At 36.7% G+C, this 72089-nt stretch overlaps 3 protein-coding genes and 1 pseudogene across 8 annotated transcripts; 2 read left to right on the top strand and 2 right to left on the bottom strand.

The window, feature by feature from the left end:
- Window positions 1-13038: 13038 nt before the first annotated feature.
- LOC113312374 lies at window positions 13039-30244 on the top strand (annotated as a pseudogene).
- Window positions 30245-31966: 1722 nt separating this feature from the next.
- Window positions 31967-34203, top strand: LOC113311843 (60S ribosomal protein L10). Its single transcript, XM_026560644.1, has 4 exons — window positions 31967-32085; window positions 32724-33225; window positions 33493-33574; window positions 33890-34203. The coding sequence occupies exons 1-4, from the start codon at window positions 32076-32078 to the stop codon at window positions 33959-33961; spliced, it is 666 nt and encodes a 221-aa protein (XP_026416429.1). The 5' UTR covers window positions 31967-32075; the 3' UTR covers window positions 33962-34203.
- A 407-nt stretch (window positions 34204-34610) lies between these two features.
- LOC113308019 (GPI transamidase component PIG-S-like) lies at window positions 34611-40405 on the bottom strand. Of its 4 annotated transcripts, none has more exons than XM_026556492.1 (13): window positions 40194-40405; window positions 37958-38910; window positions 37802-37886; window positions 37615-37704; window positions 36935-37008; window positions 36655-36739; window positions 36459-36548; window positions 36175-36305; window positions 35954-36035; window positions 35810-35857; window positions 35625-35697; window positions 35423-35526; window positions 34611-35043 (listed from the first exon to the last, which is right to left on the bottom strand). In XM_026556492.1, exons 2-13 carry the CDS (start codon window positions 38818-38820, stop codon window positions 34918-34920), a joined length of 1851 nt encoding a protein of 616 aa, XP_026412277.1. In that variant the 5' UTR covers window positions 38821-38910; window positions 40194-40405; the 3' UTR covers window positions 34611-34917. The 4 variants fall into 4 exon arrangements, with proteins under 4 accessions (XP_026412277.1, XP_026412279.1, XP_026412278.1 ...); XM_026556494.1 differs by having other exon boundaries at window positions 37973-38910; XM_026556493.1 differs by having other exon boundaries at window positions 34845-35092.
- Window positions 40406-40602: 197 nt separating this feature from the next.
- On the bottom strand, window positions 40603-51301 carry LOC113311059 (protein ENHANCED DOWNY MILDEW 2-like). 3 transcript variants are annotated; one of them, XM_026559906.1, is made up of 18 exons: window positions 51187-51301; window positions 49478-49981; window positions 49261-49360; window positions 49097-49132; window positions 48844-48983; window positions 48432-48531; window positions 48241-48336; window positions 47097-47344; window positions 46929-47021; window positions 46069-46434; window positions 45775-45916; window positions 45593-45682; window positions 44478-44519; window positions 43142-43252; window positions 41843-41908; window positions 41572-41690; window positions 41410-41467; window positions 40603-41317 (listed from the first exon to the last, which is right to left on the bottom strand). In XM_026559906.1, exons 2-18 carry the CDS (start codon window positions 49885-49887, stop codon window positions 40868-40870), a joined length of 2667 nt encoding a protein of 888 aa, XP_026415691.1. In that variant the 5' UTR covers window positions 49888-49981; window positions 51187-51301; the 3' UTR covers window positions 40603-40867. The 3 variants fall into 3 exon arrangements, with proteins under 3 accessions (XP_026415691.1, XP_026415690.1, XP_026415692.1); XM_026559905.1 differs by having other exon boundaries at window positions 51191-51301; XM_026559907.1 differs by lacking the exon at window positions 51187-51301 and adding an exon at window positions 50840-51156.
- Between the last annotated feature and the right edge of the window lie 20788 nt (window positions 51302-72089).

Raw genomic sequence — 72089 nt, 5'->3', positions numbered from 1 at the left:
TGAACACCAAATTGTATTAAGCCGCTACAGACACTAGTCTACTACCAATTAACTTCAGTCTGGAATGTAGTTTAGCCCTAAAAGGAAATCCACCGATTAAGGTACAGTCGCGCTCCTTAAGCCTCTTGAATCTCGCAAGACTCTGCGCAATGGATTCCCTTAGCTGATCTCACCCACAACTAAGAGTTGCTTCAACCTCAATTGAAGACTTTAAACCAAATCTTCCTCCCACATATTAAGCCTATAATTGATTTTCTGATTTACGATCTAAACAGATGATCAGATCAAACGATAGATCCAGGTGATGGAAATCGATAACAACTTAGACAAAAGTCCGGCTATCCTCAAAATCCGTACTTAAGCAACCCGAAGTGCAACCTAGATTATTATTCACCTCACAAGTATAAAACTTGCGGAATCAACAAAGTATGAGACGAAGAGACTCTGTTGATTACTATCTATCTTGACCGTTGGAGCAAGCTCTACAAAAAATCAAGATCTGGATACTTGAGTTATCAAGATAAAAGATAACTTGACATGGATTCACGAATCTCTGTGAAGTCTTTGTAGTCACTAAACTCTAAAAGCGTTTCTGGAGAGGACGACTCTAGATACAACTAGGACACACCAAAAAGTAGTGTCGGGATTTAAAGATCCAAGTTTCCAAGAGTTCCCCTTATATAGACTTCAAATCCTAGGTTGCTTTAGGTTTAGTCTAAGATAGCTTTGGAACCAAGCAAACAATATCAACTGTTAGATGAAGGCTTTGAATATTAATCACATATACAAGAGATATATTATGGTTAGGTAAACTGTAACCGAACCGTGTATAAAGACTATGTTCAACATGTTTAGAAACTAGCTGATTTGAACTTAAAATCTTAACACTCATTTTCATGTTCACTAATACATTGATATTGAGTCACAATCATGTGATCAATTGAGTCTAGTATTAATTAGAGAAATGATCAAATGCAAATTACTTCATAGAAATAATTTAATCGCAATTGAATCATGATCGACATAGTTTGTAAAAGTACAAAGTACAATTACTTGAATCGTTCGTGAATCGGCTGAGTCACAGTATGGGGACCGGTTTGCAAACTTATATGCAATTACCGAGTTCCGGAGTCCACAAAAATTTTCAGTTCATTAACCGGTTTGCACACTTATGCAATTTCAAAGTTCCAGACTTTATAGAACTTTTCAGTTCACGTACTGGTTTGGAAACTTTGGACCAGCTCAAAGTTCTGGAGTCTAAAGAACTTTTTAGTACACGTACCGGTTTGCAAACTTAATACCTTTGCCACCTTCGGAGTTCACAGAATATTCAGCTTGTATACCGGTTTGGGTACTAAACTGGTTCTAGAACATAAGACTGTTTTGGCTCGCACACCGGTTTAATTATTTTAACCCGGTTCCCTTACCACAGTTCCACAATTTTTGTATACGAATATACATTCCTATCCGGATCACGAAACAAACAGATTTTCCCATGATGTACATACGAATATGAATATCATACAAATCTGAAAGTCGGTATATAGCTACTCCGCTACGTGTACGAATACATATTACAGTTTTCTCAGTTTGTAAGACTGATAACATTGTCTTTTATTCCAAATATAATAGTTCTATATTTCTCTAAATCAACTCGAAACATTCATGAATAAATAACAATGACACTTATCACTGTTCCAGGCTATTTTCGAATGATGAACTTGAATCATGATTTGGTTCCGAACAATAAGTTGGTCTCCACCAAATTTGATCAAGTATGAAAAAATGTTCATTAAGCTTAGTCATCATATCTCGAGAAATTCGTAAACTAAATAATTAGTTCTCGACTCGAAATTATTGTCTATGAAATCTAGACTAATTAGTTATGCGACAATCGTCTCAAGATAGAAAAGTGAATATAACTTGAGAAATAGGTGGTTCAATCTTCACTTACCTTTTGTCGATGCAGTTCTCCAAAAGCTTCGGTTAATCTTCACCTTCAGACGGTAGAACGCAAATGATGATTGATTCGTTTCTCAAATCCACTATCCTAGACCGAGACTTAACTAATTGTAGAATAGAAATCAAGATATAGTTTTGACTACTAAATTTGACAACAAGCTTGCTACAACAATGATAGACGCATTTATGTGTCTAATATAGCCCAATTGTATATTGTGTTAGTACCCATTTTTTGTACTTATTATGGATTTTTATGTCCCTGTAGGTATTTCCGGAGAAATAAGCTTTTGCGGCGAAATTGGCTAAAAAAGTGGTTTTTTGCGCTCGTGGGAGAAAATTACTATACGGACTCTCACTTTGGATAAGGGGTAACCTAATTACTAAGGGGTGACCCATTAGTTCCCCAGATGATTCCCTTCCTATAAGGGATAGCTTTCCTGATGAACAATTGTTCTCTGTTACCCACTTACCTTGGTATGCGAATATAGTGAACTATCTTGTTACTGGTCGAATGCCCCAGCATTGGGGTAAACAAGATCGTTCTAGATTTTTAGCTGACGTTAAGCACTTCTTTTGGTATGATCCTTATTTGTTTAAGTATTGCCCAGACCATATTATTAGGAGATGTATACCTGAGAGTGACCAGTCCAGTATTATTTCCTTTTGTCATGATCATGCTTGTGGGGGTCACTTTAGTGCTAAGAAAACTGCTGCTAAGATATTGCAGTGTGGATTCTATTGGCCTTCGTTGTTTAAAGACTCCCACAGTTACTGCGTTACTTGTGAACGATGCCAGAAATTAGGAACCATTTCCCGTAGGAACATGATGCCCTTGAACCCTATTTTAATTGTTGAGGTCTTTGATGTGTGGGGTATTGACTTTATGGGTCCGTTTCCTAATTCTTTTGGTAACCTATACATCCTTGTCGTCGTAGACTATGTCTCTAAGTGGATTGAGGCGGTTGCGTGTAAAACCAATGACCATAGGGTTGTGATTGAGTTCTTGAAAAATAATATACTTACACGTTTTGGTACACCGCGAGCTATAATTAGTGATGGAGGGTCGCACTTTTGTAATGGGACTTTTAGACTTCTGATGAAGAAATATGGTATTACACATAAGGTATCTACCCCGTATCATCCACAGACTAGTGGTCAGGTAGAGGTTTCCAATAGGGAGATAAAACGTATATTAGAGAAAACAGTTAATCCTAATCGGAAAGACTGGTCGTCTAGGCTTACTGATGCCTTATGGGCTTACCGTACTGCGTTTAGGACCCCCATTGGAATGTCGCCTTATCGGCTTGTTTATGGCAAGGCATGTCACTTACCTGTTGAGTTAGAACACAGAGCTTATTGGGCTGTTAAGCAGCTAAATTTTTCACTTGACAAGGCAGGAGCCCATAGGAAACTCCAGCTCAATGAGTTGGACGAGATTCGTATAGATGCTTATGATAGTGCGAAGGAGTATAAGAACAAAATGAAACTTGTGCATGATAGAAACATATTACGGAAGTCATTTTCTCCAGGTCAAAAAGTTCTTCTGTATGACACTCGTTTGCATCTATTCCCCGGGAAACTGCGCTCTCGGTGGACCGGTCCTTTTGTGGTCCGTACTGTTTTTCCTCATGGAGCTGTTGAAATCGAGACACTGGATGGTAGTAGTTCTTCAAAGGTTAACGGTCAGCGATTGAAGCCCTTTTTAGAGCCTTTTCCTACAGTGATGTTGAGGAGGTCCCTCTGGAGGACCCTGTTTACCCTTGATTGACCATCGAGGTGATTTGTATGTTGTATAATTTCTATATTCAGTTTTTGGTTTCACTTCACTCAGGTACTATCTTTCCGAACTCTCTCTTTACTATTTCCTCATGTTACTTATATTCTTGGTACTGTTCTTTCATGAGAAACATTGAGGACAATGTTAGATTTAAGTTTGGGGGGGGGAAGAAACTTTTTGTTAGCTTTTAGTTGCAATAAATAAATAAACTCCAGAGCCTAGAAATTTATGCCTATTGAGGATTGCACTAACTAATCTAAGTGGATGGAAGCATTTTGATTGTAGGAGTTTGAGGAACCAATCTGATTAGATGGAAACATCTAAAAGAGTCTATTCATAAAAGCACAGAGCTCAGGTGTTAGAAATAACATGATAGTTTCACCATATCTCGTTGAGTCCTTTTCACTTCTATTTTTATTTTATTTTGTTTTTAAACTATGTTTCTCTAAGTGATAGGTGGGGCCCACGATTCAAGTTGTTACCAATGCTAGGGTGAATTAGAGTGATTGAGATACCATGAAAAAAAAAAAAAAAAAAAAAAAGTTGAAAAAAAAAAGATGAAAAAAAGGTAGTTACCAAAAGTAAAAAAAAAAAAAAAAAAAAAAAAAAAAGAAAAAAGAAAAAATTGAGACCAGACCATTTGACCAAAAGGAATAAATTCAATAAAGTCGACCACTGGTACCCTTGTATATGCCAGTTGTGTTGACCTAGAGTTAGGTTATCGACCACTGGTACCCTTGTATATGCCAGTGTGTTGATGTTAGTCAGACTAGTATCTCAATCCATTAGGATAGGTTCATTTTGGCGGAGGCCTTCAGACAGATATGGGAAACGTCGTTCACTTAGTAAACATCAAAACCATCTATGTTTTCTATATCCATCTTCTTGATCTATCCATGTGATTAGTTTTGACTCCGAATATGATGTCCATAGTGCAACTATCTGAGTAGAGCTCTGTCACTTTATATGAATTTTAGTATGCTTGAGTGCAAACTCGTGTACAATAATTGGAATTTCGCATCAGGGTACTTCTTCCTGTAGTCAATAAGAATGCCAACCAAGGAGATTCTTTAGTGCCTTCCAAGGTTTTGCGTAGATAGCTAAGGTCTGGAGTATTAAGGTTTTGTGGGTATATCTCTGGTAAGCCCTCCCGAGACTATAACTCGGCCACTAGGGCCACCTAGGGGTTTAAAGGCTTATTGCATACGCTAAATGCAATCGACGATGCCTGCGACAGTGAGTTAGGATTTTATTTTCTATTTGATTTGCTCGGGACTAGCAAATAATAAGTTTGGGGGTATTTGATAGACGCATTTATGTGTCTAATATAGCCCAATTGTATATTGTGTTAGTACCCATTTTTTGTACTTATTATGGCTTTTTATGTCCCTGTAGGTATTTCCGGAGAAATAAGCTTTTGCGGCGAAATTGGTTAAAAAAGTGGTTTTTGCGCTCGTGGGAGAAAATTACTATACGGACTCTCACTTTGGATAAGGGGTAACCTAATTACTAAGGGGTGACCCATTTCCAGGCAGCTGCTAAAGGGACACCAGAACTGGATAGGGGGAGGTCTTCTTCAAATTTCAAATATTGGTTTTTGGCGGGAAAGGCCATGCATATCGCTGTTGAATTTTGATCCGATTGTTGGAGCTGTTTTAGGGAGATTAAACACCGGAAATTGATTGGGCTGGACGTGATATGGATATAGAATTCTAGTATGGATGATTTCATGGGCTTAATTGGGCTAGAATATCCGGGAGAAGCAATCAAAGTTAAAACAGAGAGACGTGTCCTGTTGTGCACTTTCAAAGATTTTTGAGAGATTTATGGAGGACTTTGACGCTGGATTAACATGTACATGGTCTTATTCAAGTCTAGGGAACAGTTTGGTAGCTATTTTATAGCTAACAGCACGTGAAGAAGCTCAACAGAAGCGATTATTCTCTCAACAGCGCAGAGAAGAAAAAGAAAAGAAAAAGTCGGAATTTATACGAGATATTTGGGGTCTGTGGGATATATAAGAGTGGTTTCAAGTCATAAAAAGTTTTATAAAAGTTTAGAGAGAAAGAGGAGAGTCGATGAGAGCCTAGGAGAAGCAATTATAGAGGAGACAACGCTGCTGCTGCTGCTGCCATTAAAGCTTCTGAAGAACACGAAGAACAGACTCGCAGAGTCAGTCGTTCTTCAGCAGACTTATTTTCATACCACTGTCGTTGTTTCACAGCAGTAGATAGTTATCGTTTACAGCAGTCTTAAATTACCATACTCTTTTGTAACAGTGGTGCTGTAACACCAATACAGCGTTGCTAATTCCTATTTCATCATATAATCATCAATAAAAACATCTATTTTAGCCATGAATTTATCTTGTGAGTGTGTTTTTGGGATGAGGAGCTAAACCCATTAGCCGAGACGACGGAGGAAGCCATTGGTAATTTATTGGTATAATTCTAATTTTTATATTTATTTGCAATATTATTATTTGATTATTTGCACGAATTAAAATTGAATTAATAGTTTTTATTGAGTAATTGTGAATTGACTTGATGAAGCATGCTGGGTTTTAGTAACTTTTGATGTTTTATACTTTTTAATTACAATTATTACTTCAAAAACTTATTTGAGGCAAATATTAGAATTGATTTTAAAGATAAAATTGCATAAGAACTATTTAGAGTTTACTATTAAAATGGTCATTGGTGGAATCCTAGTCTTGGTGTTTTTCTCCAAAACTTTGAATTATTTTATTTAGTTGCCTGTTTAATTTAAATCTATAAAAATTGTTTTCTTCACAAGTCTGAAAAGACCCAGTTTTTACCACTACTACAATCACTTTTGATAAACCATCAAGCAACACTTGTAAGTTCGACCGAGCGATGCTCTAACAGTATCCCTTATGATTTGCGTTATATCCAATAAAGACATAAGGAGTACTTCTAGAATCTCTAACTTGTTATAAAAATATGGTCTAAGCAATGGATAGCAGGAGCATCCAATTCCCCTTAGCATTGAATAATCTGGTGACTTGCCAAAAAGTTTCTCAAATGGAGATAAGTAGTTAATACTTCTAACATGAATTATATTGATGATATAATTGGCATCCACGATTGAATCTAGTTAAAAGGAATCACGTAAATGAACCCTAATAAGAAATATTTTACCAATATCAAGAATATGTATATGCTTAGCTTCTGCAACTTATTTTTGTTCACAAGTGTAAGGACATGTAAATTCATGTCTAATACCATGAGAGGCATTAAAAATAGCCAATTTCTCATCATTAAACTCCACACCACCATCAGTATTAAACTCTAAATGGTAATAGGATCATCACCTGAATACCCTTTGTTAACCAACTTTTTGGAAATACTATTTTGGATAATTGAACACGTGACATAATTGATTTTCAATATGAGTCTTGAAATTGAAGGATTCTGTCGTAAAATCAGGCTTCAAATGAAGTGGAAAAAAAATAATTCATCAATTATAATTACAGTAGTATAAAAAATCTTTGTTATACATGACAGGATAGGGTCCCGACAAATCAACGTGTAATAGGCTTCGCAATAGATTGACAAGAAATAAAAATAGTAATTCCTGAAACCTTAATTCTCATTGACAGCATTCATTGAGGAATGGTGTTTTTATTAGAGATGTATTCTTGAAACCATAATTCTCAATTGATGTCAAACTGCGAGCAAAATTGATATGAAATGCTCCAAGTAGTGGAGTAAAATTAATTAGATATAGCCCATAAACATGAGTCAATACAAAAATATCTTCCCAGATTGAATATCCTATATGGTGTAACCAATAAATGAAAATTTTGTTGTGCGGTGGTTATCTGAAGTGCATTTATGGGCTGATATAAGGTTACCGAAGGCTTACAGAACATGCAAATCACTTTGTAAGGTGAAATGCGTTGTATAAGTATACATAGAAATTGAAGCAGTAGAATACGAAACCTATTATAGGGGATCCAAACATTGTGTTTTGAGGGCTCACAAGATGACAAAATCGGGTTATGAAATAGTAATCAACAAAGCCCCATATCCAACTATTTTTTATAATGACTAAAATACCCTCCATGAATTATAAAATTAGATTTATTATCTTCTACTTCTCTTTTCATTCATAAATCATGATGAAGATGATGATCATAATTTCATCATGATGAAGATGATGATCATATACAAAAAAAAAACTAAATCTATTATCTTCTCCTTCTCTTTTCATTCATAAATCATGGTGAAGATGATTATCATAATTTCATCATGATAAAGATGATGATCATAAAAAAAAACTATTATTCTTTTTCCTCTCTTCTTCTCCATCGCGATGAAGATGATGATCATAAAAACAAAAAAAACTAAGAAAACCCATCACTTATTTTTTTTCTTTTGAAAACCCCCAAATTCGAACTGTAAGTTAACCTACGGTGAGGAAACTTCAATCGAACCAACCGTAACTCATTATACGGTTGGGACTATTTAATCGACCAGACCGTAGGTAGAAATTACGGTATGGAAGTATGAACTTTTCAAACCGTAGAATTTTTGAACCCATATTATACGGTTTGAAAGTTAAGAACTCCAAACCATAGATTATTTACGGTTGGGAAATAACAACGTGTGCAAAATCAGTTTAACCCACGGTTTGGAAGTATGAATTTTCCAGACCGATGCAAACTCAGTTAAGCTTACGGTTTGGAATTATGATTTTTTCAAATCGTAAACAACGCTTACGGTTTGGAATTATGAACCTACGGTGGGGAATTCAAATTTCAGCGATTTGAAAAACAAACTGTATGCAAAGTCAGTTAAACCTACGGTGTGGGAGCACAAATTTTCCAAACCGTATTCAAATTCAGTTATATCTACGGTTTGGAAGTATGAATTTTCCAAACCGTAGACAGTTCTGAAACTGTTTTTTCAAAAACCTAATTCGATCGGTTCTACCTATTCATGCATTAAAACCAATGAAATAAGATGGGTTTTTTGATTTTTATCTTATTGAAGTCATTGCGGGTGGATTAAGTGGCGTTAATCGATAATGAATTATTTTGGCAATTGATGATTAATCGAAGAATTAGGCGATGGAGGTGATGGGGAAGAAGAAAATGAAAGAGTTAAAGGAGAGGAATGAAAAAAAATAGTTTTAGGTTTCAATATTTAATAGGTTAAGCATATTTTAGTATTTTTCTTATGAATTAGGTCCCCCCTTATCTTCATTGTAGGATATTTGAATCCATAGGAGCCCTCAAAACTCTTTCCTTGGAGCTCCTATAATAGGTTTCTAGAATAAATAGACATACCTTCACCATTTGATATTTAAACGAACTCAAATCCATCATAAGAAGTATAATCATCAAGTTGAGAAGCGTCTGAAACAATAGGATTATTAACACCATTATCTTCATATCAAGGATTTTCTCCAAAAATATTTATTGCTGCAAACATGGCATGGAGATTCTTTGGAGGTGTACGACCTTGGTAAGAAATTGTCAACATATAATATTGAGATGCAGAACAACCTTGTTGTGTATTTAACGTTGTACTCCGTCATTAGAAATAATAGTAGATGGAGGAGAAACAGAAGTAAAATTTGGGAAGCAGGTCTAGGTATAAATTGATTAAAACCTCTTCGAAAAATAGGATTGGAAATCCTATTTCCTTTATAATTTGTATTATATCCACATTTCATCATAGGATGAGGACCACGAAATTGTTTTTGAAACTTTGGTTGAAACTAACCATGAAATAGAGCCAGAAGAGCTTCGTTTTAAGTATCTGCAACTATAGACTTATATCTAGTAGTAATGACAATCTCTTGACTTAGAAGAAAATTGTGAAGTTGACACTTGTAACACCTGTATTGCGAAGTCTGTACAGTTTTACTATCACTAATGATGGATCTTGCAATAGCTAATAGTTAGAGCACTTCTCGCTCAAACTCAAAAATTTTCCTATCTCAAGCTTGTTGTAAATGTTAAATGAACACACCTGTATTTTGATTTCTAGTCTATTAAGTTAAATCTCGGACTAGGTATATAAGTTGGTAGTTGAGTATCATACATCATTGAATAACCCTCGAAAAATGAATATCGACTAAAACATTTGGAAAACTTCATCAACAAGGTATATGAAAATTAAATAATTCTATTTACTCATAAGGTTTACCATGCTATCCATATAAGACTATGTCGTATGACTTCTAGTAGATTTATTGCAAAGAAGAAATTTTGATTCAAGCTTGTCTTATTAAACATCTCAAAATATGATTCAAGTAATGGATGTTCATTGGTCCTTAACAATATTAGATCGAATCAATTTACTGTTCAAAAACTAATGTTACGGATATCATTTGAAAATTTCCCAAGCAATAATTTTTATATCTATGGAAAATGAAAGGTTTCAAACATCAAAGAGAGTAAATTCAGAACTCCTGTAGTTTGGATCAGAGTAGGTTGCGAACCATCTCTCAAACAATAGATATTTGAGTTTCTAGAATACAAGAAAGTTGGCGAACTAGTTCGCAAACCACAAGTTCATAAATGGAACAATTCTCCAACCCGGTTCACGAACCATGGTGATATGAAATTGGTACAAGGCTATTGGTTGCGAACCCAGTTTACGAACCGTTGTCATCTGAGTTCAAGAATCGTTGAGTGTCGGAATTCATGAACTTCCTAACGGTTCATGAATCGTTTCACCAACGGTCCCAGTAAATATTAGCAGATGCTCAAAGACTTTTTAAAACATGTTTAACATTGCTATGACTCTCATAAACAGCTCCAAAAGATCATTGATCACTAAAACACCCTGTGTATGTGCATCATGATTAAAGTCTTAAGTGTTTAAATAAACACGGTATTGTTTTTAAGTTCGAGAGGCATATTTTCCAAGAATGGTCATTATACATGATTACGTAACCAGACCACTGTGTATATACTAGTATCTGTAGTAGCTTAATCGTTCAAAATTGAACACCAAATTGTATTAAGCCGCTACAGACAATAGCCTACTATCAAATTTCGGACTGGAATGTAGTTAACACCGAATCCACCCTCCGAGTGATTCAGTTCCAGTTGCGCTCCTTGCGTCTCTTGAATCTCTCAAGGCTCTACGCATTTGATTCCCTTAGATGATGTCCTTTATAGCCGAAGAGTTTATTCAACCTAAGTAAATACTTTTGATAACAATCTGCCTCTAACAGATAAGCCTATTTGATTTCCCTTTAGATCAAAGATCAAGACTTGAAAATCTGTTTGCAATAGACAAAGCTAGCAAACCTCATAAATCCGGAACACTTACACTCAGTTAGCTGAGAAGCCTGGATTCTTTACCACCTCTCAAGAACAATTGTGAACTAATCAATTAAGAATAGTTTTCAGATATCTATCTTGAGGAATCACAAAGTCTGAGACAAAAAGAACTTTGTGATTTATATGTATCTTGCCTGAAAGAGATTACAATAACAGAAAAACAAAATCAGGATACACGAACTACTAAGGTAAAGATAGTCGGATTTGGCTTCATGAGTCCCCAAGTGAAGTCTTTTTGTCTTTGTCACAATTATGTTTCACATGGAAAACCTAGGTCAATAGAGGATGACTCTAGCAATCAACTAGAAAACAAAGTGACATGGATCAAAATTTCCCAGATGAATGAGTCTCTTATTTATAGATGTTCAACACTGAGGGTTGCTTATAATTCAAAATAAGATAAGTTAAGATTAAAGCAAACACTTTCTCTATTTAGATGAAACTCTAATTAGGTTTCAAGTAAGCATGTGAGAAGTTTGTCTTGAAATCACATAGAAGAATATACACATTGGTCCGATTACGGAACCATGTATAATGACCGTTCTTGGCAAATATTTCCTTCGAACTCATATACAATATCGTGTTCATTTAAACACTTAAGAATTTAATCATGATGCACATACATAAGGTGTTTTAGTGATCAATGATGTCTTAGAGGTGTTTATGAGAGTCATAGCAATGCTAAACATATTTAAAAAGTCTTTGAGCATCTGCTAATATTTATTGGGACCTCTGGTGAAACGGTTCACGACCCGTTAGGCAGTTCATGAATCCTGACACTCTGCGACTTTTGAACTCAGATGACAACAGTTCGTGAACTGGGTTCGCCAACCATTAGCCTTTCACCAATTTCAGATCACCATGGTTCGTGAACCGGGTTGGTAAATTGTCCCATTTTTGAACTTTGTGGTTTGAAAACTTTCTTGTATTCCATAAACTCATATATCTATTGTTTGCGAGATGGTTCACAACCTACTCTGAGTCCAAATTACATTCTAAATTTACTCTCTTTGATGTTTGAAACCTTCTATTTTCCATAGAAATAATACCATTGCTTGGGAAATTTTCAAATGATCCATAACATTAATTTTTGAACAGTAAATTGTTTCGATCTAAAATTGTTAAGGAACGATGAGCATCCATTACTTGAATCATATTTCGAGATGTTTAATAAGACAAGCTTGACTCGAAATTTCTTCTTTGCAATAAATCTACTAGAAGTCATACGACATAGTCTTATATAGATAGAATTGTAAAGATTGTAAGTAAATAGAATGGTTTAATTTTCATATACCTTGTTGATGAAGTTTTCCAAATGTCTTAGTCGATATTCAGTCTTCGAGGGTTATTCCATGATGTCGGATACGCAACACCAACTTCTATACTTATTCCGAGACTTGACTTAGTAGACTAGAAATCAAAATATAGGTTTGTTCATCTAACATTTACAACAAGCTTGAGATAGAAAAACCTGTGAGTTTGACCGAGAAGTACTCTAACAATTAGCTACTGCAAGATCCATCATTAGAGATAGTAAAATTGCTGTCAATCCACTTGCAGGATTGAGTTCTGTATATGATGCTTTTTCAACATTTATTAGACTTCGGAATCCACGTGTTACAAGTGTTAACTTCACAATCTTCTTCTAAGTGAAGAGATTGTCATTACTACCATATATAAGTCTATAGTTGCAAATACTTAAAACGAAGCTCTTTTGGCTTTTTTTCATGGTTAGTTTCAACCAAAATTTCAACAACAATTTTGTGGTCCTCATCCTATGATGAAAGGTGGACATAATCCAAATTATAAAGGCAATAGGTTTTCCAATCCTAATTTTCGAGGAGGTTTTAATCAATTTATATTTAAACCTGCTTCTCAAATTTTACTTATGTTTCTCCTCCATATGCTATTATTTCTAATGACAAAGTACAACGTTAAATACAAAACAAGTTATTTTGCATATAAATATGTTAATATGTTGAAGTTTTCTTACCAGGGTCTTACACCTCCACAGAATCTCCATACCATGTTAGCAATTGGAGAAAATCCTTGGTATCAGACAATGGTATTAATAATCATATTGTTTCTGATGGTCTATGAGAAAATCACTCGAGAAACAAATGATTGAGTTCAAAAAAGCTTCATTAATGGAGATGATAAAACTTGGTCTGTGTTTTATGTATGATACCAAGATAACAGAACCAACATTCTTGATCGAAATAAATGAACTCATTACAGCTAGTAGATACCGGACAAGGGATACTTATACCCCACAGATTCTAACGTACATAGAATAACATCTGTGAGGAAATCACTCGAGAAACAAATGATTGAGCTCAAAAGAGCTCCATTAATAGAGATGATAAAACTTGGTCTGAGTGTTACGTATGATACCAAGATAACTTCTTGATCGAAATAAATGAACTCATTACAGCTAGTAGATACATGACAACGGTACAAGTACCCCATAGACTCTAACGTACATAGAAGAAGATCTATAAGAAAATCACTCGAGAAACAAATGATCGAGTTCAAAAGAGCTTCATTAATGGAGATGATAAAACTTGGTCTGAGTTTTACGTATGATACCAATATAATAGAACCAAAGTTCTTGATCAAAATAAATAAACTCATTACAACCAGTAGATACATGACAAGGGGTACTTGTACCCGCAGACTCTAATGTATGTAGAAGAAGGTCTATGAGAAAATCACTCGAGAAAAAAATTCAAAAGAGCTTCATTAATAGTGATGAAAAAACTTGGTCTGAGTTTTAAGTATGATACCAAGATAACAAAACCAAAATTATTGATCGAAATAAATGAACTCATTATCGCTAGTAGATACAGGACAAGGGGTACATGTACCGCATGGTGGGCCCGGGAAAGCGTATAAAATTGAAGTGAAATGAGAACGGGCCTACAGTAATACCGCAAGTGCACGGTCGTCGGTTGTAGCTCGTGCAAGTACGGGTCGATCCACAGAGACTGGGTGTGTTTGGAGTTTCTAGCTATTTTGGGTTTCTAAATTGCTGTTGTTGGGCTTTGAATACCCTTTGAGTAAATTGGGTCTAATGGGTTTGTTTTTAACAATGAAATGAACTGAGCTTGGGCTCAGTTGGTCTTGAAATGCACTAGGCTTTGGGCCTTTGATTGAGTTCAAGCTTTTGGATTAAGCCCACAGTTGACTGAATTGGGCTTTGAGCCTTAACCTAAACTGTGGCTGGGCCTTAATGAACTGGGCTTCAGTTTGTACAAACAATGGACAGTGGGCTTCAACTTTTGGTTCAAACCTGGGCTTGGTCTTGAACTGAGAACTGAGCTTGGGCTTTTGGATTGCTGTGAGCCAAGCTCAGTTGCAGCAGCAGCAGTGGCTTCAGCAGCAGCAGAAGGGTTGCAGCAGCAGCTGCACAAGCAGTGGAAGGGAGGCAGCAACAGCAGGGTTGCACGGCAAGGAGAAAACAGCAAGGGAAAGAAAACAGTGGGGCAATAATACAGAGGCAGTTAGCCTAAGTCAAAGACAATGGAGGAAATTTACAATGGAAGCAACACAGGGCAACACAGGGCAAAAGGATTATGAGAAGGTGACAGAACACATCAACTACAAGCAGAGAACAATGCAAGTGAACCAAGGCCTAAGCCAAGGGCAGGGGAGATGAGAAGAAGACAGTGAAGTAAAAAAAAGGAAGGAAAAAAGCAAAGCCAAGGCAATGGCTTTAGGCATTCATCTAGAGTGGGAAGAGAACCAGCTTGCTCACAGTCACTAGTGAGCACTAGTTTCTCCCCACTGCTCAATCAACTCAATGCTCTAAGGCTCTAACCTAGCATTGACACACAACAGTAAACTAATCCTAACATTTGAGAAGCTAACAGTTGACAAAACAAGAGAGCCTAGGCATACAACTAGAGTGGGAAGAGAACCAGTTTGCTCACAGTCACTAGTGAGCACTAGTTTCTCCCCACTGCTCAATCAACTCAATGCTCTAAGGCTTTAGCCTAACATTCACACAAAACAGTAAACATCACAGAGATAACATAGTAACATACACAAATCAGGAGCATTTACAGTGAAATTAAACAGTGAAACATTCTAATTAAACTATCCTAACATAGATTAAACAATGAAACATTAACAAAATTTACAAAATAAAATTAACAGTAACACAGACAATTAACAGCAAACACTAAGAATAAAATTGAAAATTGAAATTAACTGAATTTGAAATTAAAACTAACCTAAACATGGAATTAAACAATAAAGTATGGAATTGAAATTTGGACAGTGGCAGCAAATGAAGAACCCTAAATTAACAGAACCCTAACTGTTTATGAAATTGAAATTAGAATTTTACAAACTAAAATTAAACCTAATTGGTAACTTGGCTAGTCCAAGAACACCTCTAACAGTGATACCCAACCCTCAATTTATACCCAAACATTAAAATTAGGGTTTCCCCCAAATCCCAAAAATTAGGGTTCCCAAAATAAAATTTACCCAATTCGACGCTGACCCATGCTCTGCAATTGTTCCCTATGCTCCTCTCCATTCTTCTGATGCCCTAAATCGAGGTGTTGCATCAAACCCACATCTAGGTCAGTGAGATGCGTGTGGGTTAGATACAACAGCTAGGCTTAGGGGGATAGGATGCTGATGTTGTCGGGTGGCGCTACTGGAGATCATGGTGTTGTCGGATGGTTGTGGTGGTGGTGTGGTTCGAGAAGAAGGTGTAGCTGGTGGAGGTGATGGAGTTGCAGAGCAGCTCTCTGTTGTTTGGGAAGAAGAGAGGAAGAACCCGATGGAGAAGAAGGGTCCGTTTTTTTTGGGGTAATAGGGTTCAGTTGCTAGGGTGTTGAGCGGGTGTAACGAGTTTTGATGAACAGCAAGTAAAGAGCGTTGGATGATCCCATACAGATTGAATCGAACGGCTACGATGGAGAGGTATGTGGCGACCGTTGGATTATGAGATACAACAAAATTGACGACACCAGATGGAGTTAGGTGTTGTAGTGTTAAGCGGAAGTATCGAGGTTTGATGCGCAGGCAAAGAAGCGACCGTAGGATCTAAATGTGATCTAATCTGAAGGCTTGGAATTTAGGTACTATGGTGTTTTGCAGGGACTTCAGATTTTGATGAACGATGAAGAAGCGACCATTGGATGATGAAATGGATCCGATCTAACGGCTGAGAATGGAGGCGGGTATGGATATAGAAAATGGGTTTGGGTAAGGGTTTTGGGCCTTGGGTATGCCAAGCCCATATCGTCTTTAAGAACAATTCTTCCTTCTTGAGCCCATTTCTACCCTTTTGGTCTTGTGCACAACATTCTTCGCGGCTTCCTTGTGTAATTCCTCCCGGCTTTTCACTACTTTTCTGCTCTTTTCCGCTCTGCTATTCATCCAAACTTTATTTATTACCTAAAAATGCAAAATTAAGTAAGAAAAATATTTATTCTTGAAAACAATGAAAATACAGAATATGGGATAAAATGTAGAATTACTGCACAAAAGATGAGTTAAATGCCAACAAAAAGGGATAAATATATACATTATTTGGCACTCATCACCGCACAAACTCTAACGTACATAAAAGGACTGACCAATGTAAAGAGTACACTGATAGTTACAGTTATGCGTCGTTTTAAGAAGAAATTTGTTAAACCAAAACATGAAATTTACTGAAAGCTCCTGAAAAGAATTTTCGAGCGAAACCCTTTAGATGAGCTTGTTCATGTACTTTTCCACTTAAGTACTTTCTTTTTTATTTCTCCGCCCCTTTCTTCAAGAGGTTCTGGATTTATGCCCCCTCTGCTTTAATATTTCTTTTTATTTTCTTAATAAATTATCTGCTTAAAAACAATGTTACAGTTAGAGTTAACAAAAACAAAAACGGAAAGTGTCAGGGTGTAAACAAGCTGTAGCTGTTACAACAGACACAATCCAGGACTCTTATCATACCTGTTGAAGATCAAATGACATCTCTAATGGATGGCTTACTGTGTCGACCACAGTTACAATCGTTAGTATTTTCTCTACTTCAATTAATCATCTTGAAGTTAATAATTTTGTAACCCATTTATACTCGTAAATCGAATTTGGAATAATCAAACAAAAATATCCTTCACAAGAGTTTAAAAGCCAGAAGTACATCAACCTAAGATTTAAGTGCCCATCCACCTAATTTGGATATAATTTTCCGACACGAAATTTCATTGTCTTAAAAGAAGGAGTATTTATTCAATTTATACTTTTGTGAACGGGTAGTACACATAAAATTTAACTGGAAATGATAAACTTATCGATAGAAGCATGGGCTCACTTTACGCAACACACATCCAAATACTAAAAGGCTGCCTCCTGCCTATTAGATCTCCACTCGGGATTTCCTTCGGTGAGTCTAGCGGAATGGAAAGTTTATTCACCAAAAAAATTTAGCATCCTGACCTTTTATTTGGATGGTATAAAAAGAAAAATAGCAACAACATAACTATGAGGTGCATAAGAAATTCAGAACAAGATAAGCAGAGAGCGATCAACAAGTTAAAAGGATCCACTATACAGTTGACTTCAAGCGCAAATTAGCATTACTAAGTTATTAACACAAGTCTTTGGGCGCCAGAAATCCACAGTTTGATTTAAATTAGAGTGACGCACAAAACTCTGTCCGCACTAAACAACTGCATTTTGTATTTTCAGTCCGAAATCTGCGACTATTCACCATGACGACGAAACCTCCATTAATTTTTCAACCTAAATCTAACAACAACTCAACATTTAACCTCTTACTCCTCATCATCATTATCAACAAATTTTCCAACCTTCATCAACACTCACAAACTTCTCACCTTCATTTTCCTTCTATTGTGTTCTGTTGTTTTCTAGGGTTTCGATAAGCCGAGAGTGAAATTTTGTTTATCAGCAGCAAGTGCTTTGGTTGTCTATTTATGCTGCTTTTCTCTACTTTCCGTAGCTCAACTTACCGATCCATCCGAAGGTGAATTTACTGAACATTTGTGTTGCGACCCAACACCATTCATACTAGTTTACTTATTTAGGCTTCTCTATTTCTAGCATAGTTTGGTTTCCCTTTCTTATCAGAACTCTTTTTCCTTGTTTTGCAAGTCTGTGCAGCTATAAATACTGTCTTAAGTCCTGTATTTGAACAACTAATCAGTAAACCAAAGTTCTGTTCTTTAAAATTACTCTTCAAGCTGGTGGTTAACCCCCAATCAAAGGGTTTATTTAGGGTTCTTAGCTTATTTTTTGTGAGATACAGGCAAGGATCCTAACATCTGGATCAGAGCGAACGAATTATTCTCAAATTCTGAATTTTTTTTTTATTTTTTGGAAGTACAATGGGTGGTCATGATTATACAGAAAATCTCAAGGGGGTTAATGATGGAATGACAGACTTGACCAAGAATGTCACTGCGCTTATTCAGGCTATGAACGCCAACAAGTCTGAAGAAACAGAGAGAAGAAAACATAAAGTTATTGAGCAGCTTCAGCAACGTGAAGAAGAAAGAACACAACGTCAGCTAGAGTTAACAGAGAATAATACAGCTTTGACAGCCAGTATTACTACAGCGTTAACAAATTTGTCCACAACCATTGCCGCTTCTGTTGCCACGGCCGTTGTTGATCAACTTCGCCCCTTGCTTCCTCCAGTTGCAGGCAATCATGGTGGTCCTCGTAATAATCCACCTCCACCCCCACCTCCGCGACAAAATAACATCAACCTCAAGTTTCCTCAATTCGATGGAGATGATCCTGACGGTTGGCTTTTCAATGCAGATCAATATTTCGCAGTTCACACAGCAGATGATGCTCTTAAAATTACTATTGCCTCTGCAAATTTGAAAGGTGATGCTAATGTTTGGTTTAGATGGAAGCAGTCTAAAGCTGCCATTGTTACTTGGTGCTGAGTTTGGTGCTCATCTTCGAGCTCGTTTTGCACCAGAGAAATTTGTGGATCCTAGAAGTTTCTGAAGTATCTGAATTTGATCCTACCATCTCCTTAAGCTCGCTATTTGGTTCTTCCTTTCCACGTACCATGCGCGTTACAGGTTGTATTAAATCTAAACCCATTACTATTTTAATTGATTCAGGATCTACTCATAACTTTTTGCATCCATCTGTGGCTAAACAATGTGGATTTGAAGTTTGTTCTCGAGATTCTCCTCTAAGTGTTACTGTGGGTGATGGTAGCAAGTTGAATACTCAGGGTTCTTGTCTTTCTGTCCCTATTCAACTCCCTAGTTTCAGGTTTAATGCTGATTTCCACTTGCTTGACATTAGTGGTTGTGATGCAGTTTTAGGGGTACAATGGTTACGTACTTTAGGACCTATTGAATGGGATTTTGCAAGATTATCAATGCAATTTACAGTTAATGGTAAAACTGTGTCCTTAGTTGGTAACAATCATTCGTCTGTAATGATTTTGGAGCAAAAATCCATGCAGCGTTTATTACAACATGCAAATCATGGGGTTTTTATTGAACTAGATGCATTAACTACTTCATTGAAGGCAACATCGGTTATTGATCCTCGAGTACAACAATTATTAGCTCAGTTTACTGATATTTTCAAGCAACCAACGGCTCTTCCACCAGAACGTCTTCATGATCATAGAATTCCATTGGTTCCTGATTCTCCACCTGTCAATGTGAGGCCGTATCGATACCCTTACTTTCAGAAATCAGAAATTGAAAAGATTGTTGCTGAATTACAATTCTCTGGTTTTATACGTCCAAGTTCGAGCCCCTATTCTTCCCCAGTGCTGATGGTACGTAAGAAAGACGGGTCTTGGCGTATGTGTGTTGATTACAGTGCTTTGAATAAGCTGATAATCAAGGATAGATTTCCAATCCCTGTTGTTGATGAGCTGTTAGACGAGCTGCATGGTGCGACTGTGTTTACTAAGCTGGATTTGCGTTCGGGTTATCATCAAATACGATTGCATAAAGCTGATATTCCTAAGACAGCTTTTCGAACTCACGATGGTCACTATGAGTTCTTGGTTATGCCATTCGGTATTTCCAATGCTCCATCCACTTTTCAGAGTTTAATGAATGATTCTTTCAGGGAATATTTACGAAAGTTCGTGCTGGTCTTCTTTGATGACATTCTGATTTATAGCAAGAATATGTCTGATCATTTGATTCACTTGTCTCAGGTGTTTGAAGTACTTCGTTCTAATCAGTTATTTGTGACGGAATCCAAGTGCACCTTTTCTCAGTCCTCCGTGGGTTATTTGGGACATGTAATTTCAGCTGAGGGAGTTTCAGTTGAACAAGAGAAGATTGAATGTATTATGTCATGGCCTACACCCACTACCATCAGAGAGTTACGCGGTTTTTTGGGCTTGGCAGGTTATTATCGAAAGTTTGTTAAGGATTTTGGTAAGATCAGTGCGCCATTAACTCAACTACTTAAGAAAGATGCCTTTCAATGGTCGGAAAAAGCTACTGCTGCCTTCAAACTTTTGCAAACTGCTCTTACTACAACACCAGTTTTGATCCTTCCTGATTTTTCTAAAGAATTTGCAATTGAATGCGATGCTTCTGGATTTGGATTGGGTGCTGTTTTGTTACAATCTGGTAGGCCTATTGCTTTTCACAGCAAGCCTTTAGCTGAGAAGAACAAGAATTTAACAGTTTATGATAAGGAAATGCTAGCTATTATTTCTACAATTCAAAAATGGCGCCATTATTTGCTTGGGAGGCATTTCAAAATATACACAGATCATAAGAGTCTGAAATATTTTTGGACCAGAAAATATCTACCTTAGAGCAACAGAAATGGCTATCTAAACTTTTGGGTTACGATTATGAGATAATCTTTAGACCAGGAAAAGACAATGCTGCAGCTGATGCTCTATCTCGCCAATCCAGCTTCCACTACAGTCTTACTGCACCAGTTTTCAGTGGTGTAACAGAAATAATGCACGAATGTCATCATGACACTGAATATGGGGAGATTATTCAAAGGTTAGTTGCAGATCCAACTTATAAGCGTAATTATTCTTACGTAGCTGGTATATTACGTTACAAAGGCAGAATTGTGGTAGTTTCCACTTCTTTGTGGTGTTCAAAAATTTTGCAGGAGTTTCATTCAACTCCAATTGGTGGCCATTCCGGGTTTTTGCGTACATATAAGAGAGTACAACATAGTTTTTACTGGAAAGGACTTAAGCAATCTGTGAAGAATTTTATCCTTCATTGTGAAGTGTGTCAGAGAAACAAATCTGAGGCTGTTTCTCCTCCAGGTTTTCTTAATCCATTACCAATACCAACTGACGTATGGATCGATATTTCTATGGACTTTATTGATGGGTTTCCCTCGTCCAATAGAAAAAATTCTATATTGGTAGTCGTAGATCGTTTAACGAAATATGCTCACTTTATACCACTTACACATCCATATTCTGCACATTCTGTAGCCGATATCTTTGTGAGGGAGATTGTGTGTTTACATGGCATGCCAAGATCGATTGTAAGTGATCGAGATCCCATTTTTTTGAGTAAGTTTTGGGAGGCTTATTTCTCTCTTCAGAATCCACAGTTATGTCGCAGTTCAGCTTATCATCCTCAGTCGGATGGACAAACAGAGGTGACAAATAGAACTTTAGAGTGTTATTTGAGGTGTTTTGCGGGAATGAAGCCAACTGATTGGAGCAAATGGTTACCTTGGGCTGAGTGGTGGTATAATACAAGCTTTCATTCAGCCATTCGAATGTCTCCTTATCAGGCATTGTACAGTCGTCCACCACCTGCGGTTACAGCTTATTTACCAGGTTCAACTTCAGTGCACGATGTTGAATTAAATCTTAAGGCTCGTGATCATACACTCAAGCTTTTGAAGTCTCATTTGCATGATGCACAGTCCAGAATGAAAACATATGCTGATTCGCACCGTACTGAGCGTTCCTTTTCAGTAAATGATTGGGTTTATTTAAGATTACAGCCTTATCGTCAAACAACAGTGTCTCGGCAATCTTTTTCAAAGCTGTCTCCTAAGTTCTATGGACCATTCCGCATTTTGGAAAAAATTGGGTCAGTTGCGTACAAACTAGAGCTTCCTGCCTCTAGCCGCATTCATCCAGTTGTTCACGTATCTCAACTTAAACTAAAGGTGGGATCAACTACATCTGTGAAACAAGTGTTACCAGACATTATTGATTATGAAAAATGGGAACCTGATTCGATTTTGGATCGTCGCATGTATAAGAAAGGCAGTAGTGCAGGCACCAGATGGTTAATCAAGTGGAAGAATCATGCGCAAGAGGACGCAACTTGGTAAGATGCTGATGATTTCATCGCTAAGTTTCCAGAATTTGAGGCTTGAGGACAAGCCTGGTTTCGAGCAAGGTGGGATGTTGCGACCCAACACCATTCACACTAGTTTACTTATTTAGGCTTCTCTATTTCTAGCATAGTTTGGTTTCCCTTTCTTATCGGAACTCTTTTTCCTTGTTTTGCAAGTCTGTGCAGCTATAAATACTGCCTTAAGTCCTGTATTTGAACAACTAATCAATAAACCAAAGTTCTGTTCTTTAAAATTACTCTTCAAGCTGGTGGTTAACCCCCAATCAAAGGGTTTATTTAGGGTTCTTAGCTTATTTTTTGTGAGATACAGGCAAGGATCCTAACAATTTGTACCCTTTTCATTTATGCATGTGTAATTCAATCACTCCAATAGATTGTAATTTTTTTGGTTTTTCGAAAGAATTCTAAATGATGTAATTACCTTCATATGTGTAGTGAATGCATTACGAGCTATCAAGAATGTCTAATTGATCCTTTGAACCATCTAAAAAGTTGGAACAAAGGTGACCCATGTAATTCGAATTGGACAGGGATTTTGTGTTTTAATACACCAGGAACTGATGGGTACCTTCATGTTCAAGAACTGTAAAAATTTTTGGGTTTCCTAGTATACTCATTTTATAACAAGATGAAAATTGAGATAGAGCTGATAACACTCATTGGCATTCTTCTTTTGCAGGCAACTGCTAAATATGAATCTTTTTGGTACTTTGGCGCCTGAGCTTGGCGAGCCGTTGCAGATAAAAATCATGTGAGTCTTGAAGTTTTTTCAAAATCTCAAGCTAATGAAACAGCTACTTTGGATGAAAATGTTTAGTAATTGCTTTTTATTGACGAAGGATCACATATACCTTGCTACTGTGATGTTAATTGTTGTGATCTTGTTCTTCACTCACAGAGACTTCCTGTGGAACAACATATCTGGTGGTATACCAAAGGAGATAGGATACATTAAATCCCTGGAACTGTTGTAAGTACACATATATTATGCTGAATTTTGAAGTTCTGCGATGTTGTACACATACATCACATTTGTAATGTTGTGAATAAGTACATTGCTTAACAATTTATCTATCTTGAATGCGGAAGTGTGAGCAGTGATGTTTTGGTAAGTAGAGTTATCATCTAGATATGAGACGAATTGACAACAAGGACCCGGAGTTGTGCCAAACATCTACTGGATGCTTGTGAATGATATATTTTCATTTTGTAATTTATTAATTGAGTTCCTTTCTGAAAAATCCACAAAATCCATGACAAGGAACAATTTATGTAGTGCAGGATTCTATATGTTTATATACTAGTGGTAAAAGGTCAATGCTTATAGGAAAGGTTAATGCCGTATGAAACAAAGACATTTGAAATTTAGACACTCTTATAATATTATATGAATCATATGTTCAATACAGATCGATTGATATTGAGATTTTCTGAACTGTGAGCAATGTTTGAAGTTATTCCACGAACAAGTTATTTGTGTAAAGGTGATTAGTATGCAAGGCCCAATATCAATATCCCTTAACGTTTACCTACAGTAGGAAACATATATTCTAACCTCAGTTGACATAATGGTGATCTTTCTTTTGGGACATGAGACCCTGTCCATTAATGTGTGTATAGCCATGGTCTGTTCAACCCTATTGGCTGAAACAACCCTTGCATTGATCAACATCCCAGTAATAAAATTTGATGTTGCTTTCAAGGTCATAGCCTCATACGGTTACTTCAGCTTCAGATTTAAGAATGGCATCATATTATTGACAATCCTTAGTTCTTTGAACTCGTCTTTGCTTAAACGTGCTTTCTTCATTTTTATTTTTTTTCCTTTTTCTAGTATAACTCATTTTCCAACATAATCTAACATTCAATTTCTAAATATAGGCTTTTGAGTGGGAATAAGCTATCAGGTTCATTACCAGCTGAACTTGGTTACCTTCCCAATCTGGATAGAATCCAACTCGATCAAAACAACTTATCAGGACCAATACCAGTATCATGGGCAAATTTGAACAAAACTAAGCATTTGTAGGTGTTTTTTTTTGTTGAGAAAATTTAGCTTATCTGCTCAAGTACTATAGCTAGCTTATTGTCCGCAAATGTTATCTTCTACAGCCACATGAACAATAATTCATTTAGTGGGCAAATCCCTCCGGAGCTTTCCAGATTACCAAATGTCGCTCATTTGTAAGTTCTTTTCTTGTTCCACAAATATAAACTGGTGAATTTTTATTATTTTTCACTATTCTTTGCTTATGCTTTCTTGGTGTTTCAGTCTTTTCGATAATAACAACCTGTCAGGGTATCTTCCGCCAGAGTTCTCAAACATTCCAACTCTGCTTATACTGTATGTTCTCTTCCTTGGATTTAGTTTCTTCCATGAATCTGCTGTCGGTATAGTTTTTAAATACTTCAAGTCTTCAAAATATGTCATCGGGTGGCTCTACAATAGGTTAACTTCATCACTATGATTACAGCTTAGCAAAAAATTCAAGGGCAGAATGCATCCCAAAATTCCTTCGGCATACTAGACCTAACACTTGGATATTTGGTGTAAGGTTCGGGATCATATTTCTGAATTATACTCGATCCACCTTGAAACTACAAAAAATGACATTTGCAAATTGATGGTTCCCTGCATCTGCTGTTTCTCACTGTCTATTTTCCATTTTACTTTGTTCCATACTTCTCGTTCGAAGATGTGAAAGCATATCTGTTCTCTAAGTTCTTCCCTCATTTTGCAGCCAGCTTGATAACAACCAATTTAAGGGAAGTCGGATTCCAGCTACTTATGGGAACTTACCGAAACTGGTGAAAATGTAAGAGTATTTAATTGCAAGTCTTTGACGTTATTTACCTTAGAAGTTAGGATAACAGCCAGAAAGAAGAGAATGTACATGTAGAGATGCCCTTCCCAACTACTGTTCATCTTATTGTCGAGCTATGGTAGTTTTTCACCTTCTTGCTTGTATGTGTAAACTTTCAACGGATCATTATAGTGATCATATGGATGTTGCAGTTCTCAGGTTTTTGATAAAGCACAGTCGTCATTTTGTTCAGTTGACTTTACAGGAGTCTTCGGAACTGTAGCTTGGAAGGACCTGTTCCTGATTTAGGCACAATTCCTGATCTCCACTACATGTAAGTACCTTGAACTATTTAAGGAAGTAATTTATTATACATGTCTGTTAGTTGTATTTTGTTTATGTATTTTCTGGGCTTTGAAGAACTGTTGTGAAAAACAATATCTGCAAAGAGAAGGTTTCCTAACTTTCTGAGTATTGCTAGTGCCTAGAAATATATTGGTGAATTTGTTGGTTTTGGTCAATAATCATATAGTAACTTTTTAAATCGTGTATATGCTGCAGAGATCTTAGCTTCAATAAGCTAACTGGACCTATACCCTCAAACAAGTTGTCTGCTAATATAACTACTATGTAAGAGAGATTTGCAAGCTTTTTAATGCTCTTCATCCACTTCTATGTGTGCAACTACCAATCCATTTTACTCTCTACCGAGCTTGGAATAAGCTATTTTATGCATTTGGAAATCTATTTCAAACTTACATATTGTAATCTATGCTGTCTGCAGTATTCTTTCAGACAACCATCTCAATGGGTCGATACCCTCAAATTTCTCGGGTCTTCCTCGCCTCCAGAGACTGTGAGTAAACCTCTCTCTTTGGTCTTGCCATTCTCTTATCAACATGTTTAGATGACTTTTGGGAAGGAACAGGTCTGGTGCTGTGATGATACGTCCCTGGTTCTTGTACTCTTTACCTTGGAGATTTTTCATCACTCATAATAAAGTAATTCACCTGGAAGTTAATGCATGAACATTCTTTGCAAGGATTATATAACAGACTTCCTCTTACAGGTCACTCGAGAATAATATGTTAACCAACTCTGTTCCATCCAACATTTGGCAGAGCGTGCCTTTCAGCCCATCTGCAAGACTTTACATGTAAGAATTCGTGAATAATACTTTTTGAGGTGTACACTTATTTATTGTTCTCATAAACCATACAGTAAACTGTATTTCAAAGTAGATCCTTCTTGGCTCATGAATCTGGAATATTATCAGTTTTGTGAATTTAACTTATTTGAAACTGTTTTGTTCTTATCAACTTGACTTTAAGAACTCTGTGTGTGCAGTGATTTCCGGAATAATTTACTTTCAAGCATTTCAGGTGCTCTTAATCCTCCAAATAACGTGACTTTAAGGTATATCCCTACATCACTATACTAGCTATACTAAGGGTCTATCTTCATATGTATTCATTTATCCTAAATTGGTGAGCCTAATGGCTTTAAAAACTATTGTTAAGCTTAAAACTTCGATGATAGCCTTAAAATGACCTGATATTCCTAATAGAGTTACCGTGCAAGGTGGGTCATCTTCTGATCTGGCTATATCAAGGTCTGAAGGTTGATTAAGGATCGTTTGAGAAGCCTATAAGATATTCAAATATATTAATTTTTAGCTTGAAGAACTAATTTGTATATGGAGGGTGATATTGGCCTAAAACTTTGAAATATTGTTTCATAATTGCTGCCTAATAGTCTAGCCGCCTTAACCTTGAAATTGAAGGCTTTCATTATCCTTGGGTTATGTCTTTGTGATGGTTGGTCAATCCACATTGTATTTTTGCTTCGTATAGAGTCTAATCTATTACGAGCATCTTTGTTAAACAGTGTAGCATGATATTAATTTGTTTTATTTCCACGGGGCTAACTTCTGCATTTAACATGTGTGTTTGTTTTCTCTATGTCAACAGATTGTCTTCTAACAGATTCTAGTTTAACTGACTGTCTTCAATATATATATCTACTCCTTGAATAATCAGGCTCCAAGGGAATCCTGTTTGCGGCAATAAAAACAAGCTCAAAATTGTCCAGTTCTGTGGAACTGAAATAAAAAACAACGAGTCACCTGGTAGCTCAGACAACTCCACAGCTGTTTGTTCTAAGCAATCATGCCCTGCTGAGGATTTCTTTGAGTATGTCCCAGAATCTCCCATCCCATGCTTTTGTGCTTCACCTCTTGGATTTGGCTACAGGTTAAAAAGTCCCAGAATTTCAGATTTCCCTCCATATCGTGACTTATTTGAGGTTTATGTGACCACTGCTCTCAACCTGGATCTATATCAGCTAAACATTGATTCATTTATGTGGGAAGAAGGTCCTAGGCTAAGGATGTACCTGAAGCTATATCCTAAGTTTAACAATCATTCTAGTATATTCAACTCAAGTGAGATTCAACGAATTAGAGGCATATTAACAATGTGGACATTAGCAAGAAGCAATCTTTTTGGACGGTACGAACTACTCAACTTCACTCTCCGGGGACCTTATTCAAATGGTATGTTTTCTTGATTATAGCTTTTATAGTTAAAGTTGTGTTGTCTTTATTGCCAGATGACTACATTGTCTTGGACCTGTACGAGCTATTAATTGAAGGTGCATATTTTCTTTCGTGTTGTTTTTCTATCCTGTAACCAGAAGTCTAGAATAAGGTGAACTAGATTGTGCTGAAGGGAATCTTTTTTTAGGTTTTCTCAGAAAATTTGGTGCATATTTTCTTTCATACTTTTATTCTTTCCTGTAATCAGAAGTCCTCTAGAATAATGGAATGGGTAAAGTTTCTTATAGTTCCTGTTTCTGTTGTTGCAGTTGCTCTTGATTCCTCCAAGCCAAGCATCAGCAAAGGTGGCTTAGTTGGCATTGTGTTAGGGGCTGCTGCTTGTGCGCTTATAATTTCTCTAGTTGTTGCAATTCTTATTACAAAAAGACAAGCCAGGTACCGTAGACCAGCAAAAAAGAATCAAGGCAAGTCCTTGTAGCCTTCTTTACCGTTTATTTTATGTCCATATATCGAGTTCTCTTAAATTTGTCGGTATTTAAGGGTACTGGTAATACCTGTTTTTAATTATCTATTACAATTGACTTCACCAACAGAGGATGCATTTAACATGGTACTTGTGACATCTCATTTTGTTATTTATACTCCTCCTTAGAATTGAGCATGCCAATTCATATCACTGGCCTTAAAAGCTTCAGCTTTAATGAGATGGCACTGGCAACTAGCAATTTCAGCGACTCCGCTCAAATTGGCCGAGGAGGCTATGGAAGAGTCTATAAAGGTATCCTAGCTGACAAAACCGTCGTGGCTATAAAGCGTGCGCAAGAAGACTCCTTAGAGGGCCAAAAAGAGTTCTTCACGGAGATAGAACTGCTATCACGGCTACATCATAGGGACCTAGTCTCCTTGCTCGGTTATTGTCATGAAGATGGGGAGCAAGTATGTTCTCTTGTATTTGTTTTTTTATAAACTATGTTCATGCCAGAAGGATAATGAACTTCTCCTTGCTCGGTTGTTGTCATCATCAGCTACATATTCTCAATGCATGCACTCCATTTGATCAAGGGAAATGACATTCATAATTTTATCTCTGACATGCCTGCAGATGTTAATCTATGAGTTTATGCCTAATGGCACTCTTCGGGATTGTCTTTCCGGTAATTCTTTCGTCATATTATACCAGTTGATTATCTCTCTACTGATTTTATTTTTCCCCTAAAGTGGCTACAGTTTCTTGTGTAGAATGTTGATTTATTGTTATTGTGTAATTTGTCTTTGTAATTTGATAGCCCAAGCAAAAGAGCCTCTCAGTTTTGTTATGAGGTTGCGTATTGCATTAGGTTCATCCAAGGGCATTCTCTACCTCCATACAGAAGCAGACCCACCCATATTCCACCGAGATGTCAAAGCTAGCAACATATTGTTAGACTCAAAATATAATGCCAAGGTTGCAGACTTTGGACTTTCTCGGCTTGCACCAGTTCCAGATTGTGATGGAGTCGTGTCTGGTCATGTATCCACCATTGTGAAAGGAACACCAGTAAGTTCAGCTTATCACTTCAAGTAAGGTCCTTGAGTTCAGAAGTAAATATACACAGATAGCTAAACTTGTTATTTTCCACGCAGGGTTACCTTGATCCAGAATACTTCTTGACGCGCAAATTAACAGACAAGAGTGATGTTTACAGCCTCGGGGTAGTATTTCTCGAGCTTTTAACAGGGATGCATCCGATCCAACATGGGAAGAACATCATTCGAGAGGTATTCAAATGCTCCCTATAATGCTAGAAGAGTTATTACTAGATTCCATGTTTAGCTACTTCTTTCAAAAACCAAAATGCCGTCACTGTTATTGGTTTCATCTTTTTACCTTAAAAGATGAAACCTTAGCCGGTCAGATAGACCTACTGCTTCTCAAGCGTATAAGCTGAAATGATCAAATTTTGGGTGGAAAATAGACGTCCCTTCAGGGCATGGTGCACTAGGTGGATCTTGATGGATCACTTATTATGAAATCACTGATTAAATCCCAGCCTGGGAGATTGTCTGCTGGTGCTGAACTGTTTGTGTTCTTATTTCAATCTCTGTACAGGTAAATGCAGCATATCAATCTGGCATATACTTCGCAGTCATAGACAACCGTATGGGTTGTTATCACCCTCAATGCGTTGAGAAGTTCATGAAATTGGCTTTTAGATGTTGCCAAGACGAAACAGATTCAAGACCTGCAATGTTGGAGGTGGTCAGGGAGCTAGAACATATATGGCAATTGATGTTGGAGTTAGAATCTTTACCATTGGACTTGACTGACATCGAATCTGACGAAGTGCTGGACATGATGCCACCACCACGGTCTATCGAAAATCTGTTCTCTGGTGAAGTAATGACATCATCATCGTCGGTCTCTACTATACCGCACCCAAACGCATCAACTGATGTATCTGGTAGTGAACTTCTCAGTGATATGGAGCCCGTGATAAAACCCCGCTGATGCAACATTCTGTACATCTCTTGGTTCCTTTTCCTCTGGAAACCGAGTAAAATGTAAAATATAAATGATGAACTGTAAAATAAAACTGGTGTGTCAGTTGGTATCTTTCTCAGATCTCTAGTACAACCAGCAACAAGTCTGCCTCTTCAGAATCCTTGAAAGAAAGCTGAGTCCTGTAATTATGCTTCTTATTTCTTAATGGTCAAACATAATGAAGATGAAGTTAGTTTGTTTGAAAATAAAACTACTTAATTTTATTTTGATTTTTGGTTTGAAAATTATATATATATATATATATATATATTAAAAAGTGGTTAAGTAAAATAATTTTTTTTAACAATCATAATAATAGTACAATTAGTAAATTTAATATTTAATATATTTATGTATTTATTTTTATTTTTATTTTTAAACTCAATAAAATTGAATAAAATTATTTTCAGAAATATATCTGTTTTTATCATTACCAAACACATTTTGATTACTTTTTTAATCAACTTTAACTTTAATTAGTATTTTATCAAACGTCTAACTGTTTTTTCCTCACATCACAGCACATCAACGCATAACAGAAAAGTACTTTTATAAATGCCGCAGCAATACCAAACTAAGCCTGAATGTTCATGGCAAAAGATAACATAAAAGAGATTATTGTTTGCACTCCAAGTTTATGGCTTTGTTATTTTTCTTTTGATTTGACTCGAGATTTTGTTACCTACCTTGTCAACATCTCTGGCCAAAAAAAGTAAAACAAAATGTTAGATTTGGCTTGAATCCCATGAACTTGATTTGGCTTAGGAGTTGGGATGCAATACAGATTCCAAATTTCTTATACACATGCACACACATTTTGCAGCAGTCAAAATGGGTGGCCCTTATCTGTGGTGCTGGTTTTAGTAGGTAGGATGACGTGAGGGCATACGTTGAAACAAACGCGTTTTAGCATTTACACGGTCCACCGCACAATATTTTTCCCGAGTCAAAATTACTCGTTAACTTGTTAGAGCAACTGCAGTGGTGCGACCAAAACCAAAGACCAAAGACTAAAAAAAAAGATTAAATTTGGGTTTAGTCCGTCGTGTGGCGTAGAGGGAGAAGAGTAAATTTGGTCGCGCGTTGATATAAAGTTCGCCTGGACATCGAGCGTTGGTAAAGTTTACGCCTGGAATCAGGCGTTGGTAAAGATAACGCCTGAATGGGGCGTTTGTAAAGATTACGCCTGAAATCAGGCGTTAATAAAGATTACGCTCGGAGGAATTCAAACAGAAAATTAAAAAAAAAAAAAAGTAATGGGGCGGAGGTATAAAGCCCGCCCCATGTGATGGTGGTCTTAATTGTAAGCTTGGGGCGTAATGTATATCAACGCCCACTAAAGGCGTTAAGTTTATCCCCGCCTGGTAGTCAGGCGTAATGTATATCAACGCCCAGTGGGGCGTACATTTAACCTCCGCCCGTTCCAGGCGAATTCTTTACGAACACCCCTACATCAGGCGTTAACTTTACAAACACTCGATGAATTGCGGACATTATATCAACGCCCGTTGTGTAGGCGGACATTATATAAACGCCCGACTATATTTGGGTTTGGTCTTGGTCGCAGACCAAATTTGGTCTGGTTTTTAATCTTTGATCAAATTTTGATCGATAGTCCGTCCCACTACGCCTATACACTGGACCTAATATTTGGGTTTGGTCGTCCATTGTGGACGCTCTTAGGGTTGAAAATGGCATTTCCATAATTTCCAAACCTGTATAAATAGAAAAATACCTCCAATTCATTTTCTAGGGTTTTATAATTTTTTCATCTTCTTCGGAAATCCTAGACCAGCCGGGAAAGCCATGGGGAGAAGTAAGTCTCCGCAAATCCTTCCTGTATTTGTCATGAACCTTCTAGTGCATCATAGGGTTTAGTTTTGACTGTTTTATGGCTTACTCAGAACAAGGGTAACTTATAATATTCTGAAAGTCAGATTTACCCATTAGTTCAAGAAATGAGTATATGTTAAATGATTATCTGATTTAGTTTCTTAGCTTAGTAATTTGTATGGTGAAGAAATTTATAAGAGTTCAAAGAAAATATTCACTGGCTAGAGAAAAACATGTATTTGATTGCAAATGATATTGAAAAGGATCTGCAACTACTTTCAATGGGAATAACTGATGCATATGAAGAGTTTTTGTTATTGTTTGGAATACAGTACTTGAATAAGTCTCTTTGTGATACCTGGTTTTTGGTAGAGGGCTGACATGCTTATTGTTGGAATAAGAAATCATAAATATTGTATTCTTTTAGGGTTGTTATTAGATTTAGAAGTTATGTGGTTGTTGTGCTGTATGCTGGTGCAGATTCTATATTTAGTGATTTATGATGGCTAATTTTGGGTCATGTTGTTATCATTTTGGATTTGTAGTTGGTTTTCAACTTCCCAGTAAAGAACCGATCGGTACACAATTACTTATTGTATTGGTTGATTTTTAATATTGTAGGACCTGCAAGGTGTTACAGGCAGATTAAGAACAAACCTTACCCAAAGTCAAGGTACTGTCGTGGTGTTCCTGACCCAAAGATTAGAATTTATGATGTTGGGATGAAAAGGAAAGGAGTTGATGAATTTCCCTTCTGTGTCCACTTGGTGAGTTGGGAGAAGGAAAATGTCTCAAGTGAGGCTTTGGAAGCTGCTCGTATTGCCTGCAACAAGTACATGACCAAGTTTGCTGGGAAGGACGCCTTCCATTTGAGAGTCAGGGTACATCCTTTCCATGTCTTGCGGATCAACAAGATGCTTTCATGTGCTGGAGCTGATAGACTCCAGACTGGTATGAGAGGAGCATTCGGGAAACCCCTGGGTACTTGTGCCAGAGTTAGCATTGGTCAGGTCCTCTTGTCAGTTCGTTGCAAGGATACCAACGGCAACAACGCCCAGGAAGCCCTTCGTCGTGCCAAGTTCAAGTTCCCTGGACGTCAAAAGATCATTGTCAGCAGGAAGTGGTATGTTTTCCTTCTTTTCAATTAATTTGCACAGGCAAAAGCACTTCCAAGTCTTTAACTCTGTTATTTGTATAACTCTAATTATATTTTTGTGCTTGGACTAGTTTGTGTCTTCTTAGTTTACTGTGTTTGAGATATCATCTGACTTAAATACACTGGTGTATATGTGATACCTAGTAGTGGTGCACTCTCTATTTGTCAGAGGGCTTGGTGGGTTATGAAATGAGGGTCTCATTCACTTACCCATGTTTTTGTATCTATCTTTAGGGGATTCACAAAGTTCAGCCGTACCGACTACGTCAAATGGAAGTCAGAGAACAGAATCGTTCCAGATGGTGTCAATGCTAAGGTTCGTTTTATCATATCCTGTTAATTTTGTTTTCTGAGCTGTCCGAGTATCCAGTTGAACAATGTTAAAGCATGCTTTCTCAATAGAATGATGTAGTGCCCTAGTCCTTCAAGCTCTATCATGAGTGTCTAGTGCCCCACATCCTTCAATTGTGTTTTCTGAACTTAATAGAATGAGTTAGTGCCTTGCGCCTCCGACTTCTATGGCATCTTTGACACTAGATACCCATTGCGTTGTCTCACTATACTTCTGTGTTTATAATTACGATGAATTGATACTTGAAACTTACAAGGACATGTGTTGTCAAATATGCAGTTACTTGGATGTCATGGACGTTTGGCTAGACGTCAGCCCGGGCAAGCTTTCTTGGATGCTGTTGCTGCTTAGAACAGCAAGAAGTCTGTTTTAAATAGAAAACGAAGAAATCTGCTTTGATTAGAAAAATCAGGATTTTTGTTTTTGCTAAGTGAAAAATTTGGAGTAATTTGTGGAACTTTTGAGTTTGTGTATTTTGAATTCAGTTTGGGTAACATAGTTTGTATCATTGTATGGCATACATTAAAAGAGTTGGCAGCAGTTTTGACTGCCCTTTATGTCATCTGCAGTAGTACTAAAGTCTTTTATTTAAATCTTCTATGGTGGGCATTAAGGTTCTTTTTGTGAAGCATTCAAAGAGATGCAGAAGGAGGTGCAAAATTCCTTCCAAATGTACTAGTTAAACAAGCAGGAGTTACAGACGAGCTGTGAGTAGGTTTGGTTTCTCTCTGTTTTGTAAGAGAGAACACCGAGGGTTCGTATACCACACTTGATCCATATCAATGGAACGGGTGAGCGAGCATCCATCTAACTGATAGACATCAGAGTCCATGAACGAATCTATAGCATATTTGATTCAACTAGGTAGCACAAAACAAGGACATAAATGCAGAACCAGAGATATAAACTTCTGTCACAGAAACCAGGACATTTTGTCAAAAATTATAACCAGGACATAAGCTAGAGAATGATCAGCCCAACGAAGAGCCACAGGAAGCAGTTTGGGTATAAGTAAAAATTGAGCAATCCATTTACATTAGAAACATCTAAGAAATAAGAATTTGTGTCCTAGTGTTTTCCAATAATTCACAGACTTCCTACATATGATCGTACACAGAAAACTAGACTACACTGAGATAAAAAAGAAACTGTTTCAGAGAAACACCTTGAATCAAAAGAAACGGCTTTAACTGCAGAACCTGAACCTCGATTATAGAACCAAAACAATGCCGGCTTCTGAACCTGCACGGCCCAAGCTGATCACGTGAATGTTTTCAAGAACAATACAGATGGTCGTGGATATCTTATCAATTCGCAGTGTTTTTTGTTTTTTCCTTGGAACACGGGAAATCATCAAATACGCAGTTATTCTGCTTTTGTCTTGGAGATCCACGTGAAATACTTTGTGCGCTCTTGTTTATACCGTCTCCATTCTTTAGCCGATGCAAGGAGGACGTGTAGGGCAACAGGTAGAAAGAAAGGCTGTCAAAGAGAGAAATGCATGTGAGACCATTTATAATTACTGCCAAAACAATCAAGTAAAATCGAATAAAGACGAATGGTAACTTCCGATGGCATTTACCAAAGTTATCTAGACTTTGTTTCAGACTACCAGTACATACAATGGACTCATGTAATGGAGAATTTGATAGTCTTCATTACCGACAAGGCCCACATGATGATGTCACATCAAAAATAAATAAATAAATAGATAGACTGATGTTCACCCCAAATCAAGTGTTAAATTTTGCAATCATACTTTGCATAGAAAAATAAGATTAACTATAGTTGAGGCCAATCAGTTCTACTAACCGTGTAAACAGCAAAGCAATGCTCAAACGAGTAGTAACTGATTGACATGATCGATGGATGAAAGAATGCATCCTCTGCCAAAGCCCTTGCTTGTCTTGAAGAGACTGAAAAGTAACGAAAATTATATTCTTAGAAACGTAATGATCCCAAGTACACCGCAGGGGAAAAGTTAGCATATAAATGTGTTAGAAAGAGAAAATACCAGCCGAAGCTTCATATATTCCAGAAGAGGCATTTGTTTGAGCCAGATTTGCAGCTTCAAGTGAAAACTTAACCTGCCAAATCAGACAAATAGAACCAACTTAGGAGCTGATAAGATAAGTAGGTATTTATCACTTTATCCACTATAAAACTCTGTATTCAACTCTAAAATCTAAGAAGGGTAACCTGTTTCCCAATTTCATCCTTAATTATCATCCTTGGAAGTGACTGAACCTGCATGTTGAGTGATGCCATGATAGAGAATTAGACCGAGATATTTGATAAAAACCATAGAGACTTTGAGCTAGTTATGAAAGTACTGAGAAATACCAATCTGGAAAGAGATCCAAGAGTAGTGGCACAAGAATGAAGATTAAAACAAGTATGCTGCCTAGATAATGCGTCCAACTCCCTACAAAACAGAAATAATCCCCTCAGCCCTTTCCCAAAGAAATCAACATGCCTCAACGAATTACAATTCCATTTGGAAGGTCTCCTGACATTGCCTTTGTATCAAATTATCAGAAGCATGATTTGGTCACATCTCTTACCATTCCGTAAAGCCTCTTTCACTAGATAAAACACTTGACATGCCTGACTCACCAACATAAAGATTGTTGGATTTCAGACCAAAAAGCTGCCGAAGCTGCCCCAAGGACACCTCGAGGAGTTCCTGGAGATCCTGTTTCAGAAATGCACAAGTGAGCCCAAAAGGCCGTATAAACATCAAGCCCAATTGCAACTAATAAGATATCACCTATATGAATGGCTTTTAATTTCATATACGATCTGAAATTAGGTACTGAAATGACTTAACACCGTAGGGAGATCTAACCTCAGAGGTCAATGTATGCTTCTGAGGCTGCATACTTTTGGAGCTCCTGAAGCATCTTGGGGGATTCCAGACAATAACACCACCCCACATCTGCAAAAATAAGTCATGAAGAATTCAAAAAAAAAGATTCACAGATGCAACATGTTGGGAACTTGGGAGGACCAGGTAAAAAGAAGCTGATGTCATAACAACTCACTGGGGATATAAATCCATTTGTTGTGGAAATTTTGCCTGATGGAAGTTGTAACTGGAGCGGACATTCTTCAGCGGATGGTACATATCTGGTAAAATAACAATAACATAAATTTTGCTGAGTTTTTCTACTGGATATTCATTGGTAACAAATTTGAAGGTTCAATCAAAAGCGTGACAACTAATAACTGTACCAAGAAATTGACAGGGTAAAACGTGACTGAAGATTAAATGAGAGAACAAAATGAGTAAAGGAGTGCCAGACAATGAGTGAAAGGATATACACCACAAATTGCAAAACTTTTGACCGTCCACCAGCCGCAATAGAAGTATCTAGGTGCCATTCATTTGAATTAACCTGTTACGTTCACCCCATAGTGCAGGCGAAAGTTTTAATACTTCAGTAGAACAATAATAACAAACTAATCTAAATTAGGAAAATGACCGAACTTTTCATACAAGCATATTTTGCAACTTGAAGATTCAAAAATGATAAACAAAAGCAGGTAATATAGCATTATCTTTTACTTTTACTGATCAGAAATGCTTAAACACGAGATTTAGGTCAACTACGTCAACTTTCACCTTCTAGTTGAAACTGTTACGTATATGCGTATACTGTTATACATAATTTAGCTCAATACTGTTGTGCTGAATGAGAATTCACCATTTTGAGGGAAACAAAACCTTCCCTTGCAGCAACTGAAGTAGGATTGAAAGTTTAGGAGGGCCAAAAGAGTAGGATGGGCTACATATTAAACTTCTAGAGGGGCTTTAAAAAAAATTCTAGAAAATGTCCTTCAAAAGAAAAGGTCAGTGGGTATGTTTTAGAATTTCCCCCAATTCAGCCACTGCACCCTGGGAACTCCAGGAATAAAGTCTAGATGTAGTCACAAAGTTCTACACTCCTAATCTCACTTAATGCCATACTTAACAAATTATAAGGGTAGGTTAAGGAACATACAAAGAAAGGAAGGTCTTTAGTTCTAAAGACATAGCTGGACAACTTTGCGTCCCAATAAGAAAATGATGACTTTGGCGTGTGGTATAGAACCTGACCATGAATGAGAAACGGAAAACGTAACATTAGCTTCTAGCCCACATGTAAAATACAATGAAACTAGAAGTTAAATGGAAACGAAACTTTTTACCTGACTTTCTACAGTTACATTTGCAATAGGTGCCAAAGCCTCCACCACAGGGGCCAACAGATCCTCATCTATTTTTTGAAAATCCCTACATAAAAAGTTTAAGTAATTAAGGAAAAATCTAGCACATCTCATTAGACCGTTAAAATGAACCCATACTTTCTTATTTTGTACCAGTCATAAATCCAATCTTGTGGATTAGCATTCAAAAGACTAAATGATAGAACAACCCTTCCATCAGCACCCACAGGCATAAACTCATTTTTCGAGATCCCCTCTTCTTTCCCACCATTCATAAAAAACTTCACAAAAACATTGGCAATACTAGAAACTGCACCCATTTCTTCAACTTTCCCAACCAACCAAGCATGTCGATGTTTCCCAACCACAACTCTGACCCCATCAACATCATCATCTTCCTTGTTCACTACCACAACACTATAAACCTTTCCACCAGAACTCTCACAATTCTCATTTCTACTCAATATTGAATGAAACATTTCATCAATTCCCTCATCATTACCATTTAAATTAACCGATAAATCTATCATCCCACATCGCCAGAAACATGAATCCCCATCATTCAAATTTTGATTACACACATTACCTGATGCGACTGTAACTGAAACAGCATAGTCTTTCCCACAACCACCACAAACTGGATCGCCCCCAGTTAATTTCGTCATTAGTTCACTAATCATAAACCCTAATTTCTGCGCACCTAATTTTTTTTCCGCATCGAAACCTAAATAAATAACTTGAAATCTACATGGAATGTGTAATGGATTTGATTGCAGAGTGCTTGATAATGAATCAATGTCATGAAATGGTAATGGAGACCGATAAATCTCGATTGTTTTGAGTAGAAATGGAAATCCTAGGATGAACGAAGAAAGAACTGTTAGGACCATAATCAAACGCTTGATACCTGGTTTAGCTTTCCGCATAGTTTTTGGATCAAATTCGCCATCGCTCTTTGGTAAATGCTCAGTAGAATTTTGGTTTTCTGAATTTTCCTCCATTGATTCCTGTAGATTTTACTCTTCACTTTTTTTCAGCTTTACCCACGTCGGTAAACACTACGCTTGTGGCTCTTCCATGTCGACTGGTACCTGCATCCACCAAAAGCTATCATCTTCATATGATCAACACATATGCATAACAAATTTTATTTGATTCCTCGTGCTAATAAAATTCTGACATGTGAATAGATTTTCATACCAATGTCTAAGAAAATTCAATTATCCCTGTTATCAAATACGAGCCCATCAAAACCCTTCAACCTAGACACTTGCAAGTTGCAATCTTTACCATGAAGCATTTATTACTTTTAAGTACATTGCCCAGCTCTTATACAATTCCAGGTTGAACTCTTCGTATTGCTCTACTTACAATGTTTCATCCCTCAAGATGATTAGTTCTTTCTACTTCGCAAGAGATTTAGCAAATAGAAATATAACGGACCACAAAAAAAAAACAAATGCTGTTGTTATGAAAAGAAAGCCTAACAATGATGGAGCTAAGTGAAACCAAACAACTTATAAGATTCAAAATTAAGGTTTTTTCAATCAACCAAAACAGTTTGGTGAACATTCTTACATGGCGCTGATCTCACGGCTAAAAACATATACTGGAGGAAGTTTCACACTTGTTCAACTGTTGTTCATGAGTTTATCAATGAAAAAGCTCTAAAATCGGAGAACAAATATGGTAAATGTTCTGAATAACTTCTTCAGTAAATGGTAGCATGACTCCTTGTCTTCAAAATATTGACTGAATAACCTCAATAGCAGTTAATCCCAGCGTGAATAGTAAAAACCCACAACATATAGATAGAAACCTTATGTAAGCCTAAGAAGTTAGGTGTAAAATCATTGATACAGATTAAAAGGAACATAATATTAACAAAAAACCCACCTAAAATTCTACACACTAAATTGTAATGCTTTGTTTTTAACTTGCTTTTTCTACTGGCCTGTTCTGTTTAGAATTTAACCACACTTAAGCGAAGTATTTTCAAACAAAAAATTTAAAACTTGTTTCAAAATGATTCAACTTGAGCATTTCATTATATGTACTTGATTAAAAAAATATAATTGACATTTCGTCGAACAGTCCCATGGCATAATCTATGCATCCAACAGTCATACAACCCAAAATTTTTGAACATTAGACTAAATATCTGAAGTAAATTTATAAAACGCCAGAAAACTAAAATTTGATATTTGTGCCACCAATTTAGTCACAATCCAGCTTGCAGTTGTAATTTCTTATATACATCAAAATATAAAATTGAAGGAAATAAAACCCTAGTTAAAAATTTAAGAATTGACAGTGAAAGATATTACGAAGAGAGGAGAAATTACAGAAGACCAAAAGAAAGGATTACACTTACAGTAGGGATGTAATTCATACGAGAAGCAAGAAAGTGTGAGAGTGCATCATCATCATCATCATGTCTTACTTCAATTGATTAATTTTTGAATGTTCATCTTGTCTTGGCAAGTAAAAGTTGGGTTTCAGGGTTCGCGATTCCTCACTTCTTCATTTCAGTTCACTCTTTCTTTCTGTTTTTTTCGTTGGATTGTACGAGTCTTTAAATTTAGATCTCAGTTAGGAGAGAAGAGAGGAAGAAAAAGACAATCGATTCTGCTGCTTTAGATGGACAGGATACAACGCGTGTCGAAAGTACGGGCGTAACAAAACATACGTTCACCAACGAAAAAAACGGCGACTAAAAAAAAAACACTGAAATTATGTTTCAAAAGAAGGAAAAACACCGCCAAAAATCTAAAGAAAAAAAAGGAGGAACATTAGAAGATTCAAAATAAAAATAAAAGGTTGCTTCAAAAAGCACCACCCCCCTCCATATCACATGCAGTGGATGTGACCAAAATACAGTTACAACTATTTCGTCCACCTAGATCAGTGATTGCTATTTCACATCACCTGTTGTTTGATGTGACAAAAACTATTTACAAGTTCTGATAAGATCTTCACAACTTTATCATCAAGTTATTTACATGTGTACCGTGGAACAACACACTAATATCTACTTGTCTGCCTAAATTACTCATCATCATCATCATCTATCCAACCGCAACAGGAATGCTTGTCATGAGAGTAAGGGATATACGGACCAGGTGCAAAATGTAAGAACCCAGTATTTGGCATTTTTGATTTGCTAGGTTTAACATTTCCATTACCAATTTTCGATTGGTTTTCACCAGCAGCTGCATGAATGGAAGGAAGCATCGAACACAACTTACTAGGGGAGTCATCATGGTCTTCATTTGCTGGATCACTAATAACGATTTCCTCGTTATGATGTTCTTGCTCTTGCTTTTCTTCTTCTTTTTCTGATTCTACGTTTGTATCATTGTGATTCATAGGCATGCGCTCAACTATCTTCTTATGCTTAGCAAACCAATCGGAGCGACTCCAAAACTGAAGCAGAGGTGATTTTGAGTTCCATATCTTCATTTCATCGTCACTTATGCCAATAGATGAATGTAATGACTGAAAGAAAACACACTGCAGATGTTGGCTGCCAATAAAAAGTCTCACGGAATAAAATCTTAAGATTTAACATTCAAGTCTTGGGGTCATACCTTACTTGACAGTCTCTCGGTGTCTTCCCAAACCAGTTTATATTCAGGTTTCTCCAATCTGGCAAACAACACAAAGAATGTCAGAGATAGAATTAAGTATGGTGCTGTTTTCTTATTGAGCCTTTGGCGGATGTGGGTGGTGAAAGAAAGAGTGTAAAGTACCTTTTTATCTCCTCTGGCACAAACAATACGAGAAGCTTTGGTCTGAAACCAAGAGCCTTATCAATGCATTTGTCAGCAAGGGGGGAATTAATCCCAAAAGGAATATTAAGGACAATGATCTGATACATAAAAACAGAAAAAGAAATAACAGGGAAACAAAATGAAGAAAATTAGCAGAACTCCAAAGACTTCCGATACCCAGCACTTCACTACCTCAAACGCAAGTTAGCTCAAGATATTAGTGGAAAGTTAGAAAATCTCGTAACCATACCAATTTGGTCGGTGTAGGCAATTGATGTACGCTCAACCAATCACACTTCTCAGCAGTAGGGCCAGTCTGCAGACAAGTATAGATAAGCAAACAAAATACTACTAGCAAGAACGTCCAAGGCTAAACAACAACTATTAGACACGTTCATTCCACTTTTTCTTTTGTAAAAGCTCATAGATCTAATTCTCCGTGGAAACCAGCTTGCCAGGAAAGGGGCGTCCATACACTGAACAAAAGAGGACAAGACGACGAAAAGTTACAGATCCACTTCAGTAGCTGCCATAAAGACTTTCTCCAGCGCCAATTGAAACCCACTCAGCACTCTCCCTCACCGCAAGAAATAGCTTAAGACAAAAAAACAATCCTGTTTCGAGCAATACAAACAAAGAAGTCCACCAACCCAAGCTAAAAAAACCCAACTGCAACTGTTAATGCTTCTCTGATACCATGTAAAATCCCACAGACCTGACTTTTCTTGAAAAAACTGGCTTGGAGGTAAAAGTTTGTCTTAGAACCGAGAACAAATCCAGAGCACCAAACAAGCAATTGCTCAAACATTTAAGGAGTTGTGAATAGTTCCACGTCATTTGGGTTTCTGGATTTGTGCATCATGTATCAACCCTTGTCTCAAAAGCCGTTTATCAATGAGAGTCAACTACACGGGCTTATACATGCTTTCAGAGAAGGTTTTCCATTTTCCAGTGACTAGTAAAATGAATATGTGTTCGGCCCTATTAACATGGGAAGATGAGGGTGCGGAGTCACTTCTTCCTGGAGTATGGACGGTTTGAATTGGTCGGTATCACCTCAGAACTCTTGACATATGCAGTGCATGAGCTTAGACAACCCTTTCCTTGACAACCAGTGTCCACCAAGAGTTAGGTCCATGTAACAAAATAGTTATCACTGAATACCATAACCAAGGTACCATTTTCATCATCCACCACCTCAAAATCACAAGCAAAAATAACTGCAAATATTTCATAGGAAACATTGCCAAGTAGAGTATTTAAATCACATGTACAAACATAACGAAACAAGATAAGCAAGAGGAGAAGACAATCTGAAATACTACCGTTTTGTGTTTGTTGAAGATCTGACATACTAAACTTGCCAAACTGAGTAGTGAGTACAAAACCCTGGTTACCCAATAACCTCAAGACCCAGATACAAATATATCTTTATTTGCAATACCGGGAAGAGTTCAGGTGCGTGTTGATGATCCACAAGGTAATATGCCCTTTATTATCTAACGACAAAATAATAACACAGACTGACATGGATAAATGAAAAACGTACCTTGGATTGACACACACCATAGTCTTCATATGAGCAGTTGATCCCGGCTTCTTCAAGCCTTTGCTTCATTAAGCAAGTGAAGTCATTGGCAGTATACGAGGCACTGACAATCTACCGAAGGGAAAAAACAGCGCACACGAGATCAACAAAAGAGTACTTAAAGATGAGTATAACAAAATGATACAGCCTTGATTAGAAAATTTCTTAGCAATTCCTTCGATGATTTTCTGATCAGAAAGTATACAGGTTTCATTCATTGAGGCTATACGAGAGTAACCATGAAGGTGCAGTGCATAAACCACTACCAACTACGTACGTATACAGTCTGTGTGACAATATAAATGCTCAGACACATAACTCAGTCAATCTAACACACTTCAACTGGCACATTATCAAACTGTATCAGTATTCCCGGATAAAGTTATGGCTAAAGCTGCATGACTTGGTCTACCTACAACCTGTGATGGTATCAAAATACAGGTGCAACCCTGTCACTCCATATACACCTAAGGTATTGCATACACTGTCGAAAATTAATCTTTCAACGGAAGCTGGAGGACTTCACATTTCTACTTTGGAACATTAGGAGTCTATTTGGAGTCTATTTAATTAGTTAGCAAGGACATTCAAGTGTGTCTTCACATTTGATCCATAAGAACTGAAAAACAGCATAAACCACAGGATCTAAATTGGGCTTCGAGGAAATAAAAACTAACAATACATCATATATGAATTTCTTTGAGGGAAATGCTCAGTTATTGGAGGTTTATTATTCTCGCGGATGTTTTAGGTCAACAATATGTGAACATGATAATACCTTCATACAATGTAAACATGATAATACCTTCATACAATGTAAACATACGTGCATCTACTTCATATCCTGCTCTCTGCACTTTTATCTCAATGCCAAAATTGGATTACAATAAGAGCTACGCAGATAAAAAAGCCTAAATGGTTACAGCAAGGAAGTTCATTTTTTTAAACTCGAACTTCACCAATTCCATAATCAATGGTTCTATACTTTTAGAAAGGACGTCCGAGGGGTGATATTAACTCAGTATATCAGCATAGAATTCTGGCGAATTCTTGGAGAACTTTCCACGCAGCTAAACTAAGGGAAATTTATATAAGCCTCCTATTCAACCTGTATACTAGACCTAATCTCACCAGGACATAGAGTGACGTAGTTGATTGAAATGAAAACCTTAAGTCCTTCAGTTCTAACTAAGTTGATATTTTATTCAGTTACATAAATCAATAAGATTGATAGATACAGGGCAAAGGACATATCACTTAAAACTAATAAAGGAGAAGAGGTTGTGACAGCCCTTACCATGTTGCCTTCGAGTACATATGAGCGGAGCTTATCAATAACCTGCACATTAGGTCTCCCGGTCATAAGTTCCTCAAGGTTGGTAGAAGTCACAGATAGATTCGACGATTAGGGTAGAAGCAAATGTACAAAAACACCAAAGTTAAAACAAAAAAAAATGTACAGGAATAGATGGACAGACCAGAGGATAAATGTAACTCATTTAAGTGTGCATCTCCCATAACAATGACTAAAATTGGCATAAATATGCATCTGGGAGAATAGCACAAGCCAAACTTCACATCCTTCAGTTTTTTGTCCCATTATATCATAAGCTAGTTAGTCGATGATAAAGGTCCACATTTGAGCCAATATACCAACCTAGGTCTCCAATTCTAACTAATACCCACTTGATTAACTCTATCGACCTCTATCATCTGCTTTTTATGTCAATATAAACTGTTTATAAATGTCGTTACCCCCTGGAATGAAGACTTGACAACTAGATAAGTTAGTTGGTGATTAATATCAAAAAGTCCTCCTAGGTGATATCATGATGTAGGGAATCACAAGAAGGTACTTTTTTAGAAGTTCCATACTTCACAGATTGCTGTCCACAATATTATGCACCTCTCAATGCCAAAGGATTCTGTCAACCTCAAAGACAGTGCATAAAGGAACAAAGACACTTTTCCACTTAAATTGACAAACAGAAAAACAAGCAACTGTTGGTGACTAAGTAAAGGACATGCAACTCTGACCGGATCAAGTCCACTTGAAACTAAGTTTTTTTTTGTGACAAGGGAACTAACTAATTTAGAATCCTGCATATTACCAATTAAGCATCTTCTCATGCTGATCTTATATCAAGCCATCAGCTTCATGAACCCATATTTTTCAAACCAAATTTCTAACACACCAGCATTCACATATTTTAAGCAGCCAATAAGAGGTAAGTAAAGAACACGAAACTATACAAAGATATGTCATGCACTGCAATGATAGGGACAACTGTTAGCATGAAACAAGAACGGTATATGTTACATAGTGGCTTAAATGAGCACACTCCAGTAGCAGTCAAGGTTAAACACAATAAATTCAACTTCAGAGTTGAAATGTTATGAGAGATGGATTACCTTCCACTGAGTTATCTGGTTGAGAATCTTCGGTTCAATAACATCTTTTGAATACTCAAAACTAGGGCCTTCTTCTAACTTTCGTACAGCCTGCAAAGATATAATCAGAGAACAAGTTCGTAAACAACAAGCTAAACACACTTTCAGCAACAGTTTTTACAACTAATATAAGCAAGCCATACCCTATCAGATCCCTCAGCCTTTTCCAGTGAACTGGCCGTGTTTACAACTTTAGACAGTGCCTGTTTAGCTCGAAATTTGTAATCCTTTTTAATGTCACTCGAGGATATTGAACGTGCTGTTTCTTCTATTAACTGCTTCATTCTGCACATTTTCGTTCAGAATATACGCAGGAAGCACAACCAGAACACAGTTAAGACTTCCATAAAAGAAAGTAAGCCAACAACAGACTGAATGTCCTCTAACGGCACTGCGGTAATGGTTAAAATACATAAAAATACTGTTTACCACTTTACCTCTTTTCTATTCCAGTGTCAACTGGAGGTTCTGAACTGATCGAGCTCGAAGGTACTTTTTGCTGCTTGTATGAATGACCTATCATAGACTTAGTATTATCCTTCCGTATCATTTGGGAGGCACTACCGCTGCTCAACCTTTTTGAAGAATCCAGTCGTTGGGCAGAAAGTCTTTTGGCCATCATTTCATCTGGTTTTCTTTGCTTCACAGAGATACTCTTTTGGAACTCTTCAAGAATCATTCTCTTCCTCTTCAGAACTTTTTGTTGGCTTGACTGAGACTGCACGTTGGCCTTTACTGCAACATTAGGAAATATGATGTGGTTTCTAATTGGTGTCGTTTGATTCTTCCCAATGTCGTGCTTCCTATCAACAAAATTAGAAATAATTACAAATGTTCCGGAAAAAGAAGATGACTTATCTCTCTAGTTGCAAATAGAAACGATCCAAGGGATGATTAGCAAGGATGATATTCCCTTCACTCAATAAGACCAACCTCCAAAAAAATCATATTGTTTCACCCAGCATGAAATTACCCACACAACCTTTCGGGGTTTAAAACTTAAAGGTATAGGCACAAATAGGACTTGAAGTGTCTCCATGTTACTCTGTACAAAATGGATCACTTTATTACCATCAATTCTAATCAACTCTTAGTGGGGATAGGAAATTAGGATGGAAGGTTTTATGGTAAGGACGAACTACATAGCAAGGAGACCATCTACAACAACAATCAACCCTTCTACAGTTTACATCTGATTCCCACCAACAACTAACGTAAATTTTTCTACAGAAGCAGTTTTATAATTCATTTTCAAAATTAAGAGAAGATTCAGAAGGAATGTAGAAGAATTACTTACAGGCAATATACCAGAATACAGTTTCTTGGCAATAGATTATCCCAAGCCCTCTGAATGAGTCCTAGTTTCTCTGCGTAACCAAAAGCAATCTCCCTGAAAAAAGTAACATAATGCATTAGCAGCGGAACTGTAGAACTTCAATAAATTTAATCCAATATAAGAGACTACCTCGGTAAGCATTTACGGTGATATGCCTTAGGGCATCGTCTGCATACTGCAAACTGCAGATCATGTACTAAACTATCTTCTTCTTGCTTACATTTGAAGCATTTATGCGCAGGACAGGTAAATGACCCCCCTGCAGCAATAATCTTTTGAAGTTTTTCACTTTCAATTTCATTCACCGGATAAAGCAGCTCCGCAACACATTCAGCATGATAAAAATGGCCACAACTACAAGAAGAGCAGCGGAACACCTGTAAAGCAATATGAGGTCCCAATCAAGTTGGTTACAACTAGGTGTGTAGCAAAACTAGGGAGTTAGAGTGACAGGAATACATAATGCAAGTATTAAAATATGAATTGACAACATTGTGACAAAATAGGTATGGCCTAAAGATGATAGGCAAAAGAAGGAAAAGAAAAGGACATGGTGGGAGAAAACCAGGTAAAGGATTCCTCTGTTTACCAGTTACATTAGGCTTGTGGAAGTACAAGTGACATGCATCATTGATGAAAAAAATTTTGTAGTAGTTGGTAACCCTAAACAGGTGAGTGAAATATAAGAACAAATGGGTGACACTCCGAAATAATCTCACTGAATAATGAACAAAGTGAAACATGATTCAGGTCACCCTTTAAGAGATTTACTACGTTTGAGTCCGGTTTTAAACCCATAACAACCAAATGTTGGTTTCTCTTTGTTTCTTTTCCTTTTTCTTTTTGAATACTTAACAGTTCACAAGATATCCTTAGAATAAGAGAAAAGATACCTACTGAACTATTTTTAAAGGGAACCATGGACGCCTCAGCATTCCAAAACACTCATCAACGAGAGAGCAATCACTGATGCACGGAGAGTCAGAGACTAACAAACTAACTGAAGTACACAACCAACAGGATTTTATACAACTTAAATTTAACTTAACTGATAGACTGTTTATTGCGTGCAGTAGATGTTCGTTGGAAAAGACACCGTGTGAAGAAGTATTCAGTACTTCTCAAAAGTAAGTTCCAAACTACTTTTCAAGTTATGACCATAATAAAGAATGTAATCAGATGATTAAAATATACAGGGCTTTTATTCATTCTACCAGCATTAGCTAATTTCGTTACCGTTGAGTATTTAAACAAACACTGTTAATCTAAATACCTCCTGAGCAGAAGAACAATCAGAGGAACCCAACTTTCCGCACGCAAAACATTGGTGCTGCTTATATCGACAGTTCAGGCAAACAAATTTCGGTGCCTGCACAAGACCGAAGTAAAACTTTAAAGCTGAAACCACAAAACATTCATAACAGAATGAGCAATATGAAAGAAAGATACAAGAAGGAGGCATACAGCAATTTCAGCCTTAGAAAGGCCCAGAGATTCACATTTTGCATCAACCCCAGCATCTGCTACAGTTGCGTGAAAGCATCTTCTGCACTCCCCATCACAACTGTCAACACGGGAAAATAAATGAGACATAGGAGTAATGTTGCCTTCAACAGCAGAAATGCTAAGACACGACTATGTGTATCAGTGGGTCAATCTGTCTCATTCCAACTCAGCTTAGAGAAAAAGAAAAATGCAAATAAACTCAGGAGTGCATAAAATAGATTACACGTAACATACAACAGCTTACTATCCTCAGAAGTGCATAAAAAAAATCACATTACATACTTATTTGCTTAGCCATGAAACTAAAAACGAATGGCGAAACAAAAAAAAAAAAGCAGCAGTGCAATCCCGTGTAAGCATAAAAGTATACCATAAAACATGACCACCATTATCACAAATGGCACAAACAGAATCATCTACTTCTGTATTTGTCTCCTCTTCAACTGACCCTTCCCAATCATCAATAACATTGTGTTTAGTATTTTTCTTAACTGAACCAGCATCCATATCCTGTAAACATAACCTTTTTAAGAGATGGGATGACTTTCAAAAGAAAAAGTGTCTTCACTGAAAATAGATAAGGAAAGAGCAAATTAAAGTAATAGTATAAGTGAAGCACTGACCTCGGTAAATGCTTTCCCAAGAAATGCAAGTAGAAACTGTTTTTTGAACCAAAAAATAAATAAATAATGTAGTTATTAATAGCCCTCATAGTATGCAACTACACAATCACAATTTTCGTTCAACTATTATCGAACTAACACTGAGAAGTACTAAAAACACAGACCTTAGAACTTGCTAGAGTCCCATCATGTTCAACTGCAGATTTAATGACGTCCCGATGACCCATTAAATCATTCTCAAGAAGTTGAGCGCCCCTGTTGAAGCTGCAGAAACAACAACCAGCTTTAGGATATGCATGCAAATTATATATTTATTTGCGAGCCTATACTACAATTATAAGAAAAATAAAACGAACTGGTGGAAACAGAACAAGATCGAACCTGGGGAAAATGTTTGATAACAAGGAACTTCTTGGGGCATTAGGATTACGTTTTAAGTAGTGCAAGCAGCATAAAGTCAACCACGTTGTCCTAATGGTTTCTTCATAACTTTTTTGAGGTTTATCCAGAACTATCCACTTATTCTCTTTGGAGAGCAGTTCCACCTTAACTTGATCGAATGATACAAGGTCAAATTTCCATGCTATTACCTGCTTGTATACCATCTGAGATCCACTAGAAGTGTAACCGTGTAAGATTATTTCCCTATCCAGAGGGACTGGCTTTTGATCCTCACGCCATTGAATAGGCAGTACCGAATAACATACTGGTTTCTCGTCGTCATCAACCAAATAGTACTTTGTGACAGATGATATGGCATCCTCGCATTCGTCATCCCAATGCCTCATCATTATTAGCAAAAACTAGGACACCAGAAGATATATGTATATGGTCTGTAATTGCTTGTCTACCTTCTTTCTTCTCAGCTACGTGCTTATTTACAGCCTGGACAACGAAAGCACAACCTTAAAGGACTAACAAGACACAAGCATAAGAAACAAACAAATGGAAAAATCACTAAAAGCAAAGTCAGAAAGATCACATAAAACAAATTGCACGCATGATAACAAAAGAACTGAACCAGCGCTTTCAATAGTCATAACCAATACCAGTAACTATTCATCTAAAGTAGTTCTTGATACAAACCCCAACGATATAAAATTTATCCTCCTCTCCCTAAATTCTAATTTTCCTCCTAGACAAAAACCTCATATACAATAATTTTTCCAGCCATAAATGTGTATATAACCAACATAAGCAAGAGTTTGAATCACTTAAAAGTACAGAATATGAGTATAAACAATGAGCAAAATGAAGGTGCTTAAGAAATGCAGCTGTGAAATGTGTCAAGTAACTCAAATCCCTAAACCCAAACCCACGCTAAAATACCAATATTAGTTGAGGCAATGCTGAACCTACAACATTATTTAGGTTAACAATCAAACACTATTTCATCATTCCAATCAGTACACAGTGAGACTATCACAACAAAGAGCCATGAGCCGAGAAGCATATGGTGATACTTATTGTTGTTTCTACAAACACCAAAGTCTCAAGTCAGTATTTCTGCATCATAAAAAACCTAACATGTATCCTCCTCTCCCTAATTCCTGGGTTCTGGTTTTCCTCCAACAAAAAAAACTCATGTACAATAATTTTTCCTACCATAAAAAAATGTATTAACCGACATAAGCAAGAGTTTTAATCACTGAAAAGTACAGTGAGTAAAACCAAGGTGCTCGAGAAATGCAATGCTTAAAAGTATGAAGTAAAACAAAACCCTAAATCCAAACACATACTCACCACTGAACAACCACCCTATTTTTTTAGGTTAACAACTGTTTCGTCGTCTTCCAATCAGTACACAGTGAAGACGAACTATGATACCAAAGATCCGTGAGTGAGACCAGAGCCAGATGGTGATACCTGATGTTGTTTCTACAAACACTAGATACTCGATGATTTCTGCATACTAAAACCTAGGTTTAAGAAAGTAAAGAAAAAACCCTAGAACGGAACAAAATCGTGAAACAACGAAACCTAGCGCAACAAATCAGTGAACACCAAAACGAAACAAACCAGAAACATTGTAAAAGAAAACCCTAATTTTAAGAAAGAAATACAAACAAAACTCTCGATTAGAGACTTACTTACTCTTGTCTGTGATTTCTGAAAGGAGTTCTGAAAGTGGAAAACGAAAATTAAAGGTTTCAGAAGTGTCAGGCAAAAGCGGTATGGTGTGGAGTGGGATATTTTTACTCTATGTAATATTAACCGTTATTGGGCATTTTAGCGGGATTATATTTTATATATAAATAAAACTAGTCATAAAAATCCAAGGTGATCAAATTTGTGGTACAAAAACCCCACTCAAGTGTTGAGATTCATTAAAACTCGATCGTAAACAAAATTGATACAAAACTCCCAAATTTTTAAAAATTGATACAAAAACTTCAAATTTAAATATGATGAAACCAAAATAAAATTTGATGAAACCAACATATAAATTTGGGTTTTTTGTGTTAATTTTGTTGATGGGGTTTTTGTGTTACTTTTGTTTTGATAGGTTTTTTGTGGAAGGATGGTGACACCTCTGGAGTTATAACTCGCGGACCGATATATAAAACTAATTTTTCACTATGCACGGGTCTATTTCTCGTTTATGCTTCAATAAGCCCATTATGATGGTTTTTAAGAGCCTATGCCTATTTTTGAAGCGTTTGGAATGAGAAGCGTGTAGTCAATTAGAAGTAGGGGTGAGCATTTTACCCGTAATCCGTGGATTTATCCGGGACCAATCGTATTTTTGTGGATGGACGCCCGGACCGTTCACTAATGGGTTGGACGCGGATGAGATTTTTGAAATCCAACGGATTACGGATTGGGCACGGATGCTACCTTGAAAATCCGTTGGACATCCATATCTGTTGGATTAAGGTCATTTGTATAGCTTCTAGAAAATATATGGATGGTTTTGGAATTTTTAAGGTGTTTTCTTGGAGTGTTGCCCATGGCACTTCTATATTTATATACATATATAAAATGTGTAGGTTCTATAAGAAGTCATCTATATTGGTTTTATTTTTTCATTATAAATTTTAATTATACAAATCCATTGGATTATCCGCATCCAATTTGTTCATCCGTGCATCCATTGGATGCAAATTTATTGGATGTTGGATTGGATGTGGATGCCAAATTTGAAACCCGTAATGAATTGGATTGGATGCGGATGAGGTGAAAACCGGTCCATACCGGCCCATGCTCACCCATGATTAGAAGCACAAAATGATCAAACTTCGAGAAATAATGTTTCTGAAAACTAAAAATGGTCAACCTACCACCTGGTGTGATATATGTGAGTGTTCAACCACTGTTCAACCACTGTTCTACATGGTTATTTGCGATAACATGTGACTATATTTTATATTTACAAATGTTTACATGGAGCAAGGAAGCCTTTGGAAATATTTTCAGAGCTGTAGAATATGTCAAAGAGAAACTTCTTCAAATTCAGATGGAATCTCATCTTAGAGATACTAGAGAAGAAGAAAGGGAGTTGTGTAAGAAGGTTGACTCTTTACTCCTCTTGCAGCATAGATACTATGAGCAGAGAAACAAAGTCAAATGGATTATAAACATTGATAAAAACACTCATGTTTTCCACCTATATGTGGTTCGGAGAAAGAAGAAAAACCAAATTTCTGCTTTGAAGAGGCCAGATGGTACCTAAATCACTGATGTTGATGGTGTTGTTAATTACCTCGTGAATCATTTTACTAAGCTTTTCAGAAAAGATCTCAATGAAGATAAGTATGTTATTCTTTTCCATGCTTCTGTGAAGATTGATGATTATGCCAACAACAACATATCTCAAATGCCTACCTCTAAGGAAATATGGTCTACTATCAAAAGAATGAAGAGCTTAAAATCCTATGGTCCTGACGGAATGCCTGCTCTGTTCTACAAGAGATGTTGTGAGCTTATTGGAAATGATGTCACTAATATCATCAAGGACTTCTTCAATACTGCTTTTCTTCCTTCTGGTCTGAACCACACCAATATTGTACTAATTCCTACGGTAAAATCCATCAACTCCATCTGACTATCGACCGGTAGCTTTAACCAATATCCTGTATAAGGTAGTCACAAAAATTTTAGCTCAAAGACTGAAAGACCATCTGAACATACTGATAGACAAAGCCCAGTCTGCTTTTATTCAAGATAGACTGTCCATTGATAACATTGTAGCTTCCAAAGAGATCCTGCACTCTATGGCTAATTGTAGTTGCCAAAGAGATCTTGCACTCTATGGCTAATTCTAGATCCATCTTAGGTGCTTTTTCCCTCAAATTTTATATTAGTAAGCCATTTGACAAGATTAGCTGGAGATTTCTAAGTCATTGCTTAAAGACCTTCGGAATCGTAGGCAAAACCCATGACCTCATCATGCATTGTGTCACTACTGCTTCTTTCTCTGTTGTGGTTAATGGTCGGGCAGAAGGTTACTTTCTTAGTGGCAGGGGATTAAGACAAGGGTGTCCTTTGTCCCCTTACTTATTCATTTTATGCTCCCAAGGGTTTTCTTGGCTGAAGAGAACCATGGAGAACAATGCCTTGTACAACGGATACAAGATATGCAAGCACGCCCCCGCTGTCTCACACCTTATGTTCGCAAATGAGTTACTTCTGTTTGGTACCTTGGAAAACAAGACAGTGCACACTCTGATGGACATTCTCAATATTTACGCTGCTTGGTCCGGACAATGCGTCAACATGCAAAAATCTGCGATCTTATTCAACAAGGGAGTTGAAGACCACAGAAGAACTGAAGTAGTTGCATTTCTGGGGTTCAACAAATGGAGAATACAGATAAGTATTTGGGTCATTTTCTTCTTAAACCATCTTATAAAAATTCTTCCTTTGATTTCCTAAATGACAAATTCGATGGTAAGATGACCGGATGGAAAGGCACCAACATTTCGCAAGATGGGAGAACCTTACTAATAAAAACTGAACTCGGGCTCACTCCTCCTTATTATATGGCTACATCCATCATTCCTAAGAAGACTCTACAAACTATAACAAGAACCATGAGGAACTTTTGGTGGGGTCACACTAGAAATGAAAGAAGAATGCACTTCATTAACTGGAAACAAATGGAATTGGCAAAAGATCGGTGGAGTCTTGGCATCAGGTCCTTATATGAACTGAATTTGGCCATGATTGCAAAACTCATATGGAGGTTCTTAATTGTTCATGACTGCTTATGGGTTCAGCTTATGGAGGCCAAGTATGTGAAAGACAACAGTTTTTAGGAAGTGACCAAACCTAACACTTGATCCTCTACGTGGAGCGCAATGCTAAAATGCAGGGATTATATGGAGGAAGGATGTTGCTGGTCTGTGGGAAACGGGGAAGACATCACTATTTGGAGTGATCCATGGATACCAAACCTTACAAAGAAGAAACCTGAGAAATGCATCAATACTCGATATCATAATGGTGAAAGACCTCATTGTTCAAGATGAAAACATATGGGATGAAGTCAAGTTGCAGCAACTCTTCAACCAATCTGAGGTTCAGAAAATCCTTGAATTCATTTATCTGATAGAGCAAATGGATATAGAAGAGATACATTGATGTGGATCAACCATCCAAAAGGAGAATTCTCTACAAAATCTTTCCATAAATCTCTTGAAACAAGAAAACCCTCTTCCTCACATACCCCTACTTTCCCCTGGAAAAAGTTTTGGAGAATTCACTTGTTTCTTTGGAAAATATTAAAGAATGGATTGGCCACGACAGCAAGCATCAACAAGCATGTACAAGGAATCAATGCAGATTGTAGGCTTTGTAATGATGCACTGGAAACCATAAACCACTTGCTTCTCCATTGAATCTCAGGGTCAGAGATCTGCAGAATGATATTGTTGAAGAGTATATCACAAGCTGGATGGCATACGGAGATGATTTTGCAAAATTAAATATGGGAGCTTGCATGTTTTGGGCTATATGGAAATCTAGGAATAATGTCATCTTCAATAATTGCGGTTTTAAAATTGAAGCAGGTTTACAATAAACCGTGTACTGGAATAGTTAGATTTTTCGTCCAATGAAACTAATGATATTCCTACTGAAAATGATACCCCCGAATCCCACTCTGAACAATTGGAACCACCACCTGCCAATAAAATCAAGATTAACTTTGATGGTGTTGTTGGTCCCAAAGGTTTTGCTTGCAGTGCAGTTGCGAGGGATAGTACCTCTGCATTCCAAGGTTGTCAAGCCAAAACTCTTCCTTATAGCTATGCGGTGGAGGTTGAAGCTTACGGGGCTATTCTTGCTATGGAATTGGCTGGTGCTAAAGAATTTCGGGAAATTGTTCTGGAAGGAGACTCGCTGACTATTATCAACTCTATCAGGTACCCAAATTACCATCCTCCCTGGAAAATTAATAATACTCTTAACAGAATCAGAGACATGGAACACAATTTCACCTCTGTGTCTTTCCATTTTGTCATAAAGAAAGCCAACGAAATGGCCCATGTTTTAGCAGCCGATGCTGTTTCAACCCACTCCTCTAATGAGTGGTTATCTTCTCCTCCTTCGTGTATTGCTCACCTCTTTGAGAGTGAGTATTCTATTGCTTAGCAGTCTCTTTCTCCTTTTCTTTTCTTTTCTTTTTGTTTATTGTTTTGCCCTTCAAAAAAAAAATATTTACATATATATCAAATCTTATATTTTACGATTTACCGCCAACCATCAATCGCCCTTCACGATTCAACCTACGGATCGCTTCTCAAAAATAGAAAATGATTCACGCTCCTCTTCACGCTTTCAATACCTTACCCATTATCCTAAAAACTAATAAAACATTCAATAAATTAAGGCGTCAATGGATGTCCGAACTGAAATTCATTCCAATCCCATCTGAAATATCGAATGTTTTGGAAACAATTTTCGGGTTTAGATATTTGAGATTTTTGTCTGACGACTAACTTGATAGAAGATATATGTATCCTAAAATTTACGTATAAATATATATAGTTTTTAAACTTACAAAAGTGTGTATTAAATTTGTTTTTTTTTTCCTTTATGTTAACAAAAATACAAACATTACTGCTTTTTTGTTATGATTTCCGATCGACCGGATAATTACCGGATGTATGAATAAAAATTTTGGGTGCGAATCTGAAGTTAAAATATATATACATTTGACTTTCAAAACGAATAAGAATAGCATATACTAGGTTTTCATGTTCAGATATGAGTACGGTCATATTCATATCTGTATGCATACATCTACACCTTACAATAAACTAATAAATGCAATTGAAAAAAAAATCTATTTTTATGAAAATACAAACATTTTGTTGTCTTCCTTTCTTCTAATTTTGGATTGGGTAATTATCTGGTATTCGAACAAAAATCATACCAACAACAAATTCATGTCATGTAAAGTAGTCGCACTAATCTAAAAAACTTTTTACATCATAAGAGATCGTATCAGTTCGGTGCTTTCAGAAAGTTACACCCAATACTTTAGGAAAAAAAAAGTTTTCTAAATACGTTCTGGATTAGAGCATTTCCGACGGATCTTCCTATTGTAATGGTCACCTAGGATTTATTAATTTTTAAAATAACTCGATCTCTAACAGATAACTGGAGAGGCGGTGTGAGGATCATGTGGCCAGTGGTTAGGAAGACATCCTTCGTGGGATCATCTTATTTTAAAGGTTCATTTAAAGGATGTGAACGATAAAGTTATACAAATTTAACCGGAATCTAATTTAAAATAATTCACAGAGTAACTGGCATAACCAATCAGATTTGTCCAAATACATCCTAAATTTAGTCAAATACACATTGCATTGGAGATGGTTTTATTTTAAATCCTAAACTCAAGGAGTTATGGTGTTAAGGATGTTATCCAAGTACAACCACGTAAAAACCACGTCAAGTTTGCGTTGGAGGTGCTCTTAGTTCCTAAACACTTGTTGTTTTATGCAATTACGTACTTATTTCAGTTTCAGTGCCTCATATATCTTTCTAATATTCCCTCTATCCCACCAAAATTGATATATTTAAAGTTTACACAATGCTTAATGCAATGAGAAAATAGTGATATTTTTAAGTATTTTTTATTATTATATCCTCATATAGATAACATTGCCCGGTTGTTTGTAAAATGTTATACCGTTGAAAACTATTTTAAAACACCTATATAACGAATATAAACACGACTATTAGATTATACATATTTCTTATAATAAGACTTAATAACAAAAATTAATTTAAGGTTAGTTTTAAAAATATGAGCTTACAATAAGGGTAATTTTTTTATTCGCTCCAAAAAATATATATATATATATATGCTTATTTAATATGTATATATATGCTTCAAAAAAAAAGAAAAAAAAGGTAATTTTTGGAATTGACAAAATTTTAAAATAAAAATGTCATAATTAATTTGAATCCTAACCTCTACGTGAAGTTAAAGAAGTGAGAGATTCGCAGGACCTCGAAAAACAAAGTACCAACCCACATGAACTCCTATCATCCTCCCAAGTAGAAGAATAAGCCAAATTATCCTTTCTTTTTTAACCTTTACATGGATTTGTGTTAGGTATCGTCATCATATAGACTATCATACTATCATATTCATAACCTATACACCTTGAAACTGAAGAAGAAGAAAAGAACCAAAATATTGAATTGTTTGTCATGAGCAAAATAATTAATACATAATTCATTTTTACAAATCAAATGAACATATGTGGGGATAGCTGAAGCGTCATTGCCAATGTCGGCCCGTTGTATGTTTTTTGTGTCATTAATCGATATTTGCAATCAGGCAAATTTTAACAAAAGAAAATTAGCTAAATAACACGGGGCGATTAACATTTAACGACACTGCAAGAGAAAAAGAGTGTATGATGCCTAACCTTTTCATTTCACATCTACCTCTATTTTAAATTTCATCTAGTGGTATTTTAGTGGGGTTCATGATCTACTGGTATCAAGAGAAGTGTTAGTATCTGGGATGTGGTAATTGAAAGAATGAAGAAAAAATTAGCTCTATCGAAAAGAAAGTTCATAAATAAAGCAGGTAGAGTGACTTTAATTAAAAGCTCACTAGAAAGCATTGCACTGAGAAGTCAGCACTATGGAGAAGAATTATGTATGAGAAAACAAATTCTGATGAGTTCTTTATGGTTCCAATGCAGACAATTGAAGCAATAGGTAGGAGCATGTGGTATGACATTCTTAAAGGCTAATAAAGATTTATATGAATCAGCAAAAATCAAGGTGCAGAATGGAAGAGGAGTGAGATTTTGGCATGACTGGTGGTCTCAGAATGGTACTCTAAAGCAGAGATATCCTAGACTGTACGAGATAGGTAGGCAGAAACTGGAGTCAGTGAAGAATATGAGAACAAATACCTGGAATTTTGAATCCTCCATAGCACTTGGGCCTGCAGAGAGCATTGACTTGTTGGAGCTAAAACATGATTTGAGAAATATTTTGTTAACACCAGGGAGGAGGACTGCATTGAAGGAAAATACTCGGCTAAGGAAATTTTCAATAAGCTGAGTGAACAGGAGGAGATATGGGAATTTGAAAATGTATTAACTAGTAAATTTGTTCCACCTAAGGTATTATTTCTGGTTTGGGTAGCTATGCACGACTTAGTTCCTACTAGAATGATGTTGCAGAATAGAAGAGTGGTTTTGAGCTCAAATTTGTGCTTGTTTTGTTCCAGTTAAGTGGAAACTCAGGATCATTTATTAATCAGCTGCAGATGGGTACAATTTTTCTGGTATAGTTTTTTAAACTCTATGAATGTTAGATGGGTTTTTAGTCAAGACTTCGAAGCCTGCCTCCAAAGTTGGAACCTGCATAGAGTTTCTAAGAAGTGGAAGATGGTCTGACATTTAGTTCCTTTTGCAATCTGTTGGGAGTTGTGGCTGGAAAGAAACAGAAGAGTACATGGAGGGAGACATAAGACTGCAGAGGACATTCTTTGTGATATGAAGCTTGATATTTATTTATGGAGTTCTAGCACAGAGACCTTCAAAGGCTATACAGTTAATCAAATTCTGTATCATTGGGAAGACATTATGAGCATCACATAGGTTTTTTTTAAGATTTCTTTTTTTTTTTTCGGTTTGATAAGTCTTTTGACTTAACTCCTTGTACATTTGTATATTTTTTCCTCATTTAATATATTTTTTTATCTCAAAAAAAAAATGATCTACTGGTATCTGTTTGGCCACACCGTCATTACATAGTACTATACGTATCCTAAACCAACATTTGTACATTGTAATATTACAATGAAGGTATTCGGGATCGCGGATGTGCCTCGGATTTGGTATGGTCAGTCATACCTGGCATTCCAACCCGTAATCTTCAGTCCTTGGACGTGTATATTGGTAAATGCATGTAAAAATATGAGGGGGGGGGGGGGGATTAAGCATGTTTGTATCCTTTCAGCTGGATATTTACATTGATAAATAAATTAAGTTGATTACTTTGTCACTTGTTTTGCACTCCTATTATGGTTGGAGGCTACCTATTCAATTACAAACTAAATCATAAATTCTCGTTACTAGCGTTTTTTTTTAGTCTGACCATATTGCGTCATAAATGTTGGAAGCCCATTTTAACGAGGTTTGAATAGGTTGAGAACGCTGATTTTAGGCATTACTGAAATCTTTCTAGACATACTGAATAAAGACAAAAAAGGTCGTGAAATAACAAAATCAGATATCCCCTTAACCCAATTTTTTTAATGACAAATCTACCCTTTACGTACTGGTGTTAGTAATCTGGATTAGTGATTAAATATTTTGTTTAGTGATTAAGATAATTTTCAGCATTATAAAAGTTGTTTAGATGAAAAATTTGGGGGAGGGGGAAATCAAAGTTTTGGTTAAGAAGGAGAGAGAGAAGGAGAAAGTGAGTGGATTTTAATTCTTGATTCAATGGGGGATGAGTCATATAAAAAAACTAGGAAAATACATATCAACTACAACAATGATTCCCAAATGGCCGATTTCTTAGATTATGAGAATGATTTTACACAAATTCAAACTCAAGCTCAAACTCAAACACAAACTCAAGATGATGATTTTTATGAGCCAAATCCAGATGATGAGTACATATATGAGGAACCCAATACTTCTAATACACAGGTATACTTCTATCTTATGCTCAGTCTCACTTCTATAGTTAAATTATCAAAAGTTTGGATTTTTGCTTCATGGTTCGGCGAACCAGGTTGAGGTTCGACTCACATCTATGAGCCGAATCAACCAAATGATGAACGGTTCGGCTCACTGAATCTGTTTACAGAATGCACCGAACCTATAATTTTCAATTACACCCCTTTTGCTAGACACTAGTTCGGCTTATATGAAAGTTTAATAGTAAGCCGAACAACATCCTGAATTTCCTGGAATAAAAATAATACTGGTTCGGCTTATATGTTCAAAATCGTATGAGCCGAACATGAATTTGTTAATTTTTGGGTTAAAATATTGTTATTGGTTCGGCATATATTGAGAATATCGTATAAGCCGAAACCTCTCAATGTTTAAGGTTCGGCACATAATATGATTATCGTATGAGCCGAACATGAATTTGTTAATTTTTGGGTTAAAATATTGTTCGTGGTTCGGCACATATTGAGAATATCGTATAAGCCGAAACCTGTAAATGTTCATGGTTCGGCACATAATATGATTATCGAGTGAGATGAACATTGTTATTATATTCCTTTTCTAGTATTTAACCTTGTGATATTCTTTGTAAATCGTGCTTGGAGGACCCGTACCCATGAAAAATCAACCTGATCCAGTAGACATAATTCACGAGGATACCAAGGATCACTTCCAAAATGATTTGGTATGTAAGAACTTTTTGTTTACCTTAATGTTGTCGGAATATTCCAAAGTTTTTCTTACAAATTATTTGTTTTGGAATGAACATAGAGATGGAAAACTAAACTCGAAGTTCTTGATTGGGTTGAGGAACACGCGATGAAGGTAAATTGTGTACTAGTTAAAGGACAACAAAGCCGAGGGGATCGGTTTGAAATGATTTGTGAGCGTAGTGGAACCGACGCTAGCAAGGTTAAAAAGGGTACCGTATATGTTGGGAAGACCGGGAGAAAGAATATGACGAAGACGAAGAAAACAAATTTCCCTTTCAAGATCGTTTTCAACCTCAAGAATAAGTCCTTGAACAAAGAAGATCAGTATTGGATAATGAATAAAGATATGGATTGTCGTCATAACTACCCACGTCCCAAAGACCTTCATGGACATGCGAAAGTAGCGCGACTCAAACCCGACGAGATGCTAAAAGTGGATTAAATGACACGAGCACGTTTGCCACTGTCTAGGATTCTTAGCAAATTGAAGGCGGACAACAAGAATAACAAGTCGACTATGCAAACTATCTACAATGCAAGACAAAAGATTAGAAGACTCAATTTGCAAGGTAGGATGGTGATGCAACAAGTAATGTGGTTAGGGGTGAAGAATAACTACGCTTTCCAAAAGAAGTTGGATGACTTCGGTCAAGTCACACACCTTTTCCTTGCCCACCCGGAATGCGTCCAATTGGCTCTATGCTTCCCACAAGTTATTATATTGGATTGCACATACAAGACTAATAAATATGAGATGTCGTTGATGAACATTGTGGGGCATACTTCGACAAAGGCACCGTTCACTGTGGCTTTTTGTTTCTTGAAAAACGAGAAGAAAGAGAGTTATGTTTGGGGATTAGAACAATTGAATTTAATCTTCCGGGAGGGTGCTCTGATAGACGCATTTCTGTGTCTAATATAGCCCAATTGTATATATTGTTAGTACCCATTTTTGTACTTATTATGGTATTTTATTTATTTGTAGGTGTTTTTGGGAAAATAAGGTTTTGCGGCGAAAGTGACTGAAAATGTGGCATTTGGACCTTTGTAAACAGTGAACCGGAAGTACCCCAAAAGTATGCCGGAAGCGCCCTAGAAATGCACCGGAAACGCCCCAAAAATGTGCTTGAGGAACCCAGAAAAATTACTATTTCCACCCCAATTTCTATTCGCACCCCAGCTCTGGTTAAGGGGCACCCTTCTTCTCAAATTCAAAAATAAATTTTGGCGGGAAAATTTTCTTTATACACTGGTAGATTTTCCAATCGATTTTTGAAGGTGTTATAAGGAGATTAAATCGCTGAAACTTAATGGGTATATGTGATATGGATATAAGAAGATATTGTGGTGGTTGGGATCGATCAAACTTGGCCAGATAATCGATTCTCGATTAAAGCAGGAAAGAAGAGATACCGGTTAAACTTGGAAAGAAAATTACGTAAAGATGCTGCATGGGTTGTGGAAGTTAAGTGCAGATATTCTCCTAGGTTGCATATCAACAGATTGTGGAAATTATCAAGACAATTAACGCATGCAGAGAAAGAAAATAAGAAATTATTCCCAAGAATAATTTTCCTTTACTGTGAAGATTTTGAGGAATTAATGGCGAGATTTGATGCGCCTGTAATGTATAAATATGAGATACATGAGTCCTAGAAGGGTTGTCGAGAGTTTGGGGCAGAGAGGATAGCTCAGGAGGCGTGAATTAAGAGTTTTTTAAAACTTTGTTGTTGCTGCCACTGCTGCTCGTGAAGAACATGGAAACGGCGACGGTTTATTCACCCTTCGTAACAGTTTCTTCAACTGGTTTGCAACATTTATCTTCATTGTAACAGTTTCATCATCCTCCTCTGCAATTTATTTTCAGATTTGTAACGCTTATCTTCATCATAACAGTTGAGAGTTGAAACAGTCAGTCTGTAACGCATTTTCGCTGTTGCAGATTTCCTGTTTCATTGTTTTCTCTTCTTGTATACACTTTTTGAGCCATGAATACATATTTTGAGTGTGTTTTCTACATGATGAGTTAAACCCCAACACTGGGACGGCGGAGGAGGTCGAATTTCATCCATGTGGTAATTTCATTAATTCTTTTATTTACTTTTTGCACTAATTTTAATTGAATTAAGATTTTAAATTAATTACTTGTGATTTCATTTGATGGAGTATGCTTAGTCCTAGGGATTTTTGATATGCCATGCTTAATAAATACAAGTAATATTTTATACAATCTATCTTGGCAATAAACTAAAGTTAATATTTGTTTTGTTTATGAACTATAATTGCTAGAATTAATTTCTGAACCATTTGAAAATGAAAAAAAAAAAAAGCGGCCGAATCTTTAGTTCCAGTACTCTTGCCCATATTGTTAATATTTTTTGTATATATTTATATTCTATTAAGTCTAAAAAATTATCTTTCACAAGTCCGAGAGTTTGAACCTCATTACTACACCCCATTAAATCTTTAATCATTTTGGCGCCGCCGACGCGGATTTGTGCTTAGGTAGAATTTTTAGGTTTTTTTTTTTTACTATTATTTGTTCCTTTTTACGTTTCTTTTTGTGTCTTTGATTTACAGGTTCGAAGTGGAATACTAAGGACTTGGGAACAAAAAGCTTAAAGCTAAAAGCTAAAATAGAAGAAAAAAAAGACATAATTTTTTTTAGGATTTATTTTTTATTATTATTATTTTTTTTTGTAGATAGCTTTTATTTATTTTTTTAGAATTTGTAAATAGGCTTTATTTTTCATAATTTTTGTAATTTTTGGACTTTTTATTTGGACTTTATTCTGGACAATTGGACTTTTTTTTTTAAACCCTACGGAAGGGTACCCTTAAATACAAACTGTTTGCAGGGAAGGACGACGATTACTATATCGTCTCGGCCCCTCGGGTTCGTACATGACATAGGAGTCGTGGCCCGAGTCGACTTCAACGGTTCATCCCCCGTCTGGTACGGGAGGTAAGTCTATCGAAACACTCGCGAATCTCCTGTAAGCGAGTTACTGTATTCCTTAAGGTGATTCATTGATTGAGGACGAATTTGGACTGTTTTTAAATTCCTAGTAAAGGGCAAGGACTGGCAAATACAAGATAAGGGTTCGGATTTCATTACCGCTCCCTTCTTTCCCGCCTTAGGAAAACGAAACCTAACGCGAACCCAAGCTTAAAACTTGACTAGAACGAGACCGATAGGGTATCGCGCTTATCAGGAAAAAATTTCTAAGGATATTGGTTACTTTCTTAAGCACACCTCGAAGTTCATGATGGTTTCTGTGAGTTGAATGCGTGACTGCGCCGCCTTGTGATAGCGGTGAGGCCTTGGGTATCAAAGCTCCACTGAGCTTCCCTCGCCTCAATTCAACTTACTTTGACTCGGATTGATTCCAGAGGGGTTTGCTTAAATTGTAACGAATTCCCCTTCGAGAGATAGAAGCAAGTCTAGAAACAATTTAAGTGGAGCCATCATGCTTTTTGTTTGCTAGAATTTATAGGTTTGATTTGGTCGAGTCAGCCTTGTTTGTGATTGTGTAGAATTCCTCTGTAGTTTGTGTTTCCTCGGTGATGAATCCTTTTCAGGAGACGCCACCTGAGATGACGTTACGAGAATATATGTCTAGAAATTCTCATTATCAAGAGACGTCTTCGGAAATGACTCTTGGTGAATATATGCGTGGGCAGCGATATATGGATACTCCAACTTTTATTGAGGAATCACCTCTAACGATCTATAAGAAATATTATAAACATAGACCATGTAGTTGGGAACAAAGCTTGAGAATTCGTGAATATCAAAAATTATATTGTGATGATGATGATGAGGAGGATAGTGATGATGATTATAATGATATTTCTAGTTCAGATCCAAATAATTTAATAATTATTTACCTATTCAAAAGGACGAGGATTTGACTAGAAATACCCCCGTTTTAGACGATGATTACGAAACCGATGATGGTTTAGAGGAACCAGTTTATCTTGAGAGTATTGTTTTCGAGTCAAACGATTTAGAAACAATAGTCTTAGATGAACTCGTAGAGATTAGCGGGGATGAACCTGACTTAGAAAAATCAATCGCCCACTTTCAGGAATCTGATGACCTAGAAATTAGGGAGATTATGACCAGTCTACCTATAGACGCCGAAAACTCTAAGTTTGGGGGTGATTATCATTCTCCATGTTCTTTAACTCTTACAAAAATCCCTCACGTGGGACTTGACATCAATGCCTCAACCATCTTACAAGACTATCTTCGTACTCGTTTTCCCGAACTTAATAATATTCAACACGAGTCTCAACTGTTAGAAACCCATCCTCTGGTTGATGAGGTTAGCCCAGGCAATAATACCAAGATTGACTTTGTTTTCCCACCAAAAACTTTTCTACCAATTGTGGGAACATATAAATTTTAGATGTGTCAATTATTAAGTTTTGAGACTAAACCTAATTACTTTAGGAGATTAGGGTCGACACATCTGTTTAAGGAAGACCACCACTCTCTTTGTGGTCAGCTGTGTAAGTCAAATCTGATTGACTTTAAGGATCCCCAGTTATTCAGCTTGTTATTATTTTAATTGAGTTTTTCCAGACTTTTAAACCTGAACTGTTGGATCTTATCTATGAGGAAGTGCATCCAATGAAAATATTCTATCAAGATCCTTTCATATAACCTGAACCTGAACCACAATGGGACATAGGTATCTTAATCAGGAAACTAGATAAGGGTATGCAGTACATGTTCATTTTCTTGGCTTGTTGCAGATTCCTTTTACTTGTGATAGCTCTATTTGGTTTCGATAACCCACAATTATTTCGGCTATTGCTATATGATTCGAGGTGATTAAACCTTTCTTAGTCTGGCTGAAGACTATAAACTTAGCACTTCTTGGGAGGTAACCCAATCTCATGCAACCCGGTAATATCCTTCCTTCACTCTTTTGCTTCAAATAGTAACTGTCTCTCCTTGTTCATGCTTTTAATTTCATCTTTAGAACATTGAGGACAATGTTAATTTTAAGTTTGGGGGTATGGGAGAAACTTTTTAGTTGCAATTATTAAACTCCAGAGCCTAGAAATTTATGCATATTAAGGTTTGCACTAACTAATCTAAGTTGATGAAGCATCTTGGTTGTAGGAGTTGAGGAACCAATCTGATTAGATGGAAACATCTATAGAGTCTATTCATAAAAGCACAGAGCTCAGGTGTTAGAAATAACATGATAGTTTCACCATATCTCGTTGAGTCCTTTTCACTTCTATTTTTATTTTATTTTATTTTGTTTTTAAACCATGTTTCTCTAAGTGATAGATGGGGCCCACGATTCAAGTTGTTACCAATGCTAGGGTGAATTAGAGTGATTGAGATACCATGAAGAAAAAAAAAGAAAAAAAAAAAATTGAAAAAAAAATTTGAAAAAAATTTGAAAAAAAATTTGAAAAAAAAAATGTAAAAAAAATTGAGACCAGACCATTTGACCAAAAGGAATAAGTTCAATAAAGTCGACCACTGGTACCCTTGTATATGCCAGTTGTGTTGACCTAGAGTTAGGTTATCGACCACTGGTACCCTTGTATATGTCAGTGTGTTGATATTAGTCAGACTAGTATCTCAATCCATTAGGATAGGTTCATTTTGGCGGAGGCCTTCAGACAGATATGGGAAACGTCGTTCACTTAGTAAACATCAAAACCATCTATGTTTTTCTATATCCATATTCTTGATCTATCCATATGATTAGTTTGATTCCGAATATGATTTCCATAGTGCAACTATCTGAGTAGAGCTCTGTCACTTATATATGAATTTTAGTATGCTTGAGTGCAAACTCGTGTACAACAATTGGAATTTCGCATCAGGGTACTTCCTCCTATAGTCAATGATTGTATGCCAACCAATGAGATTCTTTAGTGCCTTCCAAGGTTCGTTGTAGATAGCTAGGGTCTGGAGTATTAAGGTTTTGTGGGTATATCTCTTGTAAGCCCTCCCGAGACTATAACTCGGCCACTAGGGCCACCTAGGGGTTTAAAGGCTTGTTGCATACGCTAAATGCAATCGACGATGCCTGCGACAGTGAGTTAGGATTTTATTTTCTATTTTTTTTGCTCGGGACTAGCAAATAATAAGTTTGGGGGTATTTGATAGACGCATTTATGTGTCTAATATAGCCCAATTGTATATATTGTTAGTACCCATTTTTGTACTTATTATGGTATTTTATTTATTTGTAGGTGTTTTTGGGAAAATAAGGTTTTGCGGTGAAAGTGACTGAAAATGTGGCATTTGGACCTTTGTAAACAGTGAACCGGAAGTACCCCAAAAGTATGCCGGAAGCGCCCTAGAAATGCACCGGAAACGCCCCAAAAATGTGCTTGAGGAACCCAGAAAAATTACTATTTCCACCCCAATTGCTATTCGCACCCCAGCTCTGGTTAAGGGGCACCCTTCTTCTCAAATTCAAAAATAAATTTTGGCGGGAAAATTTTCTTTATACACTGGTAGATTTTCCAATCGATTTTTGAAGGTGTTATAAGAAGATTAAATCGCTGAAACTTAATGGGTATATGTGATATGGATATAAGAAGATATTGTGGTGGTTGGGATCGATCAAACTTGGCCAGATAATCGATTCTCGATTAAAGCAGTAAAGAAGAGATATCGGTTAAACTTGGAAAGAAAATTACGTAAAGATGCTGCATGGGCTGTGGAAGTTAAGTGCAGATATTCTCCTAGGTTGCATATCAACAGATTGTGGAAATTATCAAGACAATTAACGCATGCAGAGAAAGAAAATAAGAAATTATTCCCAAGAATAATTTTCCTTTACTGTGAAGATTTTGAGGAATTAATGGCGAGATTTGATGCGCCTGTAATGTATAAATAGGAGATACATGAGTCCTAGAAGGGTTGTCGAGAGTTTGGGGCAGAGAGGATAGCTCAGGAGGCGTGAATTAAGAGTTTCTTAAAACTCTGTTGCTGCTGCCACTGCTGCTCGTGAAGAACAGGGAAACGACGACGGTTTATTCACCCTTCGTAACAGTTTCTTCAACTGGTTTGCAACATTTATCTTCATTGTAACAGTTTCTTCATCCTCCTCTGCAACATTTATTTTCAGATTTGTAACGCTTATCTTCATCATAACAGTTGAGAGTTGAAACAGTCAGTCTGTAACGCATTTTTGCTGTTGCAGATTTCCTGTTTCATTGTTTTCTCTTCTTGTATACACTTTTTGAGCCATGAATACATATTTTGAGTGTGTTTTCTACATGATGAGTTAAACCCCAAAACTGGGACGACGGAGGAGGTCGAATTTCATCCATGTGGTAATTTCATTAATTCTTTTATTTACTTTTTGCACTAATTTTAATTGAATTAAGATTTTAAATTAATTACTTGTGATTTCATTTGATGGAGTATGCTTAGTCCTAGGGATTTTTGATATGCCATGCTTAAGAAATACAAATAATATTTTATAAAATCTATCTTGGCAATAAACTAGAGTTAATATTTGTTTTGTTTTTGAACTATAATTGCTAGAATTAATTTCTGAACCATTTGAAAATGAAAAAAAAAAAAGCGGCCGAATCTTTAGTCCCAGTACTCTTGCCCATATTGTTAATATTTTTTGTATATATTTATATTCTATTAAGTCTAAAAAATTATCCTTCACAAGTCCGAGAGTTTGAACCTCATTACTACACCCCATTAAATCTTTAATCATGCTCTTCCTAAAGTGTTCGTTTCCGATCAAGATTCATCATTGATGTATGCTATTAAGAAGGTATTTCCGGATGCTTTCAACTTTCTTTGCACGTTTCATATATGGTGCAATGTGAGGAAAAAATGCCAACCGATAATTCAACCACTTAAGTTGAAAGAATTAGAGAATATTGTTAAACTACCGTCGGAGACACGAGTAAAGAAAAAGAAGGAATTCTTGAAAGCATATTAACATAATGAGATGTTGTGGGATTCTTTCCAAGGTGAATGCGAAGCTTTGGTATGGTCAATCACCGAGGATGTCTATGAAAAAAAATTTAAAATGCTTATTGAGCATTGGAAGACCGACTACCCCGATATCATTACTTACTTGGTCAAAGATGTGTTGGAACCTAATAAAGAAAGGTTCGTGTGTTTTTTCACAAATCGGCATAAACACTTCGAAAACCAAGCCACAAGTATGGTAGAGTCGGCTCATTATCGGTCGAAGAAGAACTTTTTTGGATGTGTTGACACTTTTGTCACGGTTTTTGATGCAATTGATGAATATTTCAAAAGTGATGTTGTGAGAATTAAATCCGCGTTCGAGCATAACCTTATGTTTAGACACAAGAATTATGGTAGTAATTGGCTACGAGAATTAACTTATAGAGTCTCCCATCTATGCATCGACTTGTTGATGCAAGAAGTGGATTTGATTTAGACATTAGGAGCCAACTTGGAGGAAGAGTGTGTTTGTAAAATGAAGATATTTATGGGACTTCCATGCCGCCACGACCTACTTCGGTACAAGGATGGTATCATACCATTTGAGGATATTGATCATTTTTGAAAACAATTAAGCTTCGATCCTCTCCCAACCGAAGACGACGAGGATGATCTAGAGATATGGGACACGACAAATGGGAAAAGTTGGCGGAGATGTATAGGAATATGTTCCGAGCTCAAAAGAAAATCCTATGGGACAACATGATGTCGGTCATGTATCCTTTCACCCAAGAAAATATCTTGGAACCGGAGAAGAGTGATCCGAAAGGTAGGAAGAGTAAGAAAATGAATAATTTTCAAACTAGACAAGCCAACAAGGAACTATTGGCTACTAAAAGGGATCCATCCGGCGTTGACTACCATGATGCAAGGTATGAAAATGCAAAGAAGGAAATTGAGAAGTTGATGAAGGAGTAAAAAGTCAAAGTTCCAAGAAAACGAGGTCGTCCGAGTATTCAAAAAGCCGAAACAAGTAACAAAGAGGTTAATGAGAATGATTTTCTGTCTCAAGCAAAGGATAGTAAAGAGGATGTCAATGGGAAGGGTAAGATGTATCCATCACAAACTAAGATAAAGGATAAAAGGACCGTACATGAAATTGGTAGGATGAGAGGACCCAAAAGAGATAAGTCCGGTAACTATTTGAGGCCTATCAATTTTATATACATTAACTACTTGGAAGATCTATCGCCAATAATTCATGAGCATAGTGTAGCAACGGACGACGTAGAAGGTGATGAAAATTGTGGATATTACGTCACAGCGGAACAACTTGGTCCTTTTAAGGATGGGAACAATCCGGGGCCCCGTTGTATATGGTGGATTTTAGACAAAGGGTAGAATTGTAAAACTATACTCCAGATTCGGCAACCTGATGAGTATTGAGACTCATGTCTCTCATTAAAGCATGAAAGCTCATGTCATAAATCTCTGACTGAGAAGGTTGTCTCTCAGAGTACGTGTAGTCTCTCAGCTGAGGCCACGACACATCTCATGAATACTGAGCAATTTCAGTAATTACTCCGGATCCGGCAATCGGATGAGTATCGGGACTCATGTCTCTGTGCATGAAAGCTCATGCCACCTCTGATGGAGAAAGTCTCTCAGAGAAGATGAAGATGTGTAGTCTCTCAGCTGAGGCCACGACACATCTCATACTGTATATAGAATCGAAAGATTGGGAGGCTCCTAGACAGCATGTCTGCTAGTATAGAGCGACAACGTCTTCGGGATGTAACCAGGTTTTCCCCGACTATGCAAGAGGAATATGACACTCCAGCAAGTTCATATTGCTCAACCCTCAGATAATTAATGCTCCTAGATAGGAAGCCCTTCTAGTACAGAGCAAAAAATTAATTATCTTAAATCGTCTGAATATCCAGCAATATTCTACGAGCCATCGTCTGAATATCCAACAATATTCTACGAGTCGTCAATTAATCGCCTGAATATTCAGCAATATTCTACGATTCCTCGTTATATTTCGTTACTTCAATTTGTGGTTCTTCTCAACAGAATTCCACAGCTTAGTAATAAATATTCAACGAAACAGGCATTTGGGCATCGGATAAGCCCTGAAAAAATGGTGCAAGTGTAATTAGCAGATAATACACAGACCAGCATTTTGAATGCACGAACGAGCATTTTAAAAATACGAACGAACGAGGAACCTATGCAAAATAGGAAGGGAAAATAATAATAATAAATATTAAACAAAAGCGCCAGGGGACTAGGCTGACCAGCCGGCCAGTCATGCCGTGACTAGTCCCGCGCCCAATTTTATATTTTACCATATTTTTACTATTTTCATGATCTCATGAAATTCCTCTCGTTCGAGCAAATTTCCTTTATTTCAAAGAAATTATCTAAATCACATGATTTTATCAAAAAATAATAAAATAAGGGAAAGGTGTTGCGGGACCGAGCACCAGCCGGCCATGTCTTGGCCATGGCCGGTCCCACACCTCACGTCTCCATTATTTTATTATTTCTCTCAAATTATGAAAATTCCTTGATTTTATGAATTTTCCCTAAAATCATGAAAATTACCTAATTTCATGTATTTTTATCTAAATCACATGATTTTATCAAAAAATAATAAAATTAGGGAAAGGTGTCGCGGGACCGCCGGCCGGCCGGTCCCACACCTCACGTCTCCATTATTTTATTATATCTCTCAAATTATGAAAATTCCTTGATTTTATGAATTTTCCCTAATTTCATGTATTTTTATCTAAATCACATGATTTTATCAAAAAATAATAAAATTAGGGAAAGGTGTCGCGGGACCGCCGGCTGGCCGGTCATGCCTTTTCCGTGGCCGGTCCCACACCTCACGTCCCATTATTTTATTATTCCTTCTCAAATTATGAAAATTCCTTGATTTTATGAATTTTCCCTAAAATTACCTAATTTCATGTATTTTCTCTAAAATCATGGAAAATATTAAAATAATTAGGAAAACTTGTGGGACCGGGCTCTAGCCGGCTGGCCATGCCCTAGCCGGTCCTACATGCCCATTATTTTATTATTATTTGGTGTTTGGTTTCCTGATTTCATGAAAACTCCTTGACTTCAACAAAATATCTTGGTTTTCAACAAATCCCTTTGATATTATGAAAAAT

The sequence above is a fragment of the Papaver somniferum genome, chromosome 9 (assembly GCF_003573695.1).
Source record: "Papaver somniferum cultivar HN1 chromosome 9, ASM357369v1, whole genome shotgun sequence".
Taxonomy (NCBI): domain Eukaryota; kingdom Viridiplantae; phylum Streptophyta; class Magnoliopsida; order Ranunculales; family Papaveraceae; genus Papaver; species Papaver somniferum.
This window is presented reverse-complemented; position numbering and strand designations above follow the sequence as displayed.

What these genes read in the sequence shown, in the direction of transcription:
- LOC113311843 (XM_026560644.1), top strand. An exon ending in ATCATTGTCAGCAGGAAGTG is followed by an intron (nt 33,226 to 33,492) that starts GTATGTTTTCCT and finishes ATCTATCTTTAG; the next exon opens with GGGATTCACAAAGTTCAGCC. An exon ending in CAGATGGTGTCAATGCTAAG is followed by an intron (nt 33,575 to 33,889) that starts GTTCGTTTTATC and finishes TCAAATATGCAG; the next exon opens with TTACTTGGATGTCATGGACG.
- LOC113308019 (XM_026556492.1), bottom strand. Translation starts at nt 38,820, where the DNA reads ATGGAGGAAAATTCAGAAAACCAAAATTCTACTGAGCATTTACCAAAG. An exon ending in CTAAAGACCTTCCTTTCTTT is followed by an intron (nt 37,009 to 37,614) that starts GTATGTTCCTTA and finishes TGAACGTAACAG; the next exon opens with GTTAATTCAAATGAATGGCA. An exon ending in AATATATGAAGCTTCGGCTG is followed by an intron (nt 35,527 to 35,624) that starts GTATTTTCTCTT and finishes GTTACTTTTCAG; the next exon opens with TCTCTTCAAGACAAGCAAGG.
- LOC113311059 (XM_026559906.1), bottom strand. Translation starts at nt 49,887, where the DNA reads ATGATGAGGCATTGGGATGACGAATGCGAGGATGCCATATCATCTGTC. An exon ending in ATTGTTCTTCTGCTCAGGAG is followed by an intron (nt 47,345 to 48,240) that starts GTATTTAGATTA and finishes ATTGCTTTACAG; the next exon opens with GTGTTCCGCTGCTCTTCTTG. An exon ending in GACACTGGAATAGAAAAGAG is followed by an intron (nt 45,917 to 46,068) that starts GTAAAGTGGTAA and finishes GAAAATGTGCAG; the next exon opens with AATGAAGCAGTTAATAGAAG.